The sequence below is a fragment of the Papaver somniferum genome, chromosome 8, assembly GCF_003573695.1.
Source record: "Papaver somniferum cultivar HN1 chromosome 8, ASM357369v1, whole genome shotgun sequence".
Classification (NCBI taxonomy): Eukaryota; Viridiplantae; Streptophyta; class Magnoliopsida; order Ranunculales; family Papaveraceae; genus Papaver; species Papaver somniferum.
In genome coordinates, this window is record NC_039365.1 from 103,300,416 (window position 1) to 103,372,504 (window position 72,089).

At 36.8% G+C, this 72,089-nt stretch overlaps 2 protein-coding genes across 6 annotated transcripts; both read right to left on the minus strand.

The window, feature by feature from the left end:
* Nucleotides 1-18,024: 18,024 nt before the first annotated feature.
* On the minus strand, nucleotides 18,025-23,147 carry LOC113302397 (trehalose-phosphate phosphatase A-like). Of its 5 annotated transcripts, none has more exons than XM_026551305.1 (14): nucleotides 22,913-23,147; nucleotides 21,513-21,601; nucleotides 21,239-21,429; nucleotides 20,914-21,142; nucleotides 20,677-20,820; nucleotides 20,496-20,567; nucleotides 20,282-20,410; nucleotides 20,142-20,198; nucleotides 19,374-19,475; nucleotides 19,179-19,256; nucleotides 18,992-19,061; nucleotides 18,816-18,886; nucleotides 18,597-18,689; nucleotides 18,025-18,392 (listed from the first exon to the last, which is right to left on the minus strand). In XM_026551305.1, the coding sequence occupies exons 4-14, from the start codon at nucleotides 21,097-21,099 to the stop codon at nucleotides 18,339-18,341; spliced, it is 1,056 nt and encodes a 351-aa protein (XP_026407090.1). In that variant the 5' UTR covers nucleotides 21,100-21,142; nucleotides 21,239-21,429; nucleotides 21,513-21,601; nucleotides 22,913-23,147; the 3' UTR covers nucleotides 18,025-18,338. The 5 variants fall into 5 exon arrangements, with proteins under 5 accessions (XP_026407090.1, XP_026407091.1, XP_026407087.1 ...); XM_026551306.1 differs by having other exon boundaries at nucleotides 20,677-20,817; nucleotides 22,913-23,146; XM_026551302.1 differs by having other exon boundaries at nucleotides 20,914-21,429.
* Nucleotides 23,148-25,266: 2,119 nt separating this feature from the next.
* On the minus strand, nucleotides 25,267-30,173 carry LOC113302398 (3-oxoacyl-[acyl-carrier-protein] synthase 3 A, chloroplastic-like). Its single transcript, XM_026551307.1, has 8 exons — nucleotides 29,576-30,173; nucleotides 28,625-28,770; nucleotides 28,030-28,166; nucleotides 27,483-27,588; nucleotides 27,274-27,392; nucleotides 26,727-26,791; nucleotides 26,378-26,609; nucleotides 25,267-25,803 (listed from the first exon to the last, which is right to left on the minus strand). Exons 1-8 carry the CDS (start codon nucleotides 29,764-29,766, stop codon nucleotides 25,582-25,584), a joined length of 1,218 nt encoding a protein of 405 aa, XP_026407092.1. The 5' UTR covers nucleotides 29,767-30,173; the 3' UTR covers nucleotides 25,267-25,581.
* Between the last annotated feature and the right edge of the window lie 41,916 nt (nucleotides 30,174-72,089).

The window sequence follows — 72,089 nt, forward strand, 5'->3', positions numbered from 1 at the left end:
CATGGAGTTGTTGGATGAGGCCATGATAAACCCGAAGGTTTTGAGCCAATGAATCAACACCAGGGTACCATCATCATAATCTCTTTAGATGATAATGATTGATTGTGAGCGTTCGGACCCCCTCGTGGTTTGTGTGCTCACAGGCCCAACTAGGTCTCCCGAATAACAGTTACCTCAGTTGAAAACATGGCATTTTGGGTTTACATTGATTAATCGAGAATGAAAGGAACTTTGTTACATAGTATTTATTTAAGCAATGAATTTGGGCGTTTTGTGTGCAATCTTCTTTGGTCATTTTTGGCACAGTGATTAAGCCTCCTCTTTCAACGGTTAGGTTAGGTTTGCACATTATTCAAACAAATTTAACCTTTTAATTTACTTTTTTAAGATTGTATTTCCTTGGAAAACATATGATTCACGTTGGTCGCTGAGCTTCACCTTTTCAAAGGCACAAGACACACAAGTACACAACGTTTTACTCGGTTGGATATTTTAGGCACAAATTACAAATATTCCAGACTTTATATCAAGAATCCTATTATCGGGGCTTTAAAGTCAAAGGTTTTTTTGGGGCTTTTTTAGGTTCTAACATCCTAAAATGAATAGGAGAAGACCAAATCAATAGTAAAGGTCAAATATACCCTTTTCTATAAATATATTCTAACCATTTTTTTTAAAAAAAAAAAGTTAATCTTCTCTTCTTCTTCACTTCTCCTTCATTTCATCATGATGAAATCACGATGAAATGATGATTATAATTTCATCATGATGAAATCGTGAGCATTAGAAAACTTAAATTATAATATTTCTTTTTCTCTTCTATTTCTTCTCCATCACATCGTGATTCTCCATTGCATCGTGATGAAGATGATGATCATAAAAACAACAAAATATATTATTTTTCTTTCTCTCTTCTTCTTCATCTTCTCCATTGCATATAGATATGATAGAAAAAACCAAAACTAAGAAAACCCGTCATTTATTTTTATCTTTGATTGACTTAAAAATTCGATTCGATTAATTTGAGAAAAAAAAGTTTCTGAAACTGTATAACGGCTGGGAGTTCACACTTTCCCAACCGTGAACCCTGTATTACGGTTGGGAAAGTACATGTTTCCCAACCGTGAACCCTGAACCTACCTGTACGGTTGGGAAAGTAAGAACTCTCAACCGTAAAAGAGTGTTTACGGCTAGATTTTCCTAACCGTAAGCTATTCTGATAATCACATAAAAAAAATATAAACAGAGGTCTAATTCAAGTTAGGTTTTCCTCGCCGAAAATGCTTACTCTCGGCTAGGTTCCTCAGCCGTAACTTGAATTTTCGGCTTGGAAAACCTAGTCGTAACTGTTTCTAATACTTACAAAAAATTGTAGAAAAAATCCAAGCCGTAACTTGAATTTTCGACTTGGAAAACCTAGCCGTAATTGTTTCTGATATTTACAAAAAATCCTAGCCGTAATTGTTTCGGTTGGGAGTTCTTGTTGACCCAGCCGCGAAAGTAATCTACGGCTGGGAATTCTTCAATTCTGAGCCGTAAATTACTATTCACAACCGGCTAGGAGTTCTTTATTTCCCCACCGTAAACAAAAAATACGGCTTGGAACACCATTATTTCCCAACCGTTTTTTCGTTTTACGGTTGAGTCGATAAATTATCCCAGTCGAAAATCAAGCCGAAGTGTAGTTATGGCTGGGAAAACCTAGCCGTAACTGGTTCTGAAAACCAAAAAGAAAATCGAAAAAACTTTCGGTTGGAAAAACCAAGCCGAAACATGGACTCTAGGTTGGGTCGACAAACTATCCCAGCCGTAATCTTGATTCACGGGTGGGAATCTAAGAACTCCCAGCCCTAAATACTTTCAGAAACTGTTTTTTTTTACCCGAAATTCATCGAATTGGATTTTTTTAACCATTTAAAACAAAAATAAATAGTCGGTTTTCTTAGTTTTTTCTTTCTATGATGATCATCATCTTAATCATGATCTTTGAATGAGAAGGAGAAGGAGAAGAAAATAGTTTTGGTTTTTCTTGATGATCATCATCCTCATCATGATGAAATTATGCTCGTCATCTTTTCACAATTTATGAATGAGAAGAGAAGGATGGGGAGAAGATAATAGATTTAGTTTTTTATTTTCTTATGATCATCATCTTCATCATGATTGTAAAGGAGAAGGAGAAGATTATAGATTATAGATTTTTTGTTTTTTAATGAATAGTGAAACTTAGGTAAGGGTATAACAGACATTAGGAATATGATGTGATAGGGATAACCTCATTTACTATTTCATGACCCTAAAAACCCCAAAAAACCATTGACTTTCAAAGCCCCAATAATAGGGTTCTATATCAACAGTTTGACTTCTAATTGGGCCGACCGAGCGAAGCGAGGGAGGACCTTATATGGCCACTTTTTTTTTGTAAAATCTAAGTCACCAATTGACATAAAAAGATTGATTTTTTTTTGGTAGTGTGCACTTGAAAAACTAAAAATGTCACTCCCTTTTAATCCAATTACTATAACTCCTTATGTATCTTATCTTTCAGGGATATAATTGGAAAGCAAACTTTAATATAACATATCTAAAAGTCCGTGCCTTCGAATTTCACAAATTTTATCTCGTTGGAAAGCTTATACAAAAATCTATACAACGAGTATAAATAACAATATCAAAATTTAGACCTTTTACAAAAAATTTGGAGGTATTTATCATTTTTGGCATAATTTTAGAAAATTAAATATACATCCATTATGCAAACTACCACAAAGGATAATACGTTTATGTAGCCATATTTTGGTTTATGAATCAACTAATTTTCGCTGCAACTAATTTCCGTTGCAACTAATAAAACGTATGCTACATGCTTCAAAAAAAATGTAGGTGCTCCCTCCGTTTCAAGAAAAGTGATACTTTCACTTTATGCAAAATTTTCCAAAATTGAATATATAGCCTTTATTCAAACCACCATAAATGATGCATAACACATTATGCAACCATATTTTGGTTTATGGATCGACTAATTTTTCGTTTTTGAAAAAGTGATACTTTCACATTACGTTTCAAGAAAAGTGATACATTTACTCCGTTCGAGGAAAAGTGATATTAACGGAGCGAAAGCATCACTTTTCTGAAACGGGGCGAAAGTATCACTTTTTCTGAAACGGGGTGAAAGTATTACTTTTTCTGAAACGGAATGAAAATATTATTATTTTTGAAACTGAGCAAAAGTATCACTTTTCTGAAACGGGAGAAAGCAAACAAACACCATTTTCAGATTCTTCTTCCGTCGGCCCTCCCATCATGGTAACGGTTTTACTAGTTTGATTAACTGATGAAAAGTGGAGTAGTAACCTGGAAGTACCACAAAGCTTCCAGGTTCCAAGTCCCGTCCATTAATATACATGATTAAAATTTTGAGCTCTATCTTACTCGTTTTAATTATCTATCGGCCCTGGTTGGAATATTAAAGGATAAGGCAGGGAATTCAATTTGTCCACGTCTTTCACATTGACGTGAAAACAAAATGTCAATATCCTGTGTTAATTTTCAAAGATACAGTAATTGAGATATAAGGTTTGGTAATTTTTAGTACAATACGTTCAAGACACGTTATATGCATGCTAAAGTTTGTAATTTTCTGTTTATTCTGGAAGCCGAACTGCCGAATCCTAATCCTAAATTCGAAAAAACAGTCATGATATATCTGGAAGAAATCAGTGGGAAAATACTTGTAACGATCTTGCTAATGGAAAAATCAAAATTGAGAGAAACAGAAATTACATTATCATGACGATCCTATTAAGTCATTGTTTGAAACGACGTGTGCACTACGCTTAGACAGCAGTGAGGCTATTTACTTAATGCCGTCGTAATCAACCTAGTATTATGTGGATAGGATAAGATTGAGAAGTTTGGGATTATTTTTCGTTGGTGAAAATCGTTTTTTGCTATTAAAATTAATCATAGAGAATCCGTATATAACTAATATTTCAAAATTTTCAACATTTTAATTTATTCCGCATAAACTAAATAACTTGATAAAATATAATTTACGTGACACCTTAGAAACCCATTGAAGGTAGATGACAATATTCTAGATCTTAATCGAGCATATGATCACTTTGCAAGAGTTTTAGTGGAAATTGAACTTTCAGAGAAGCTACAAGATGAAATTTTCATTCAGAGGGATGGCTTTGCGTTCTTGGCCTACTTGACATACGAAAGACTGCCTTCTTTTGCATCGACTGTAAATCGGTTAGACACAGTTTGATAAAGTACAAGCAACGTCCTGGAACCGTGAGGACTAAGGTTGCTGAAAAACAATCGAATGGCAAAATGGGAGGTAGCAGTAGAGGATTATTTAAAAAAATTATATGATATGTGGTAAAACCTGCATTATAGGACAATACTGTGGCGCCCGGATCTTCCATCGAACAAACTGTAAAGATCATACAATAGTACCCAAATATTGTAGATGTCGCAATTAAAGATCATGCAGTAGTATCCAGCTCACTGGTTCCTCGTGAGTTGGCGAATAGCGCATTATCTCCAGTGCATTCTCTTAGAAATATAGGAGATGACGTCAACTAATAAGTGTTTGTAGAGAAAATAACTATTCAAGCTGATAACGGAGCTATCGAGGAAATTGCACCAAAAGTTGCCAATGAAAGCCCATATATTGTTACTAGCTAGTCTTAGTAGTAATGATGTTAATGATGTGAGTCCCCTTTTTTGAAAGGAACTTGCTTGGAAGATTTATCTGAGGAGGGAGGCGAGATTTATTCTCATAGAGCAAGAAACTAAAAAATGGGTCTCCTCTCCGAAGTTAGACATGACTTCAAGTAGTGATAAAAATATATTTAGTAGTCTGGCCAAGGTGGAGAAGATATTAGAGAACATGGTCGTAGAAGATACTCCTTTCCACTATCTGATGGTTTTTAAACTTGTTTTGCGTGGTTTAAAGAAGAAAAATAATAAAGTAATGCATAAGAAAAGTAAGTAAGTTGAAAATAGGCTTGCAATGACCTATGTGCAAGTCCAAAGCATGCCTTATGCCTGAACAAAACTCAGAAATCAGCGACTCGTGCAAAATGCATCAGCATCAACTTTTATGGCGTTGCATCCTTCGCAAAATAAAGGTAAATTGGAACGGTGTGAAAGCTGCGTTCAACGAATCGAGCTTGCGTAGCATGCTTGGAAAGGCAAATCAACGTGCATTTTTCTGGTAGGGAGTGAAGCTTTCTCACCTTGTCACTGCGTTTCCGAGTGGCGCATCAGGGACTTTTGGCCTGTGCGGCTTGACGTTGAAGGCGAATTTTTTCGGTCCATCACATAAACAAACATGTTAAGATTTATGCCCTAAAAATTTAGATAGTAGATGTGAGGAATTAATCTTGGCAAAACCTAAGCTCCCATTCCCAGAGCTCGTTTTTCTTGTTTTATTAAAATCACAAACACCCATCAACTACTCTTACATTAAACTGGTCACGAAAGTTAAATTAATTATACAAAAATATCAATCATCTCTCCATTAGACGTCTAATCTAAACTTGTTGTAAAATTTTGATGAAATTGATTTTTTTTGTTCTTTTAATTTAATGAAATTGATGGGTTATATACATGAATAAAGATTAGAGAAAGGGAAAGATTCAACACAGATCGACGATAACAAAGGATAACAGAAGTTAAACTATTTATAATATAGTGGGTATTTTGGTCTGTGTAAAAAAACCAAAGACAAAATTCTAATTTTGTAAGAAGAGCATATCCCAAAATATTAACTTCAAATATGTTACCGTTTGATTTTGATTAAAAAAATATCTCCCAACGTGTGAGATAGTGTGAGGGGATCCTCCCTCATTAATATTTCAAAATTATCAACATTTTAATTCTTCCACATAAACTAAATTATTTGATAAAATAGAAATTTATATGACACCGTCTGCATAAACTAAATCATTTGATAAACGATAATTTATATGAGACCTTAGAAAATTACTGAAGGTGGATGACAATGTTCTAGATCTTAATCAACCATATGTTCACTTTGCAAGAGTTTTAGTGGAAATTGAACTTTCATATAAGCTACAAGATGAAATTTTCATTGAGAGGGATGGCTTTGCTTTCTTGGCGTACTTTACATACGAAAAACTGCCTTCTTTTGCATCGACTGTCAATCGGTTGGACACAATTTGAGAGGGTACAAGTAGCATCTGGAACTGTGAGGACTAAGGTTGCTAAAAAACAATTGAATGGCATAATCGGAGGTAGGAGTATGGGATTTTTTTAATGTGATATGTGGCAAAACCTGCATTATAGGAAAATACTGCGGCTCCCGGATCTTCCATCAAACAAACTGTAAATAACCCAACTGACAAAAATATTGTAGATGTCGCAATTAAAGATCATGCAGTAGTACCCGGATCACTGATTCCTCATGAGTTGACGAAGAGCGTATTATCTACAGTGCATTCTCCTAGAAATACAGGAGATGACGTCAACTAAGAAGTGTCGGATTTAAATTTGTAGAGAAAATAATTATTCAAGTTGCTAACCGAGCTATCGAGGAAATTGCAATGAAAGTTGCCAATAAAAGCCCAGATATTGTTACTAGTCTTGGTAGTAATGATGTTAATGATGTGAATCCCCTTTTTTGAAAGGAACTTGCTTGACATATTTATCTGAGGAAGAAGGCGAGATTTATTCTCATAAGCAATAAACTAAAAAATGGGTCTCCTCTCTAAACTCAGACATGACTTCCAGTAGTGATAAAAATATATTTAGTAGTCTAGCCAAGGTGGATAAGATATTAAAGAACATTGTGGTAGATGATACTCATTTTCCCGCATTTGATGGTTTTTCAACCTGTTTTGCATGGTTCAAAGAAGAAAAATAATAAAGTAATGCAGAAGCAAAGTAAGTAAGTTGGAAATAGGCTTGAAATGACCTATGTGCAAGTCCAAAGCATGCCTTATGCCTGAATAAAACTCTGAAATCAGCGATACGTGCAAAATGCATCACCATCAACTTTTATGGCGTTGCATCCTTCGCAAAATAAAGATAAATTGGAACGGTGTGAAAGCTGAGTTTAACGCATCGAGCTTTCATAGCATGCTTGGAAATGCAAATAACCGTGCTTTTTTCTGGTAGGGAGTGAAGCTTTCTCGCCTTCTTACTACGTTTCTGAGTGGCACATCAGGGATTTTTGGCATGTGCGGCTTGGCGTTGAAGGCGAAAATTTTCGGTTTATCACATAAACAAACTATTAAGATTTATGTAGAAACTGTAACAATAAAACACTCAAAGAAAGATGTTAGAAGTAAAATTTCTGGAAGCTAAATAAACACTCAAATGGACAGCAAACAGAGGACAGAGTCACGTGTTCAACACGCTGTCCTTAACACAATAGTTGACCGGTACGCTTCAAGAATGAGTGATGCCTATACCTTGTGGTCAAGTTGTATCCAGAATAAAACTGCCCGTTGCAAGTATTGTTAGCACTACAATACTTTCCCACGCATACGAACTCAACAACAAAGCACGGAAGAAAAGAAAAAGACCACACAGAGGGAGGGAGACGAAAAGAAGAGGATTGTAGCTCTTCTGGACACAAATGAAAATGAAAGTTTTGAATTTTTTTTATAGGCAAACAGAGAGGTGAAATCAATGCACATTGATGTGCGAATCAATACTGCATGCGAAATAATGCTGCCATGATGTCGACATAATTTTGTCATCAACATTAAAAAAACGGTAAGAAAATGTCGACATCCATGCAAATAAATCCGTTAAGAAAAATGTTTTTGGTAAGAGAATAAATTAACTCGGGTCATACGCCCCCCATATTTAAGACAGAATTTATTTTGATTTTCAAAATGATTAGAAAATAAATCAAAAGAAATTTTCCAAAAAGGAAAGTCTTGGTTGACCAAAGTCCATGGCGCAAGTACGAGCTCGAGCCCTAAGCCCAAGCCCTTAATGGAAACAAAAATATTTCGCCCCACCCGTTCCACGTTCCACCCACATTTTTTTTACTAACTATCCATAAAGGAATAGATATATAGTGGAACTCCTCTTTAGTTATGCCCAATGTGGGACTAAAGGACCTATTTCATTCACTCATAGAAAATGAGTAAGAGCTCTTAGAGACCCAAAGGTCCTAAGTTTCGTTCCCACCAAGACCATAAAATCAAAACATTAAAAGCTCATTTTCTCCAACAATCCCCCACATGAATGAAATACCGATACAAATCAGAAAACGGAAAGCGAGAAATACCACTTAGGAAAGAGGTGTCCATGAGGTCTTGAACCTTTGCTTAGTGAGAAATTTCCGGAACTACTTGATGGACAGTGAACGTGATGTCTTGAACTGCCATCGTTTGGTGTAATCCGCGATAATAACCACGCATGATATCTCTCTAGGTGTTGTCAAGTTCGTGTCGTTGTGTCCTTTTTGGCCCTGGACAAATCCCGTTTCTCAGAATGCTCTAGAGAATCAGCTCTATTCTCATAGGAAGCGACCCACTTCCACATTTAGATAGGTGAGTTCCATCAAGAGTGTTTACTGCTACACCCCACTTCAAATTAAATTGAAACTATAGAACTCATTAAGACTTAGTTAAAAGTCATCCTTCACATGCAGTCACACTATCACGTCTACACCATAGGGAATGGGCAGAGAAATAAATTATATGATAGTGTTTACCTTGACCCGCCACAAATTAGTTGTCTCATTCAAAACCTTGATCTTGGGATCTCCAGTCAGCAAGGTTGAGTATCCTTCATGTCAACTTTATTTAATGATCCTAAGCCCCATCCCCTTAGATGTATTACTAACTATCTCCTTGGACAAACCTTTCGTCAAAGGGTCCGCGATATTCTCCTTGGACTTAACCCAATCAATGGAAATAACGCCTTTCGAGATTAGATTTTTCTGGGTATCGTGTCTTCTCTTTATATTAATAGACATCCCATTATAGTAGATGTTTTTAGCATTAGCTATTGCATATTGATTATCACAATGTATACATATAGCTGGCACAGGCCTATGCCAGAGAGGAATGTCTTCTAAAAAGCATCTTAGCCAAACGGCTTCCTCTCCTGCTTTATCTAACGCAATAAACTCGGATTCCATAGTGGATCGAGCTATGCAGGTCTGTTTGGAACTCTTCCAAGAAACATCCCCACCTGCTAGAGTGAAAACATATCCACTCGTAAACTTGGACTCCTCTGAGTCTGATATCCAGTTTGCATCACAAAATCCCTCAATGACAGCAGGATACCTTTCATAATTCAAACAAAAGGTCAAAGTGTATTTAAAATACCTCAACACTCTAAAAAGTGCATCCCAATGTTCCTGCCCTGGATTACAAGTATACCTACTCACAGCATAAGCAATGTCTGGCCTAGGTAGTTCATCAAATACATCAGACTTCCTATAACTCGTGAGTATTCAAGTTATGATACTCCATCACCCCTATTATTTTTGAGTTTACAACAAGGATCATATGGAGTATAAGCAGGTTTACAATCAAAATGATTGAATTTTCTAAGCACAGATTCAATATAATGAGATTGACTAAGACTATAACCGTTAGAATTCTTCTAATTTTCATGCCTAAGATTACATCTGCGAGGCCTAAGTCTTTTATATCAAAGTTCTCATTCAGCATGCTCTTAGTGGAATTAATTACATCCATGTTTGTACCAAGTATAAGCATATCATCAACATACAAGCATACAATCACACATGCATCATTCACAAGTTTATTATAGACACACTTGTCAGATTCATTGATTTTAAAACCACTAGAAAACATTACATGATCAAATTTTTCATGTCATTGTTTAGGTGCTTGTTTCAATTCATACAAAGATTTTTTCAGTTTACAAACTTTGTTTTCACAACCTTTCACATGTAGAAAAGCTATTTTTACATCCATTTGATGTATCTCTAGGTTATGAACCGCAGCTATAGCAATTAACATCCTAATGAAAGTAATTCTCGTAACGGGTGAGTAAGTATCAAAGAAATCTACACCTTCCTTTTGTTTGTAGCCTTTAACTACTAACCTAGCCTTGTATTTTTGAATAGTTCCATCTATGTTACGTTTCCTCCCGAAGATCCATTTACATCCTATGGCCTTACACCCTGGAGGTAAATCTACTATCTCCCATGTATGATTTTCTTTGATGGATTCCATTTCACTAATAGAAGACTCTTTCCACCACGGAGCTTCAGAAGAAGTCATGGCTTCTCTATAAGTCTACGGATCAGACTATGGTAGTTTTACGAAGTCAGGTCCAAAGGAGGTTTCAGTTCTAGCCCTTTTACTTCTCCTAGGATCAATTTCTACTTCATCTTCCTCTAAAGGTAAAGTCTGACTGGTTGAAGGGACATCTAGGGGATCAACACCTCTCTTACGAGAGTCAGATTTTAATGGAAAAACATTTTCAAAAAACACAGCATCCCTAGACTCCATAATAGTATTCACACCAATTTCAGAAATATCAGAACTCACAACCATAAATCTATATGCAGGTGTATGCTCAGGATACCCTATGAAGACACAATCAACAGTTTTGGTTCCTATCTTGGTTGCTTTAGGTTTAGGGATCTGAACCTTATCCAAACACCCCCACACTTTGAAGTATGCTAAAGAAGGTTGTCTACCTTTCCACAATTCACATGGAGTTTTATCTGATCCTTTAAAAGGTACTCTGTTCAGGATATAGCAGGCTGAGGGGACAACTTCCCCCCACAAGTTAGAAGGTAATCCTGAACTAATTAACATGGCATTCATCATCTCCTTAAGGGTACGGTTCTTACATTCAGCTACACCATTCGACTGAGGTGAATAAGGAGGGGTAACCTCATGTATTATGCCATGTTCTACACAGAAATCTCCTATAGGAGTTATGTACTCACCACCACTGTCAGACCTAATGGTTTTAATGGTAGTATTCAATTTGTTTTCAACTTCTAGTTTTTACCTCTTAAAGGCTTCTAAGGAATCATCCTTACCTCTAAGCAAATATATGTGACAATACCTAGTACAGTCGTCTATAAAAGTAACAAACCATTTCTTAGCACCTCTAGTTTGAACCGATTTCATATCAAATAGGTCTGAGTGAATTAATTCTAAGGGTTTAGAATTCCTATAAACATTTTTGCTAAAAGGTTTTCTAGCAAATTTTGATTCTACGCATATTTCACATTTGTGTTCATTTTCCAAACTAAATTTAGGTATGCAGCCTACATTGGCTAGTTTAAGCATTGACTTATAATTAACATGTCCAAGTCTACCATGCCAAACATTCAAAGACTCACAAACATAAGCAGAAGAATCATTCTTATTCATAACAGCAGAGTTTACATTAAGCTTATACAGACCCTCAGTCTTATAACCCTGCCCCACATAATCCTTACCCTTAGTTACAATACATTTCCCAGATTCTATTACAATTTTAAAACCCTTATCATCTAAAACAACACAAGAACAAGATTTTTGCAGATGTCCGGAACATGAAGAACTTCATTCAATGTGAGAGTCTTGTCAGAAGTGAGTTTGAGCCCAGCTTTGCCTTTTCCTACAACCGCAACTGCAGATGAGTTACCCATATAGAGTTTTTCTCCATCCCCTACCTTATTATAGGAGGTGAACATATCTCTGTTTCCACAGACATGTTTGGTAGCACCAGAGTCTACCCACCAGTCTCTCACATTTGTTACCAAATTTACTTCAGACACCGTGCCAAAAAATTCATCTTTGTTGTTTTCAACCAAATTAGCATTATTTTTCTTTTTAAGGTCCTTAAGGTTTCTACAGTGAACCCCCATATGGCCAGGATTTCCACAAGCATAACAATCACCCTTAATTTTATTAATGCTAGATTTGGGTTTCTGAAACATACCTTTCTTGCCTGGAGGTTTCTTGGAGTTGTTTCGGTTCTTTTCGGCATTGGAACCTTTGTGTTCGGTTACATGAGCTTTGTTAGACATGTCCCTTGCAGAAGATACATTTTTGTACTTGGAGCACATCAATTCTTTAACTTGAATCTTCTTACCCAAATCAACCATAGTAAATTCAGCAGTTTCATGTCTCAGTTTCTTCTTGTATTCAGACCAGAAAGTAGGCAATTTCTCGATAACAGTGGACACTTGAAAAGTTTCATCAATCACCATACCTTCCGCAAGAATTTCATTCATAATTTGCTGGAGTTCAAGGAATTGATCAACCACAGATTTGTCATTCACCATTTTATACTCATATAGCCTAGCTACCAAGAATTTCTTATTTCCAGCAGTTTCAGCTTGGTATTTTGCCTCCAAAGCAGCCCATAAATCAAAAGCATTAAAGTTCTCTTTTGCAATATAGAAGTCATACATAACATCTTCTAAACAGTTGAGAATATGATTTTTGGCCATATAGTTCTGCCTAACCCAATCCTCCAACTCAAGTTCACGTCCCATATCCTTCAAACCCTCATCAAAAGGAACCAAAACATAATGATCCAACTCATGATAACTCAGAAAAAATAACATCTTCGATTGCCATCTTTTGAAGTCTTTCGCATTGAACTTTGCAGGCCTTTCAACATCGTTCTTACCCATTGTTACAGACAGAAAAGCAACTATTGTGTTAAGATTGTTGCAACTGTAACAATAAAACACTTAAAGAAAGATGTTAGAAGTAAAATTTCTGGAAGCTAAATAAACACTCAAATGGACAGCAAACAGAGGACAGAGTCACGTGTTCAACACGTTGTCCTTAACACAATAGTTGACCGGTACGCCTCAAGAATGAGTGATGCCTATACCCTGTGGTCAAGTTGTATCCAGGATAAAACTGCCCGTTGCAAGTATTGTTAGCACTACAATACTTTCCCACTCATACGAACTCAACAGCAAAGCACGGAAGAAAAGAAAAAGACCACACAGAGGGAGAGAGACGAAAAGAAGAGGATAGTAGCTCTTCTGGACACAAATGAAAATGAAAGTTTTGAATTCTTTTTATAGGCAAACAGAGAGGGTGAAATCAATGCAAATTAATGTGCGAATCAATACTGCATGCGAAATAATGCTGCCATGATGTCGACATAATTTTGTCATCAACATTAAAAAAACGGTAAGAAAATGTCGACATCCATGCAAATAAATCCGTTAAGAAAAATGTTTTTGGTAAGAGAATAAATTCACCCGGGTCACACGTCCCCATATTTAAGACAAAAATCATTTTGATTTTCAAAATGATTAGAAAATAAATCAAAAGAATTTTTTCCAAAAAGGAAAGTCTTGGTTGACCAAAGTTCATGGCGCAAGCACGAGCTCAAGCCCTAAGCCCAAGCCCTTAATGGAAACAAAAATATTTCGCCCCACCCGTTCCACGTTCCACCCACATTGTTTTACTAACTATCCATAAAGGAATAGTTATATAGTGGAACTCCTCTTTAGTTATGCCCAATGTGGGACTAAAGAACCTATTTCATTCACTCATAGAAAATGAATAAGAGCTCTTAGAGATCCAAAGGTCCTAAGTTCCGTTCCCAGCAAGACCATAAAATCAAAACGTTAAAAGCTCATTTCCTCCAACAATTTATGCCCTAAAAAATTAGATAATAGACATGAGGAATTGATCTTGGCAGAACCCAAACTCCCATTCCTGGTGCTCGTTTTCCTTATTTGATTAAAATCACAAACACCCATCAACCACTCTTACATCAAACTGGTCACGAAAGTTAAAATTAACTATAAAAAAGTATCAACCATCTCTTGCTAGACGTTTAATCTAATCTTGTTGTAAAATTTTGGTGAAATTGATTTTATTATTCTTTTAATTTAATGAAATTGATGGGTTAGATACATAGATAAAGATTAGAGAAAGGGAAAGATTCAACACACATCGACGATAACAAAGGACAAGAGAAGTTAAACTATTTATAATGCAGAGGGGTGTTTGCGTCTTTGTAAAAAAACCAAAGACAAAATTCTGGGTGTATTGCTCAGCTTAAGATATTAAAACAGTATCTTTTACATTCTTGGATATTTTTTTTAATAGTCTATTAAATCCAAAAATAAGATTTCAAGGGTTATTAGAACAAAAATATTAACAAATGATAAGATAATATTTGAATACCCAAATAAGCTCATCTTTTCTTGTTAAAATTAGGTTCACAGAGGATAAAACCAGCTACGATTGCTAAAAGGCGGTACTGATATTAACGAGCGGATGATCTGTGGATTATACCCTCCCTAATGATACCAGTACCCTTTAGCAATCACGAAAAAAAAAAAAAAAGTTTAACGAAGTTGTTTAATGAAACTTGTAAGCTGCAACTATCCGTAGATTCCATACTTGAAACGATTATATTAAAACACTACACTCCACCTGTTGGAACGATAGATCAATGTTACCTTTACAATCATTCTGACAATAAACTACAGCAAATGCTCTCTAATCAATGTCGCTCCAACAGGAAAAAAAGGAGCCATTGACCGCGACCGTCCAGTAATCCTGGATAGAACTTCTAGCTTAAGACTAGAAGATAAATGCCACCTATGCAAAAGCAAAAAACATAACTTATGGACCTTATCCATTTTCAGTCCACGCAATTCGCAAGCATTCTGTGGGCTTTTCTATCTGGACCCTATTCCACCCTGATTGAAAAATAAAGAACCGTGATTTTGGGAATACCAAAATCTTTTTAGGCATACAAAACCATAGTCCCATCTTGGGTGACTTTATAAGGGGTACCCTATGGGTAGTTCAATTACCTATATACCCTTAATACAAAAATCTAAAATCAGTTTTCTAAAAAATCAAAATCAGTTTCCCTTAACATCTCTTCTTCCTCATCCTCCTCTAGCCGAACTCTTCCCCCTCCTGCGAAAAAAAAATTCATCATCATGATTAATTGTCGATTCGTAAAAATTTGATCGTCGATTAAACTCAACCACATAATGACTCGTACAAAGAAAAGCAGGGACTAGGCAAACCAAATCGTCTTCTAATCCATCAATTGAAGAAGAAGAACCAATTGAAGATGAAGGTGTAGAAACTGAAAATCAACCACCAATTGAACCAGAAATTGAACCAACTGCATCTCCAACTCCGGAAATGAGGATAAGAAAGCAAGTTTTACAAACCCAATCTCCTATTTGTTGTTTTTCATCGATTAAATGACGGTTACAATGTTGGGTTCGGCTCAAAATTGAGTTGCGTTTTTAGCCGAACTGTTCTTCACAAAAGCTTCCTGTAAGTGTATATGAACAGTTCGGCATGAAATTTCATGAAATTTCAAGCCGAACCTAGTCACAGATAGAGATGCATAGGGGTTCGGCGTATTCGATAATCATAATATGTGCCGAACCTAGCACATTAACGAGGTTCGGCTATTACGATATTCTCAATATGTGCCGAACCAATAACAATATTTTAACCCAAAAAATAACAAATTGATGTTCGGCTCATACGATTTTCGAAATATAAGCCGAACCGGTAATTATTTTTTTTCCGAGCTATTCAGGATGTTGTTCGGCTTACTATGAAACTTTCATATAAGCCGAACTAGTGTCTAGCAAACAGTTCGGCACATGCAGTAAACAGATTCAGTAAGCCGAACCGTTCATCAATTGGTAGATTCGGCTCATAGATGTGAGCCGAACCTCAACCTGTTTCGCCGAACCATGATTCAAAAAACCTAACTTTTGATAATTGAGAGGTATAGAAGTGAGATTAAGTATAGGATATAAGTGTACCTGTGTATTAGAAGCATTGGGTTCCTCATCAATGTCTTCATCATCAGGATTTGGCTCATAAAAATCATCATCTTGAGTTTGTGTTTGAGTTTGAGCTTGAGTTTGAGTGGGTGTAAAATCATTCTCATAATCTAAGAAATCAACCATTTCTGGATCATTGTTGTAGTTGATATGTATTTTCCTAGGTTTTTTAGATGAATGATGACCCTCCTCATCCTCCATTGAATCAAGAATTAGAATTTTCTCACTTTCTCCTTCTCTTTCTCTCCTTCTTAACTAAACCAAAACTTTGATTTTTTTTTCCTCAAATTTTTCATCTAAACAACTCTTATAATTCTGAAAATTATTTTAATCACTAAACAAAATATTTAATCACTAATCAAGATTATTAACACTAATACGTAAAGGGCAGATTTGCCATTAAAAATTTTTGGGTTAAGGGGTTATCTTATTTTGCTATTTCACAACCTTTTTTGTCTTCATTCAGTATGCTTTGGAAGATTTTGGTATGCCCAATATTATGGTTCAAAATAAAATGTATTGTTCCATCGAGATTATTATGAATGGGTCAACTATTTTTATTGGATACAATTGACCAGTCGTAAATTTGTATCCAGTAAAAAATATCATACAAGTGCACCTTTTTAACGGGGCATTTGATCTTTCGTAAATTTGTTGTACAAAGTCAAGGTATAAAAGTAAGATGAACAGAGGAATGACCAAATGGGTATGTCATTGATCCCCATATGGCAATGAAAATTTACTACTTAGAATCTAAGAATGTAAAAAGTTTTTACTTGTAATCTGGAAGATGATCTAGAAATACACCTCACTCACTCCAATAATGTTCACAAGAAAACGGTGAACAGAAAAGATGAATTAACTTGCAAAGGATCTACTTGTGTCAGTGTCACCATGTATTTTGTTTTCTAAATAATTCATGAATAATGAAGCACAATTGGAAAGACCAATCACTTTCAAACACACAGGAACCAAATCACAATAAATAACTAATTATTCATTAGTGATTTTACTTTAAGAATACATGTGGATCGAGTAGAGTTGCATGTTATATTATGGGCCCATTGCATTTTACTAGTCTTTTAATTGAAAAACATAAGCATCGTCTAGAACCGTGTTTTATGCATCTCTTCACTCTCTTCTTGCGTCTTTGTCCGTAACATGTTTTGATGTGCTGCTAAAAACAACTTAGATCTTGTTTGGTTCAGATTTATTATTTTTGCAGTATCAGTCACATGTAATTAGGCACTAATTAAACTTGGTTAACACAGTACACATGCATTATATTCGGACTCTATGTATTCGTTTAGTCATCATTCTTATTACACCGATTTGGCAATTGTCAAAATCTCAACATCAGTCTCCATTGCTTGTCATACTATTTCCGATAGTTTGATTTCGTTCATTGAACGTTCCTAAGAGTACATAAGTTGTCCGTCACCCCATCACACTCAGAGACCAGAATTTAGTGGATAGTTTTTTGTTTTGTTTTTTTTGACACAAGAGTTGGGTGAGAGTATTATTTTGTATTTAATTTGGACAAATGCTATTCCACACGACTTTGTGTGATAGCTTCCCGCAAAAGCGGCTTCTTTACCATTGGATAGCATTTGTCCAAATGAGCAGTGCTATTCTCTATGTGGAGGAGGTTACATGGGCTCCTTCGCTTCGCTTGAAACCTGTTTTGAAGCATGCTCAATTTTTTTTTGAGGCATACTCAATTTTGAGCCGAATCTATGTTTTTGCTAGATTCGGCTGATAATTTTTGAGCCGAACTTAGGCAAATATATGCCTCGAAACATTTGAGTATGCCTCCTAACAAGTTTCCTTCGCTTTGTCTAATTTCTGCACCTGGATTCATTACGAATCTACATACCCTAAAACATGAGATTTTTTCTTCCTTCGGGATCAACTACAGAAAATAGCTATAGCTGTGTGTTTGTTCTGAAATCTCAGGAGCGGTAGTTGAAAAGTAGCTAACTGGATGGAACTCTACAGATAAGGGATGAGCAGCAAACCAAGCCCACAAACAGACTTGGTGGCTGACATGCTCTGGATATTTTAGGAGCGTAGACCACAGAGTCAGGCTAGACTGGGCAGTTACCATTCTATCAAAACCAGTTCTAGACGCGGTTTACAAAAGGCTAGACTGGGCAGTTACCACTTACCACGTTCAGAACCAATCCTAAACACAAACCTAAACAGCTGAATAAAACTGAAATATCAACAAATAGGAAGCAAAATTTGACAAAATCTACCTTTCATATATATAGGTTAGATAACACCAGTAACAAAATTGCAGTTGAAAGTAAAAAGAAAACAAGTAAATGAAAAGCTGATTTGTACTTAATAAATGAAAACTACTGCCGTGCCACAAGAGGTGGAAAGAAGCACACAATTCTCTCGACCTTAAGCAGTTCCATAACCTGATATTCATTCCATATCTTCAATGGCTGCTTGTCCAGCAAAACTGATTTATTTCTTAGGAACCTCAGAACATGATATAGTTATATACATAAAACGTATATTTCTCCGATGCCCTATATTAATTTGCAAATTATACCCCCGACGATGCTTTCCATCTCACCAAGGAATTGAGAAACTCCATAACCTACAACCAACCAAATAAAGAACATAATCATGATATGCACATAACCCATGGGCTAAACTTCATTCAAATAAATGTGATAAAAATTAGGGAGTGGAACATGTCTTTTCGGGTAACCAGCTAGCAGAAGGATAGCAAAGATTTCACACTTCCACAACCTATGGTTGATGTGCGACCATAACAAAAAATAATATCAAACATACACACCTCATTTGGTTCCCTCAGGGAGTAGAAGGCTTTGCTATCTTTCGGTTTTGATGATACTAAAATGCCAAAACCACGGTTACCTTCACGCAAAACCTAACAACACAAATACATAATCAATCAGATAGTTTCACTATTACCCCATTGCCCATCAAGCCCAAATGACAACCAAAAACAAAATCATAAAGCACCGGAGGAATAGGTGCAAGGTTTAAAGTTCACCTTAAATGCATCCTCATCCGTTCGGTCATCTCCAATGTATATAGGGAGCACATCATTACAATTACTCAGACCTGCAGAATTTATGCTTCGGTTAAACTACAGATGTATTGAAAAGAATATACAAGGAGGTGGAAAATTTGGCATCTTTTTCACACAAGACACACATAAGATCATACCAAGAGATTCAAGTAAAAATTCCACAGCTTTCCCTTTGTCCCAATCAATCACAGGGCGGACCTCTAAAACCTGCCAAAGGGAAACCGTGAAATCAAAATACAATTAGAAGTAAGACAAACGAAGATAACCGAAGTAAAAGAAGAAGAAAAAATGGTCCACAATATCCAGCTTATCATGGCAACACACCTTCCGTCCATGAGTCAGTCGTAGACGAGGAAAGCGTTTTAATAAATCAATCACACGTTGTGCAATTGTCGTCCAATCCTGGAAGAAAAAGCAAATCTTTCAGCATGAAAACTTGATACTTGTTCAAAAAGAGATCCGAGATCCAATAGATGCTCGTCAGTATCATAATTTAGCATAGATAAAAATATCACTTACCTTCTCATCTACATTACGGTAATGCACAGAGACGCAAAACTTGTTATTTTCAACAGTAGCACCTTTTATTGCTTCAGTTTTCTTGACAAGGGATCTAAAAACCTGCCCATATCAAAAGAAACACAAATCAGCTTTGGCCTACATAACACACCAAACATAGCATTCTGCTTCATTTACACTATCGTTACAATATAAAGTAGAGGTTTGCATGGAGTAGTATGGTTGCCCAACATACAGTACTTCCACACCCAGCATGTATAGCCACAACAAAAGGGAGAAGGTGTGAACTGGTTGTGTTGCGTAAAATGATGAGGCCACTTCTCTCAGATATACTCTCCAGACATGACTTAGAATCTTTACAGTTTAAGGTTCAACGCAGAGATCATATTCCACTTTGTTAGAAATCACATGTAAAAGCATTGGTGGTAAATTAAACGAACCAATTTTAAGAGACGTGACTTAGAATCTTTACAGTTTAAGGTTCAAGCAGAGATCATATTCCACTTTGTTAGAAGTCACATGTAAAAGCATTGGTGGTAAATTATGATGTCCCAATTCTGAGGCATCATGTGCCTTAGAGACTACCCACAGATCCATAAAGCAGTTTATGTTATTTGTAGATGAAAGGCCTAGCAGTTGGTAACAGTTTAAAAAATCAAATCCTGATCAGACTAAACATCTTAGACAAATTTAAATTCCCAAATCATATTCACTAGTTACTTGCATCATTAAATTAAGATTCAATATAAAGACAAACAAATTACACACCTCATCAATCATCGGTAAAAACTCACTAGCAGGCTGGAAAAGATTCACTTCCTTACCCTTCAAGAAAGCAAAATATAATTAAGAAAAAGGGAAGACGGAATATTGAAAAGATGTAAAAGATGAACAACATAAATCCGTACCTGCTCGTCAGTAGATCTAATACAGTTTAGATGGTCATCAACAGACTCGGGGCTTCTGACAGGGCCCATGATGTCCATCCCATGACTTCCAGCATAGTAAAGTTCAGTTAGTCCTACGAAATCATATACCTGAAGAATGGGAAGTTAAATTGAAGGTTCAGGCTGAAAAGTTAAGAACGGAGACGAAAAGAAATAAGCCATTCACACTTGATACCTTATCACGACTTCTTCCACTAATTATAGCCGTCGGAAAATGCTTAGCGACCTCTTTTACAGCCAAACGCATCTAAAAGAATTTACATTATTAGGGTCAAGCCCACAACAAAGAATAATTCACAACTAACACACAATTTTAAGGTCCATTTGTAAAAAAAATGAAACAGCTCAGTCCTTACAGCATCTGACATAAAAGCACGGTCCGGGTTATCTACAATTGGTGATAGTGTCCCATCATAATCCAGAAACAAGGCAATCCTCTTATCCTTTGCATGAAGTGCAATTCTTTCAAAAGACGCAAGTGCTGATGGATATTTGAGCTGCTAAGAGAAAAGCAAATCAATTAGTTATCGGTCTTGTAGTTGAAAGAAAATCTTAGCGATGAACCCCACCCGAAAAAATAAAAGGAAACTTACCAGCCAGGAACTATATTCAACTTCATTTTCATCTGAAACAGTACTAGATTCTTTCGTCATCTTCTTCGGAGGAGGTGATGAGGATTTCATGGCATCCAACCAACCGCCGGAACGAACATCATCAAGTATTCCAAGTATGGGTTTCTTTCTAGGAATTGTTAAATACAGTACAGGAGATAACGACATTCCCGTGGGGGAGCAAGGTAACAGACTGGAGTGAATGCCTAATCTGGACTTGGACATTGGTACGGGATCAGTGAGAACAGATGCCACATGGTTAGACTTCATGTCCATTTAAAGCAGATAAAGTTCGGGTTTATGATACCTAAAAGCGAAAAAATGTAATACTCCCAAGCAACGAATGGTTGGTCAAAGACACTAATATTCACAGGTTTCACTCCTACAAGACTATATTACTGTTTATCCGACCCTTTTATCAATGAAAAACCACTTCTTTAGAGTTTTCTTGTCACTGCAATGGCGTATGCAGTCCATCAAATGAACGATTCCTGAAAACTGACAAACACGAGGGCATGTTAGTGAAACTATAAACCATTCAGTTTGAATAAAGTAAAAGCAGAATGTGCTTAATAATCTACCTTTTCATCTCCAATCCTACACTGCATTTATATGACGTAACCAAACATCATTTATGCAGGAGGAAAAGCTTGAGATTTTGATACACCCACTGCACAAGAAGCGATAGAATATTACTAATCATATTTTCCAGGAGAAGAAAAAAAAACTAGGGGGTGGGGGGTGGGGAGCATGAACGCTGGCTACTTAGAACAAGTGTTGGGAAGGGAAGAATATGTCAAGTGAACTAGATTAAGTCAAAAAAAAAAAAAGAATCAGATGAACTCAATTTGGATCGCAAGTGCATGTTTCATGAATGGAATCTAGAGATTGATGTTCCAGGGAGCAATTTTGACAAGGTTTGACAAAAGAAGAATTCTACCCTTGACCCCGGGCATCGATATCATCATTAGATGGTTTCAAATCTAATGATGCTAAGCTTTCCAACAAATATATAACATAGTTCACACACATAATTTACAAAAAAATACAAACACTAAATATAAATAAAAAGAAAGTAACAATTGCCTTAGCTGAGGACATTCCAACTATGCCTGTCTAGCAGCAGCCTAAAATCCAAGAGCCCTTCCATATTTTGCAAGCTAAAGTTAGGGATGTCCAAGGGCCTCATCAGGAGGCAAATCAAAGGTTTATAATAGGCAAGAGCATAAGACTATCTATACCCACATGGAGGCTCTCTTTAGGAAAACAAAATGGACCTCCTAGAAAGCAAGGAAACCATTGCGCTGTAGATCTGGGCATCTGATAGCCTAAATGATAACGTGTAAAAACTAGATCGATAAAACAGATAGAGCTCCTAACACATTCTCATCCGCATAAGAAGAAATATCATAAAAAATCCAACACCACTAACATACAAAACATCATCCTTCAAAAGAAATTAGCAATATCTCAATACCAGCAGGCACTAAGCGAGGATAATATCAATATCAGACATTCCCCAATTACTGTTATTTCTACATCTCTTTTCCTAATGAAAATTATACAGAGAAACAAATATACAGATCAAAGAACCAATTAGAATGACAGAGATGACAATGATAACAAACAACATAATTCTAGATAGACAAAAGCTGACCCATGTTTATTGAACAAATCCATAAACGATTTTCACATCATAACATATATCATCAATGACAAAGCAATCTATGATTTTCAGATTAACACACATTATAGAAGTACAATACCAAATATTCATAATCATAAAAAGAAGCCCCTTTCTTTCCTATATCATCATCATCCATCTTAAACGAAATGCATGTGTCATCTCATAAGGAACTAAAAGAAATAACAAGAAACCAAATTAAGATTCTTGAAAAAAAAGATTCTAATCAATTTCCTAAATGCGATTAAAAATAATTGAACAAAAAAAGTAAAAGAAAAAAGGGACAACTTTTGTTACCTAATTTTTATTTATGAATCCCAAAACTTTCTCTTGAGAATGCAAAGAATAGATTGAACGCCTATGAATCTCCACCAAATCAAAAAAAAAGAGCTTGAAATAGAAGAAAGAAACGGAAGCAATGAGAAAAAAAAGAGCGAAGACAATGGGGGATTGTAGAAAGTATAGAAACCCTAGAAAATCAAAAGGGGAGAAGAAGAAGGCTGAGAATGGAAAGGGTTTAGGTTTTTATAGAGTTTTTCTCGACGTGCGAAACTAAAAATAAATACAAATGGCCACACCCACCACAACTGTTGACGTTGTCCAACGAATATTTGATACCACCAAGCCTTGTTTTAGTATTTCCAGAAATAGCTAATTGTCGGTTTTCTAAATTTGGAATAGTGGTTTTTGTTCGACACACAGTAAATTAGTAATCGGGTAACAGTTCCCGAATGGAACCGAATTCTTAACAAAAACGTGTTCCGAATCCGTTCCGTACGTTACCATTTAGTAGCAAGTTTGGTAATTACTTGTGTGCTAAGGTTGGAAGTGGAACCTTTATACGCCTGTTGTATTTCATCGTCCCAAACGCAACTCTTTGGTTGTATCAATCATATCATTTACAAAAGAAAGAATCTAATTTATTTTTTTATTTTGCGTTGAATGAGAGTCGTGTAGAGAAGTTTTCAACATTGAGTTATGGAAGTAAGTTCTTGATGACTTCCAAACTAATTAAATATATGAGAGCTACTAAACATGACGTGCTTATTGTTATGTTCTTACTCTATAGTGACATCATTTCTGGGTATTACACTATTACTTGGTGAAGTTCTGACTTTGAAGGGCAGCTACAGCTAAATATATTCACCAAAATTTTCTTTGTTTCTACAGCAAGTTCACACGCTTGGACCAAAGTCAAACTTCCTCTTAAGATTGCGTGTATCAACCCTGGCAAAGTAAACTTTTGAAAGGAAAAAGAAATAAAAAAGTAAACTTTTGAATGTGTCTGGTTATATCACAAAAAAAGTTCCATGGCCCCAAGAGAAATGACAAACGGAAGATTCATCTTGTTGTCCTTCGTTCTTTCTCGTGCTTTTACCTCTTTTTTTTCAGCTTTTTATAATAGTAGTATTTTTTTTAATTTTAATGAAACCGCCAATTATATTTTTGATAAGCTCATCAGTCATCACAACTTTTTTTCTTTCCCCGCTTACGTGGACCTACCTAATACCGTCATTGAGTCAAAACCACGTGTCATTTGGCTTCGTTGTGTCCCACGAAGATGACTCCAGCTGTAAAATACACTCTCTCTCTTTCCCTCGGCTATACAGTTAGGTGAGTCATCTAGTCAGCACCCTAATTTGGCGCATACTTTCATTTTCTTTCACCGAACAACTGTCACAAAGTGGTTAGACTGTGACCCGACATTCATTCACCCACTCATAACCCGAGTCTAGATAACACACTTGATCATTTCGACGCTACTCCCTCATTTTGCCCCTCTTGAACAAGGTGTCGAGTCAGCAAAAAAAACAAACAAACCCACTCTTTAGGGTCCTACCCACGTTACAGAATGGTTAACAAGATGTTACACAAGCTGCTCAACAACTGTTTTCTAAGACATAAGTATTGTAACTTGCGCCGACACAAATCCTCGTGTCAAGCTATTCGGATCTCAGAATGTCACGTGCTAGTATAAAAAGACTAGGCCTTTGTTGTCAAGGTAATCGTGCGGTGATATCGTTATATTGTAATCCAGCTGTCGACGCGTCTTTTACGTGATCAAATTTAGGCTCCTCCTACTCCAAGTAAAACCCACCGAGAGAAACCCGTGCTGCCATAAAGTACTAATGTCACGTCAGCAGTTTCGTTTGTTTCCACACCTCTTTTAACTGAAAAGTCAAGGGCGGTTTTCAGTTTTAACGGGCTCTACTCGATTAAGACTGGAAATATGAGAAATTAATTTAACCGTATAGAGAAAATGAAAACCTAATGCTCAACTGTCGGCTGAAAATATGACTTATGACTTGCTTTGTCTTGTGATTCTTACTTTTCAACTGATATATGAAACCTGCACCGCCTGTTGCTGGAGAAGTTGCACATCAACAGTGTTGAACAAAAAAGAAATTTGAATGGTTCATTCTACCATCACTATATCACCATCGTGTGCTCATCCAACACCTTAATTTCTCAGAACTACATCTTGGTCCTAGAGTTTTATAGGCTGTAACGTTATTTGATGAAGTTGAATCGGAAGTATACGGGCTACAAGGAAAAAAGCACCGACTAGCCACACCCTACCATTGAGCATTGACCATTAGGGTAACTCATGAATAAACAAGGACGGAAATGCAGTGAATGAAAAAGTGATATGAACATGGTATTATCAAATCATTGATTATATCTGTTGGCTACCTCGGCACATGAATAATATCAAAATCCCCTTCCCAATTATTGAAAAGAAAAAGAGCAAAAGAACATTACAGCTAGCATAAATTATAAGGAAGAAAATACAAGAAAGACAAAAAGAATTAAATTATTGGGTCTCAAAACTTACAAAAGCTAAATTAAAGAAACAAAAAAGAAAAAGAGGGAGCTGAATATATGACTTCTAATCATTCTCTGCATTACATAGGCTGTTAGGAAGTTATAATTTCATCCTCTTGCTTTGTTTATCGTTTCATGTTTTATCCCCATCTTAAAATTGCAGAACCCCATGTAAGGCCAGCACCAAACCCAGCAGTGGCAATAGTATGACCTGGTTTCACCCTTCCACTTCTTACAGCTTCATCTAATGCTAAGGGGATTGACGCAGCACTGGTGTTACCATAGTTGGCCAAATTCGATATAACTCGTTCTGGTGGGATCTCTAAACGAGTAGATACTGCATCTATGATTCGTTGGTTTGCCTGCAATAATCGGATTTTTCATTATCATGTTCATTAAATCCATCTACATTATATTCACAACAGAGTACATTATATTCACAACAGAGTACATTATATTCACAACAGCGTTGCTCATAATATCATTGGTAAACAGAACTTGCTACCAATAAGTTACATTAAAAAAGGCTAATGACATGGTGGTTTTCCTTCCTAGACATTTCAAGTGTAAACCGGTACTGTATTTGGGGCTATAAGGTTGTTAAGACCATGCTACTAGTCAGACAACAAAGTCATACCAAATAACAACCATGTTGTTTGCGTGGTTTGCTCTAAAGTCTAAAGATACACATGTTCTAAAAGAAACCAGATTTGTAGACCCCAAGTGTGTTTCTGTTCACCCACTCTTAGATTGGGTCCAAAATACTACATATGATATTTTTGAACCTAACACTCAAAAAGCATTAAATGCGGGCCAAAACAAATAGATGCATCCCATGGACCTTACGCAATGGTGTATACCACTAGTAACTCCCTCGCTATGCCATGGAATAATGAGTTTTTTACATCGAACGATTTTTCTTTTTATGTAAAATACCTGATGAAGAAGCAGCCAATCGATGTCAGAACCTGACAGACCAGATTTTTCCAAAGCAGACACAATTGACTGAGGAACACACCGGCAAGCAAAGCGGAAGACCTCCTTGCCATTCATTTGAATTTCAGAAAAAGAAGAGCGTTTTGGAGGAAAGTCTAACACTGAGCCATTTGAACCTAACTTTTCTGTTTCATCGTCTACATTACCATTTTTAATTTGAGCATTTAAGTGCCTGCAAAATTGGACGAGTAAGTGAGCATTCCATCTGATATCCTAGAAAAGAACGGAGAGGACAAAAAATATTAAAGAAAGGAGTTCGATTATGCATAATACAGGAGAGAACACATACTTTTGGCCATCACCATCACTATGCAAGTCAAAACCAAATAAACCATCTTCGTCGCCATCACAAGCCTGCAAAACAATGAATCAAAACTAAGAATCTTCAGTAAAATGATTGGTGGAATAACACCTTGGGCATTGTTTTACTAATTCAAGCCACGCAAATTAAGCATTATCTGTACACCCACACCTGATGTGGGTCGTCAAGATCCTACACTGTGAACTGTGGGGAATTACACGATTTAACTCCTAAAGAAAAACAAGAAAGTACAGATCCCAACCGCAGTAGGACTTTTCCTACCATATTAAACATGAGTCCACAAAATTTTAAAGGACCATAAAGGGTCCCATCCACGGGACAACATGAACTAGGAGATTCAATCAAATTGAAAAAATGTAAACCATACTTCATCTCTCAAATAATGCTTGATACAGTTTAGTCTTTTTACGTAAGATCTTAGCCAGGTGTTAATTTGTTGGTTACTCTTTGAAGTAGAGATACCAACTTATTCACCCATTCACTGATAGAAGAAGGAAAAAGTAAAACCAGGTACCTGTACTAATACGGCACCAGCACCATCACCGAAGAGAATACAGGTCCCTCTATCCGTCCAATCAACATATCGGGAAAGAGAATCAGCACCAATTACTAGCACATTTTGAAACCCACCTCCTGATATTTCATCATGTTAGATTGAGTCATATAAATCATGTGCAGAACTCTAAAATGACTTCCTACAATACATTTGGGAAAATTACTTACCTCTAATATGACAAGCAGCCGAGACTAGACCCAAGACAAATCCACTACAGGCAGCAGTTATGTCATAAGCCAAGGGATTTTTGGTACAACCTAGAGCTCTCTGGATCTGATATTGGAATCCACAAAATACAAAATCTTCTCAGACTGGAATTACTGTCACGAAGATTATTGGAAAGCTGCTGATATAAAATATTACGCTTGATTTTATAAACAACCTAGAATCAAATTCGAACTGAGCTGTTAAGTTACTAGGAAACCGAGGCACGTTGTAGCAGACAAATATGTAGAGGGTTAAACTGAGCCAGAAACTTGATCAATATTAAGGAAACTTTAAAGGACGTTGTCAGCAATACTTATTAACTCGGTAACCTTATACCACTGATTCTGAGGTAATACAGAAAGCCTCCTCAGTTTCATTGGATTGAGCATTGAAGCTATTAACATATTTCCTATTTCTGGTAAACTTCTTCTTGTCATTCATTATGAAAGTTAATTCTATCTAGCTATGATGAATATAATCCAACAATCTAGTTCGTATAAAACATACCTGAGGAGCACTGCCAAAAAGATCCTCAGGAGTAGAGGTGCACATGAGAATTAGGTCTACATCATCAGCCTCAACTTGAGCCATCTGAAGAGCTTTAGAAGCAGCCTCAACAGCCAAATTTGTTAATTTTTCGTTGCCTACAATCACATAACCAACTAAATTACGAATACAGTTCTATGTTGGCAAAATAACATGCACTGAGCTAGTAAGCTTAAGTTGCTTATATACCACGGCTGTGATAAAAGAATAGGACAAGAAAACGTTTCTGCTCTTAAAAATTGCATGGATGTTAGAGATTCTGAACCACAAGTGGACAGGATCCTAGGTTATTTGGTTAGGCACCAACTTATCCAGAAAACACAAAAGTATGATTGGTTGAGTAGATGACGAACACCCTAGAGGAGTACATTACTTTCAAGCAAATCATTCTAAGAGGACCTTTTCGACTCAATGCACGAACCACTTGCACGGAATGTAGCATCAAGTCCACCTATAACTCAAAGGGTAGATGACTTTGTGTAACCACATGGCTCCTAATAATAGACATAACGAAGGGGCAAAAGTAGGTATAACAATGTCAAAGACGAGAGTCTACCTGCAAGAACTCGTCGATTACGGATTCCTGTACGAACTGATATCCATTCATCAGAAGTTTCAACAACCTTTGAGAGATCGTCATTAGAAATCAGAAGATTGGGTACTGCCGAGCCACATCCAACCAGCATGCACCCTTGACCAACTCTGCATAACAGTTTTGTCAAAAGGAGTGACGAAAACTGAACTTCATATCATGCATACTTTCCATGAATTGCATATTTCAGATTCCATGCATTTATATTCCATGTCTAACATGATGACATATATAGAGAGATGAGAAACCAGTAATTGTAGATTTTCTGGAGTCAATTTAGCACAAACAGTTCAAAGGAGACATACATTAGTATCTATTTCTTATCCAATTAAACTATTCCAATGAACCATGCAGCCAAACATGGAATCCTGCCATACGGTTTGAGTCGCTCTTCCAAACCATCACTAAAATCAATTAAATAAACCAACCTTAACCTCTCCATGAAATTAGTAATAACACAATTCTTAACCATCTCAGTTGATAATAACTTAATTGTACATAGTCGAAGATGATTTCGATTATATGAACATTGGGTTGCATCACAGCGTCAAAAGCCTATGATATACAAACTCCCCACGGCCAACTGATAAGCGACCAAACCCAATTGTAGTAAATAGAAACCAAGCATACGTCCATCTGATATCAGTACAAGGGGGTTACGAATTTACTAACGAGATCTGAATTCACTACTGACAACAGACTTTGTGTCACTACATGCATAAGCTATTCACCCACATTGTATAGAAAGTAATCCAATTCACATTTCTAGGATTCATCACATTGTACGGGGTATAAGAGAATCTACCAATAAAACTACTCAACAATTAAGCACAAATTAAGCAACCGAATGCAATAGAAACAAGAAACTTAGCTCACTGAATCAGGTAATAAGTAGATTGAAAGATAATAACTAACCTGGGTAAACGAGATTGGGAAGAGGAAACTCCGGATTCAACTTTACCTACAACAGCGTTACAGTGAAATACCCATTTATTAATTCTCTCAAATGGGTAAACCCCAGATCGCGAAATCCGAAAACCAGATGGATTTGTTTGTGTTCTAAGTGTAGGAATTGAGGGAGATGCGAAACCAGATGCATTAGCCATTTCAACAAATAAAAACACCACAAATTAATTCCTAAAAGAACCAATCAAAGATTTTAAGATCTTTATCTCTATCTCAGAAATGATTGAAGTAAAATTTTAAATGAGTGAAGAGAACCCATACGAAAACACTAACACGCAGTTCAAATAAAAAGGTGGATTGATAAGAACAAGAAAAGATGAGTGCGAGGGAGGAGGAGAAACAGAGAGCGTTATAAAGTTTTAAGGTTTATAATAAAAGAAGAAACCGATAAATCCTAAAAAACCAAACAAGTGAATCAGTGAAAACTCCAATGAACTAAAACTATTTTCTTGTTCGGGTTTCTCTCTCTAGTTCTTGTCTTGCAGAACTACTTCTCTGTGAAAATGCTGTCATGAACCACTCCTCATAAATCTCACGTGGTACCAAAACTGGGCCCCAGTAATTCATCAACTACTATTTGGTTGTGCTATAAATCCCACCTTATGTGATTTTCTCTTTTTGGTTTTTCTTTCTTTCAATCCTATCCATACATGGTGAATGAGGTGAAAGAAATCATTTCATTTTTCTAAACAACACTCAAAAGGTTCACAACTAAAATGCTTTTATAGGGTGAAAGTAGTTTGGATTAGGAAGGAATTATGTTGTTTTAGTTTTTTTAGTTGAATGGTCAAATCATTTATTTTTGACTTTTATGCAAGCAGATTGATAATATTTTAGCGAGTGAAGGGGAAATATGAAAACATACGACATGGTATTATAAGATAAAATGGTATATACCATGAGTAATAGAATCTATGCCTAAATAATGTATACAGAATTCTACCTAGTAGAGAACGTATGCGTAGCTACACTAAACTCGTATAACTATTGTCTTTCGGTAATCACCAGTTCAAGCACATTAAGCTTCTATAACTACCGTCTTTCGGATAATCACGAATGTAAGAAAATTAAGATGGATAACAATTTGAGAAAGTGGATATGTATGTAACTAAATTCAAGTCTTGGATTAAGATTAGAGTATGAGAGTTGAGTATCAGACATCACTAGATAACCCTTGAAGATTGAAGGCTGAAGAACAAGCGAAGATATTTAGAGAACTTCATCAACAAAGAGATATGTGACTTATGCTATTACTCATGGCATATACCATTTTATCTTATGACTATGTTGTATGATTTTAGTAGATTTAATATTACAAAGAAGAAATTTCGAGTTCAAGCTTGTCTTAGTTAAACTCTCAAAATATGATGCAAGCAATAGATGTTCATAGATCATTAGCGATCTTAGTCAAAATAATTTATCATTTATAAATTATTTTGTTTCAGGTGGATCATTTGGAATTTCCCAAGCAACAACATATATTGTCTGCGGCTATTTGGAATGTTTCAAATTTAATAATGAAAGAATTGAACCGCTTCGAGTAAAGTAGTCGATCTGAATCTTGCAAAATGTAGAGATTTTCAAACCCGGTTTGCATACCCTTTGCATCTGAGTTCAGGAATATTGGAGGTTTGCATAACCCTAGGATCTGAGTTTGGCGAACTGTATAGGTTTGTAAAACTCGTTTGCATGCCCTTTACATCTTATTTCGGGAATGGGGGGAGGTTTGCATACCCCTACGGCCCGACTTCGCGAACTTCCAGTAATTTGCAAACCTATCTAGTTCCAGTTTAGCAGAAGCTCACAAACTATTCTACGTACATGACTATGTTCACTTTTTCTACAACCCTCATTGACACTTCTAAGACAACTTTATTCAGAAAATCTCTTTGGAACTGAGGATTATCGTTTAGGCTTGAGTGTTATTGAACACCGCTAGTGCTTGTAAGTCCAAAAAAGGCATACTTGTCATGATGGACTATCACTGTGCACGATTCCAAAACAGTTACATGGTGCATATTCTTCTATGTGATTTGAAAGCGGACTTTTCACATGCTTACATGAATTCCTAATAAGAATTTCATCTCAATTGAGAAAGTTTTTGATTGAATCTCAAGCAAACTTAGCTTGAATTCAAAGCTATTTGTAGCCTTGAAAATCTATAAATAGAAAGACTCTTGTAATAAGATTTTTTAATCCCTCACACTCTTATATCCTAGTTGCAAATCTAGAGTCGTCCTTTATAACAGAGGGTTCTTCAAGAACCACATTAGGTTACGACTTTGAAGACTTCGCTTAGGGATTCGTGAATCCTTGACAGACAATCTTTTTACCTGATAGTTCCTGTATCCGGATCTTGTTATGCTGGTTACTAAAGTTCATGGACGTTAGATCAAGAACAAGATAGATAGTATTAGAGCATTGCTCGGTCGAACTCGCAAGCGTTGCTATCTCAAGCTTGTTTGTCAAGTTTAGTTGATCAAAACTATAGTCTTGATTTCTAGTCTATCTAAAGGAGTTTCTAGTCTTGATTTCTAGTCTATCTATATGAGTTTCAGACTAGGATAGATTGTATAATTGAGATTTAGACTTCACGGTGCTTACAACTGAAGACGAAGATCTACTGAAGAACTCGGAGGAACTTCATCAACAAAAGGTATGTGGAGACTAAAACTTATCTATCCTCAGAAGTCTATTTTATTCTTACTTATCTCCTATTGAGACAAAAGTCATATACAATATAGTCTTTCGTATCATACACATTTGATATTTCGAGTTGAGTATAACTCGCTTATTTATTTCTCGAAACACGTATTGTTAGGTTTCTGTCTTAGCTACATTCATCATTATTCTTGGAAATTGCTTTTAAACATCTTACATGATTTGTGTGAGACAGTCATTTGATGTCGACTTGGGAAGTTTCGTATTGATCATTCGATCACTTGAAAATTGCTTATTAGCTAATGGTATGTGTAAGACATCTATTGTCGTCTTCTAAGAATGTTTCAATGATTGAAATGTGAAAAGACGAGGGTACCCAAATATACTTCAATCTAAAACTTTTCCTACCTATAATTCCTTTCTCCGAAAGTGATTGTCTATGGACTGAGTTGAGACAATACAACTAATCGGTTCACACTTCGTGTGATCGTCCATGGATACGAGATCGAGAAAATACAACAACGAAGTATGTTTACTTGATAAAAAGGTTCGGACTTAACCAAACACAATAGGATTACTTATCAAGTAAATGGGAATTAACGTTTGTGTATTTTACTTCTAATTATAATAAAAAACAATTATAATTGCGGAAATAGAGAAGTAAAAGACACAGGAAGATTTTGTTAACGAGGAAACCGCAAATGCAGAAAACCCCCGGGACCTTGTCCAGAATTGAATACTCTCGGGATTAAGCCGCTATACAAAATCAAACCAACTTCGTATAGTTGAGACCAAGCAACTAAACCTATAGTTCAGCTAGTTCCGTCTGTATTCCCACTCCTCCAACTTATGAATAAGTCACGTACTTGGAACAATTTCTTTGGTTCATATTCCAAACAGTAAAGGAACAACAAATCTGTTTGGTAGCAAATTTTTCATCCAAGTGATGTGAGTTCGACAAAGGCTCTTCTGTTTATCTCAATAAACTCCTTCGTCGGGTTCTTAGATCTATCTTATGATTAACTACCAAAGGTAATTGTTAAGATTTTTCAATCAATACTTTTAATCATAAAGAATTGTATTGATGCCGATCTACACAACTAATCAATCTAATCTACCACGAGGATAAACCGATTATAGTTGGATCCTCTATACTGAAACAAGTATTGTACACACAAAGATTATGAACCCCAAATCAGAAATCTTCAATATCTTATTTGTCTTCAAATCTTCTTAAATCTTCAATAAACACCTCACACAACAACTTGAATCTCTTGTGATCAATCACGCACAGAACAGAGTCTGTTAACAATGGATTATCACAAGACGTCTTTAGATCTATAAACAGTCTAAAGATCTCTGTCGAAACTTCGATCTATTTTGAGTGAATCTTATATCAGAAGAGAAGATTCTCAAGTATAAACAAACCAGGTGCAATCAAAGTTCAACCACCGTTAGTCAATCAAATCAATCGAAAACAAAAGATAAACCGAAATTATCTAGTTTCCCACCAACGGTACTAATAGAGCTTCTCAATCCCAAAGAAGACTTTAAACTGAGCGGCCGTAAGATATTTCGCCTAATTAGGTTACTCTCCTCTCCGAATAGGCGGCTTCACCAGTAACAACACAACCGAGGAAGTTTGTTGTTACGAAGGATTAGTTTGCTAGAAATGCAAACTTCAAGTATTTATAGACAAGGAAGTTTGGACACCAAGGAATTTCCAAAACCGAAAATATTCTCAAGATATGCAATATATTCCAAATTCGGTTTCCATAATTCCTGGAAATGCTCTGTCCAAAATATTGACCGAAAATCTCTTTGGAAAATCTCCAACTAGTAAATGCACATTACTAATTCTCATTTTTCTAAAATAAAATTAAAAACCTTAAATAAAAGATTCTTAACTTATTTATGTTTCGATCCTGGGATTTTCTTCCTTTAGCTATTAAGGAATAACTTTGAACAATTAAAGATTAGCGTTACTGCACATGTTCAAAGTATGTCGACATCCTTACTTTGTAAGTCCTCTTTCATACTTACAACCTTGAAACCGATTTGCCACACATCCAAACAAGTTTAGAATTGGTTCATCTGACTTTCAAGAACTATGTGATTGATCAAGAACACTCAATCATAAATCATGGGTTTCACGGTTCTACCAAAACAAGATTTGGTTCTACCTCCACGTGAGTACTGTGCATAGTCACACTAGCTTTCCAAAATTCGGTTGACTAGGTACTAGGATCGGTTCCCCACATATATATGGTATCTAACTTGAATGTGTTGCACATGTCCATAGGATCGGTTCCCCTTTGCCTAAAAACGTGTTGCACATGTCCATATGATCAATTCCCCTTTCTGCTAAAACATGATGCACCTCATACAAGGATCGATTCCCTTTTGTGATAGGTTGCACCTCTTACTAGGATCGTTTCCCCTTTACCCAGAGTCGGTCTTACCAGTAACACAAAATCGATCATACCATCTCAGGTGATTACTTAAGATCGCTTTCACTAATAAAAGTCATACCAATACAAAAGTCAGGCCTTTGTGAATAGTTTTACCAAGAACGCAAACAAGTCACGAGCGGTTATACTAATCACACATATTGGTTGTTCACAAGATATGCAATGAATAACAATACCAATAACGCTTGGCGATTTCCTTTTCGATTCACAAAACAAGTTCATGAATTTACTTCCTTAAAACACATGTAAAACATTGTTTTCTATGATGAAATCCCCACCTCTTACCCATACATAATCACAATAGCATTTAAACGATTATGTCGATGTCTTATCTACAAAGTTTAATGGTTAATCAACAAACCTCGTATTGTATTCCTTAATACTATGTCTAACTAGAGTATTCATGCTTCGCAGTTTTGTTTTCAATATGCACGACTTGAAAGATACGTCAGGAAATGAAACAGTTCAAGTCAAATATCACTAACCTCAAGTGGAAGGATGACGTTGTCATTGTAGCTTCTTACTTCTTCACTTCTTCAAGTCTTCGCAATACTTGTAATATCTCATATCCTAATACTTTCAAGCTAACCTATAAGAAGTTGACTCTAGTACATAATCAAGCGACTCTTTAAATGAGTTTTGACTCACTAAAATATGACAACCAAACTTGACATACCAACGCTGGGTGGGTTCAATCGAGCTATGCTCTAACAAAATGAGAGTTAAGAGATAAAACCCATGTCTGGATACATTACGGTTTGTGTACTTAGTATATGAACTGTTTTGACGAAATTCATGACCGGTAGTTTGCATACCTATTCGCAAAATTATTCAACTGTTTAAGTCAGGGTACTTAAGTTTGCATACCCGTTCTCAAATTGATTTAACTGTTGAAGTCCGGGAACCAAGTTTGCGTACCCCCTCACAAACGGTTTCAACTGAGTCTGGTCCAGAGCTAAATTTTGCGTACCCGTTTGCAAACTGTTAGCTTGTGACCAATGTCCAGAACTTAAGTTTGCATACCCGTTCGCAAACTTAAGTGGTTCAAGTTCTTAAATCGGTAAAGTATGAATTCATACTCATGAACAAATACATTTATATAATAAGTAATGCAATCTTTGCAAACCATGTCTTAAATGTTCATAAATTGATTCTTCTGAATCAATTCGATTTTGCTTCGATCCGTTCATGTATTTTACTATGACATAATGAACAATGAACAACTCTATGGAGAACACAATTAGATCCTTTGATTATCTTTTATCATCATAGTTGATCTATATGTGTTAGATGAATGTGAATTAGACAAAAGTGTTCATATGGCTAACCTTGGTTTACTACTATTGAAGCAACTAAGTATACACGTTTAGGTACGGTTACCCATATCTAAATGAAGTATATTTCATTTGTGTGTGACAAGCTAAGTCCATCTAATGGTGGAGAGATATTGCTTTGGTTTCAAGCAAAACATAGTTTGCATCTTAAATCAGGATTTCATCTAACGGTGAATAATGAATGCTTTGGTTCTAAGCTAACTAAGCAAACCCTGATTTGAAATATATATAAGGGAGAACTCTAGCAACTGGGAAACCTAATCCCCACACCTCATGTGTGATACTAGTTGCGTACTAGAGCCGGTTCTCCATTAACCTAGTTTTTTTTCTAAAACCATTTAGGTTAACGACTTAAAGACTTCATTGGGATTCTGAAGACAAATCCAACTATTTTTTCTGTAGTTGTGTATTCTGATCTTACTTGTTCTTTTGTATTGAGTACTATTTTCTCTAAGATTGACTCGAGATTTATCTCTGATAGGTAATATATAAAAAGTAATCACAAAGCTCTTTGTCTCATTCTTTGTGATTCCACAATAACTTGTTCTACTACCTTATAGTTAAGTTATTGCGAGCCGGTTGATATTTCTAGGTTTTCTTCGGGAATATAAGACCTGATTATCAATCGGTTCATGTGCACCTTGATTTATTATAAGACGAAACAAAACTTTATAGGTACTTCAGTGGAAGATAGATTTATCTATCAGAATAGACATTTCTGTGGGAGACAGATTTGTTTATGAGTCTTCGACTTTGGGTCGTAGCAACTATTAGTTGTGGGTGATATCATCTAAGGGAATCAACTGCGTACAGTCCTGCTGGGATTCAGAGGCGTAAGGAACGCGACTGCACCTTGATCAGTGTGAGATTGGTTAGGGCTCAACTACCTTCCAGTCCGAAGTTAATCTTGTAGTAGGCTAGTGACTGTAACGGCTTAATACAGTGTGGTGTTCAATCTGGACTAGGTCCCGGGGTTTTCTGCATTTGCGGTTTCCTCATTAACAAAATTTCCGGTGTCTATGTTATTTCTTTTCCGCATTATATTTGTTTATATAATTGAAATATCACAGGTTGTGCATAGTTCAATCAATTGGTATATCCAATCTTTAGTTGTTGATTGAAATTGATTGACACTTTAACATTGGTCTTTGGTACCGTTCAAGTTGTTTTTTCATAATAATCAGGCTCGCAGATTCTATATGTTTGATTTGCTGATTACATCGAGAAATTGAGATATAACTCTTGGATACTTTTCCGTGATTGAGTCTGACTGTCTAGTTGATTCTCTTGGAATTGCATTGGAGTTATCCATACAGATTTCAGAACGAAATATTGGGTGTGGTTGTTAGACCCCCGTTTTTTCAATTGGTATAAGAGCAGACAAACACGTTAAAGACCTTATAAATATGTGTTTGTAGCAATCTGACTCTATGGACAGTAAAGTCTCTATAAACGCTTTACCAAAAATAGATCTACTCAACTCCGAGTGTGTTCTAGAAACCATCGATGAGGTTGAGTGCCTTGACCTAGAAAAAATCATCAAAAATCTTTGTCGAGAGAAACAACGATTGATAAGGAAAATTGATGGTCTTCATTGCGAAATTTATATCAAAAACTTTGATATTCGAGAACGTTCTGAAGAGCTAGTTAATCTCCAGAAGAAGTTGGATAAAAAAATTTGGATCAATTCTGATCTTGTTGCAGATATTGCAAAATACAAGGATTTGAAGTCTGTCAAAGTATCTTCAATAGATTTGAAAAAATCCTTTAATTTTTCCCTGAAGAATTGTCGTAAGTCAGGAGATAAACGAGGTTTAGGCTTTGTGAAACCTGATGCGACTCAGAACCACTCACATGAGTTTAAAGATGTTGGTACATGTATGTTTTGTGGTTCTTGATAGGTGTCTAAAACACCTAATTTTATATCTAGTATTTATGCTTTCTTTGCTATTATTCTTGTGAATTGTATCTCTTATGTTTGCTTTTGAGTGATTTAGTTGTTTTGGAGGCATTTGGAGTGAAAGAAGAAGAAACCTGTATTTTGAGCAGGAACAGTAAAAGTGACATTTGACAGGCAAGCGATATTCGGAGCACAGCCGAGGATAGGGGGCATTCGTAGAAGGAGACAGTTAAAGGCAGATATGACAGTTATTCGGGGCCGCCATCATTCTATTTAACCTAAAAGAGAAAATCAAGTCGTGACTATCTCTCTAATTCAGTCACATCTCGGCGTTTACTGCTCCAAGGTTTGCTGCCGATCCAAGCACCACTGCCGGCTAACCAGGATTTCAGATGGCTCGTATCTCAGAAGTTGTGACAAGCACAGTGTGTGGGTTCGAGTTCGGTAAAGGATTTTGGCTGCAGAACTTGCCGAGACAACAGAGAAGAGTTGGATTTGAAATTGAGAGAAATCAGGGGAGAATCGATGAAGATTTGTATCGAGAGAAAGGAGACTCGAATAGTTTATGAAGAATTGAAAGATGGGTTTGCTTCTAATTGAAGGAGGAAATTGATTTTTGTGATGTATTGGAAATTAAGGTTTTAATCGATTCTCTTAGTTATGAATTGATGATTGAGTTTCAGATAGACAGAGCAGAGGTGAAATTGAAGTCTGCATAAATGGGTTTTGCTGTGAATCGAGAAATTAGAGTCTGTTGTTGATTCAGGAGATGAAGAAGAACAATGGGTTTGAGCTGATATGATACAGGGGAGATGTAGCTGCAAATGGTTGAAGTTGAGGTTTAACTCAAGGATGGAGGAGCTGCTGCTGCAATTAGTTGCGGAGCTGGTAATTAAGACAGAGATGGAGCTTGTTGGTGGCTGAGTTTATTGGACTTCTGGGTTTAGATGAATGCTTAGGACAGGGAGGAACTCTGGTGGCCACTAATTCATGGTTGTATTGAAGATTATGAGACCAACATAGAAATGGAAATTGGTGATGATTCAGATGGATACACACTGCACACAAGGTGCTTGTTTAGTTGCTTGAATGAGTTGTTCTTACAGGAAGAGCAGTTGCGCAGTTATAGGTGGTATATGAATTGCATAGCTGGAGAATTACAAGGTTGCGGTGCTGAGTCATGCTGCTAATTGAATTGCGAGAAGGAGAAATTCAAGAACTGAAATTGCAGATTGAGTCGCAGCTGAGTCATTGAGAACTGAGGTGCTGTTGGGTTGAGATTGCAGGTGATAATGAATGTTCAGCTGCAACCAATGGTGCTCGAGAGGATCAGGAAGGAGTATTGCAGGTGAAGGGTTGTTGTTGCTGGGGCAGTAGAATGGCGTTGGCAGTGCTGTCTCAACAGTGAGCTGGCTAGGCTTGTAACTTCGCAGGAGGTTGTGCTGATGAACAAGAGAAGAATGTGTTATTGGCCTTGATTAAGAACTGGTGAATGTTTGCTATTGGTTACTATGGATGCTGTTGGGTTGTTGGTTGTTAACCAAGAATTGAGCAGTTGTTGGTGGAACTGTAAATAGGAGCTGATAGGGTTAGCACCTGAACCTGAAATGCAATATGCTGATACTGGTTTCCATGGGACTCATGAGTATGCTCGACGGTTAATTTCGGAGAGCAGTCTGGGCAGTGGTGGTGGCATTGAAATGTTGCTGATAAGAGAATGGAAGCTGAGAAGGGATGACAGAATTGGTGATGCTAGACTTGTGAAGATTGCAAGGCTTAAGGAAGAATGGGTTGGTTCAGTTGGCTGAAATAGATGTAAAACAACCTTGTTGCAGGTATGTGTTGGTCCTGTTGGATGTCTGAATTGCAAGTAGATGTATGTTAGGATGGCATTACAGGGAAGTGGTGAAGAAGTATCCAGCTGTGAATGCAAGTAGATGAGCAGCTGGATCTGAAGCAGTGGAATGAATGTATGTTGGAGCTGCTGTGTTGTAGTGCTGAGAGGTTGCATTTGAGTTGAACTGGGTTGTTAAAGCTGGGAACTGAGAGTGTTGCAGTTGGTTGTGATGCAGCAGAATGATTCGGTGGTGTCGCTTCCATGGGTAGTATTCCGTTCAGCTGCGCAAGGATGCTGTTACAGGTGAGAGTCAAGAAGCTGAGCTGCAATGAGTTAGTGATAATGCAATGGCTAGCTTGTTGCTGTTGAGTTGCAGAGAAACAGTGGCAAGGGCCTGAGTTAAGAGAACGGCGGTGGTGCAGATATCCCCAGCTGTAGGTTATGTGTGTTTGGCGAGCAATTGCAGGCGCAGTGACTTGAGCAGGATTTGTATGAATGCAGTTACAAAGCTGCAGGTGGGGATGAATTACAGCTGGTGAGTTAGATAGTGATGAGCATTTGAAGCCTTGATGGGAACAGACTGGTTACAAAGGTTGTTCGCAAGGGACTGAAATTGGTGATCTTGGTGTTGAGATAAGTTGCAGCTAGAAACTCAAAACAAGAGCAGGTGTTGGTGTGGAGCTGAAATGCTGAATTTGTGTTAGATGTATGCTAGGGAAATGAGATGGCCGGCAGTTGGATAAATCAGGAAATAATTGAACAAGAGGATACACTGTCAGTTCTACAGGACTGACAAGCTTAACAAGATAAGGGGCTTATGGGCTTTGTAAGGCCTGAACAGTAGTGGTGCGTACTGGAATGTGATATGGCCGGGATTTGGAAAACCTGGTTTTGGGGGTATAAAAGAAAACTCTTCTCTGTGTAAAAGGGGCATATAATTTCTTCTTCTACTTTTGTTTTCTAGGGTTTAGAAACATGAATCTTCTCTTTATTCTTGTGATGAACTCCTTTAACACGGGTAGCAAATTATCTTTTGGTTAAGGAATAAGTTGGATTTCCAAACATGGGTTGTGCTCAATAAATTAGTTTTGTCTCATATTTTATCGATTATGATTCGCTAGAAATATCGCCATGTATGATTGATTGTTAGTTTTGTCAAGTTGCAAATTGGTAGAACTCGTAATCATATCTATTGCTACTTTAGGGTTTATTATACGTAAACGTGATACACCTTGAATACAAGTAGCATAATTGTGATTATTGCTTGTAGTGATACATCCTACTAGTCACAAGTGAGTCATAACCTTTGTTAAATCGGATTAGTGTTTTTACATGTTCGATTGCTTTGATTGGCCTGATTTCATATAACATAATGCATCTAGGGAATTAAATTTGATTAGTGCTTTTACACGTTAGGTTGTTCTCTAAGATAGAATTCATATTCGCATCTTTTAATGTGTTTGTTGATGACAAGAGGAGATTTGCGGGATATACTTGCGATCAAGGTATCCTAGGGTCTTTGATGAAAGAGAGATTAAATATCAATTCTAGTTATTGTTAAAAAGCATGTTTGTGAATGAAGATGAATCCTTAACCAATATTTGCTCTATTTGATTTGCTTGTTTATTTCTTTGTTTTGTTTTTATTTTATTTTAGTACATAAAAATCAGAAAACCCTCCATTGGTATTTATAGGAAACCGAAACAATTTGACAACCTAGTCCTCTCTGTGGGAACGATCCTTTCTTGCCCTTGCTATATTTATATTTTGAGTAGTGAGAAAGTGAAATTATATTTGACGGTTGACGACCGATCAAATTTTGGCGCCGCTGCCGGGGAGGCAGCGGTTGTCACTTGTTTTTGGTTTCTTATTTTTGTTTTTAGTTTTGTTCTTCTGTTTGTTTTCTTATTTTCTGATTTTGACATAGTTTTGAGAACTCTTGTTTCAGGTACCAATTTCTATGGACGGAGCATATTGGAACAATGGGTACGGTTATCAACCTCAACAACATTATGACAACTATCACCCTTATGGGGAATACAATCAAAACCAATCCTTTGGTTATGGTCAATATTCCACGTACCCTTTGAGTTATTCTCATAAATACCAACCTTCTTACGGTAGGTATGTAAGTGAGCAACCACAAGGAGGGGAGACTAGTTGTACTCATATTCATATTTCTTCGAGTTTGGTAGATGAGATGCAACAATTTATGGTGGGCATGGAGTCAGTTTGTATACAACCAAGCGTGGAACCAATTTCGTCGACCGAATATGCTAATAGTATGTTTGACCCAATCTCTGATCGTAGTTATGATCATTCACCCATTCAAAGGGAAGATAATTGGCCTAGCAATACTGAAGTAAGTGATTCTACTTTTTCCTTGTCGAACGAGCTTTACCAACAAATGGAACACTATTTTCAAAATTTGGATGGATCACTCCAAGAGCTTCAAAAAGGTGTTTCCATTTTAAGACAAGGCATTGAAGAATACAAAGAGAACATGCAAAATTCTGCGAAAGACCAATCTTTGGGAAGTGGTAGCCAATCTTATGTCAACTATGATAGTGACGATGACTATGAAAGTACATCGTTTGAACCAATTTATGATGATATCCCCGAGGAGTGTACAATGGAGTCTTTTTGCGATCAAGGTGAAGATGAAAAGGAATATGATGACACTAGTGCAACTTACTCAAGCATTGATCTTAATAATGATCAAGAACCTATTCAAAAGGTAGAGCTTGAGGATGATGCAATGCGTGTTCTTAAAAAGTTCCTTATGGAGAGACTTGAATCCGTAGTAGCATATGTGCCTTACAATAAAGAAGAGTGTGTTGAGAATGAAACCGATATGACCAATATTGTGGAAGACCCAATTGAGGTTGCAAAGGATTGTAATGATGATGTTTATGTCGAAACTTTGGTTAAGGCAGATACGGACGAAGAATGGTTGCAAAGTTTGATAGAAGACCATGATATAAAAGAGGTGAATAACTAACTTGAGTTTTTCAAGGATGAAGAGGATTCCGTAATACAAGAGATTGTGCAAGGTTTGTCTAACCCTTTGCATATTGTTTCTTCTCCTTTATCTCTTATTGGTTTAAATATATGTGCTTCGAAAACATTGTTGAATGACTTTGTTTCTCGATATCCGCCATTGGAAACATTTGATTGTCATGCTGTGCAGGTTTGTGAACAAGAAACCATTAAAGTTCCCGAATTCTATATTTCATATCCACTTCCAAGTGTGGACAAGAATAAGTGTGGGGGAAACTTTGATCGGTTAATAGCTTCGTTTCTGTTTTATATTACTAATATGTGTGCGAAGGTAGTGTTTGCAAAACAGGTTCTATGGAAGGATCCTCAACTTTTCAGGTTATTGGTGTATGGGGAATCGGTCTTGCAAGTCGGGCTGACGACTTTAAACCAAGCGCTAAATGGGAGGCAACCCACTGGTTTTGTGTATTTATCTCTATTTGTTTTATTTCTCAAGTCTTTTATCTTTATTTTCTTATTTTGGATATTTGCATATCAAAACTCCAACTTTTAGAAATTTTTGAACAATTTAGAATAAACACTAGCCTTTCTAAGTAGATGGAATTTTTTCTTGACAATGAGGTATATATATTGGCTGAGTTGGGATTAGATGCCAACTAAATAGCTTGTTTAGTGTTTATCCTCTATTTTTCAGAAATAGCTATGAGTTGGAATATCAGTTTTTTTATCATGCATTTTATTTTCTTATTGTGTATATATATCATGTTATGAATTTCCCATCTTAAATATTACTTTGGATGATTTAATTTACATTGAGGACAATGTAAAATTTAAGTGTGGGGGAGTGTTTTCATATAGAGTTTTTATCCTTGTTAGTTTTTCCCTTTTATGAAAAAAATTTGCTTTATACACTCCGAAACATAGAAATATGTGCCTTTAGAATGACACTACCAATCTATATGGATGAAACCGTTTTAGTTGCGGGAGTTGAGGAACCTATTAACTACAAGGGACAAAATTATTCAAGTGTTAGAAATAATATGAAAGTTGTTACCATATCTCGGAATATCATCATATCACTTTATGTTTTTATTTTTGCGAACTTTATGTTATATCTATGTGATTTGGTGGGTCACTAACATCGACTTGTTATTGCTGTTAGGATGAAATAGTGTGATTGAGTTACTAAAAAAAAAAAAAGAAGACCGACCAATTGACCAAACGGAATAAGATTGGCACTTGGATAGCAATATGTGTGTGTTCTCCCTGTCTCCGTCGCCTAAGCAAGCGTGGAGTGCAGGATCCAAGGGAATTACCATGTAATCTGCTGACAAGAATCATGCGCTTGGATTTCAAAAAAAAAATAAAAATCCAATCATGTTGTCAATTTGAAAAAAAAAAATTGAAAAAAGAAAAGAAGTATTATTGTTCAATAAAATCGACTCCTGGTTCCTTTGTATATGCCAGTTGAGTTGATCTAGAATTAAGTTTGTCGACCGCTGGTTCCCTTGTATATGCTAGCTGTGTTGATATTAGAATTCAGACCAGTAGCTCAATCCATTAGGATGCATAGGTTCATCTTGGCAGTGACCTTCAGACAAATATGGGAAACATCATTCACTTAGTCAACATTCGCAAAAATCTACTTCTATATCCATCTTCTTAATCTATTCATATGTGATTGTGGTTTGTTAGTTTCCGAGATTGTGGCTTGTTCGACTTTCTTAACAGAGCTTAATTTATATATATTAATTTGGATTCACATCAGGGTACCTCCTCTAATAGACATTTTGGATTCGTTCAGATATTTGTCACAGGTAGATGGAGTTGGAAATATAGATTTTGTAGGTAGACCTCTTGTAAACCTTCACGAGACTATAACTCGTCCACTAGGGACACCTAGGGGTTCAAAGGCATGCTATTCATGCTAAGAGTGACCGTAGCCTCGACGACGGGGAGTTGTATGTATGTTTTTATAATTATTTTGTTTGATTTGCTCGAGGACTAGCAAAGTCTAAGTGTGGGGGAACTTGATAGGTGTATAAAACACCTAATTTTATATCTAGTATTTATGCTTTCTTTGCTATATTCTTGTGAATTGTATCTCTTATGTTTGCTTTTGAGTGAGTTAGGTGTTTTGGAGGCATTTGGAGTGAAATAAGAAGAAACCGTGTATTTTGAGCAGGAACAGTAAAAGTGACATTTGACAGGCAAGCGATATTCGGAGCCCAACCGAGGATAGGGGCATTCGTAGAAGGAGACTGTTAAAGGCAGATATGACATTTATTCGGGGCCACCATCATTCTATTTAACCTAAAAGAGAAAATCAAGTCGTGATTATCTCTTTAATTCAGTCACATCTCGGCGTTTACTGCTCCAAGGTTTGCTTCCGATCCAAGCACCACTTCCGGCTAACCAGGATTTCAGATGGCTCGTATCTCAGAAGTTGTGACAAGCACAGTATGTGGGTTCGAGTTCGGTAAACGATTTTGGCTACAGAACTTGCCGAGACAACAGAGAAGAGTTGGATTTGAAATTGAGAGAAATCAAGGGAGAATCGATGAAGATTTGTATCGAGAGAAAGGAGACTCGAAGAGTTTATGAAGAATTGAAAGATGGCTTTGCTCTAATTGAAGGAGGAAATTGATTTTTGTGATGTATTGGAAGTTAGGGTTTTAATCGATTCTCTTAGTTATGAATTGATGATTGAGTTTCAGATAGACAGAGCAGAGGTGAAATTGAAGTCTGCATAAATGGGTTTTGCTGTGAATCGAGAAATTAGAGTCTGTTGTTGATTCAGGAGATGAAGAAGAACAATGGGTTTGAGCTGATATGATACAGGGGACATGTAGCTGCAAATGGTTGAAGTTGAGGTTTAACTCAAGGATGGAGGAGCTGCTGCTGCAATTAGTTACGGAGCTGGTAATTAAGACAGAGATGGATCTTGTTGATGGCTGAGTTTATTGGACTTCTGGGTTTAGATGAATGCTTAGGACAGGGAGGAACTCTGGTGGACACCAATTAATGGTTGTATTGAAGATTATGATACCAACATAAAAATGGAAATTGGTGATGATTCAGATGGATACACACTGCACACAAGGTGCTTGTTTAATTGCTTGAATGAGTTGTTTTTACAACAAGAGTAGTTGCGCAGTTGTAGGTGGTATATGAATTGCAGAGCTGGAGAATTACAAGGTTGCGGTGCTGAGTCATGCTGCTAATTGAATTGCGAGAAGGAGAAATTCAAGAACTGAAATTGCAGATTGAGTCGCAGCTGAGTCATTGAGAACTGAGGTGTTGTTGGGTTGAGATTGCAGGTGATAATGAATGTTCAGCTGCAACCAATGGTGCTCGAGAGGATCAGGAAGGAGTATTGCAGGTGAAGGGTTGTTGTTGCTGGGGCAGTAGAATGGCGTTGGCGGTGCTGTCTCAACAGTGAGCTGGCTAGGCTTGTAACTTTGCAGGAGGTTGTGCTGATGAACAAGAGAAGAATGTGTTGTTGTCCTTGATTACTGGTGAATGTTTGCTATTAGTTACTATAGATGTTGTTGGGTTGTTGGTTGTTAACCAAGAATTGAGCAGTTGTTGGTGGAACTGTAAATAGGAGATGATAGGGTTAGCACCTGAACCTGAAATGCAAGATGCTGATACTGGTTTCCATGGGACTCATGAGTATGCTCGACGGTTAATTTCGGTGAGCAGTCTGGGAAGTGGTGGTGGCATTGAAATGTTGCTGATAAGAGAATGGAAGCTGAGAAGGGATGACAGAATTGGTGATGCTAGACTTGTGAAGATTGCAAGGCTTAAGGAAGAATGGGTTGGTTCAGTTGGCTAAAATAGATGTAAAACAACCTTGTTGCAGGTATGTGTTGGTCCTGTTGGATGTCTGAATTGCAAGTAGATGTATGTTAGGATGGCATTACAGGGAAGTGGTGAAGAAGTATCCAGCTGCGAATGCAAGTAGATGAGCAGCTGGATCTGAAGCAGTGGAATGAATGTATGTTGGAGCTGCTGTGTTATAGTGCTGAGAGGTTGCATTTGAGTTGAACTGGGTTGTTAAAGATGGGAACTGAGAGTGTTGCAATTATTTGTGATGCAGCAGAATGATTCGGTGGTGTCGCTTCCATGGGTAGTGTTCAGTTCAGCTGCGCAAGGTTACTGTTACAGGTGAGAGTCAAGAAGCTGAGCTGCAATGAGTTAGTGATAATGCAATGGCTAGCTTGATGTTGCTGTTGAGTTGCAGAGAAACAGTGGCAAGGGCCCGATTAAAGAGAACAACGGTGGTGCAGATATCCTCAGCTGTAGGTTATGTGTGCTTGGCGAGCAATTGCAGGTGCAGTGACTTGAGCAAGATTTGTATGAATGCAGTTACAAAGCTGTAGGAGGGGATGAATTACATCTGGTGAGTTAGATAGTGATGAGAATTTGAAGCCTTGATGGGAACAGACTGGTTACAAAGGTTGTTCGCAAGGGACTGAAATTGGTGATCTTGGTGTTGAGATAAGTTGCAGCTAGAAACTCAAAACAAGAGCAGGTGTTGGTGTGGAGCTGAAATGCTGAATTTGTGTTAGATGTATGCTAGGGAAATGAGATGGCCGGAAGTTGGAGAAATCAGGAAATAATTGAACAAGAGGATACACTGTCAGTTCTACAGGACTGACAAGCTTAACAAGATAATGGGCTTATGGGCTTTGTAAGGCCTGAAGAGTAGTGGTGCGTACTGGAATGTGATATGGCCGGGATTTGGAAAACTTGGTTTTGGGGGTATAAAAGAAAACTCGTCTCTGTGTAAAAGGGGCGTATAATTTCTTCTTCTAATTTTGTTTTCTAAGGTTTAGAAACATGATTCTTCTCTTTATTCTTGTGATGAACTCCTTTAACATGTGTATATAATTATCTTTTGGTTAAGGAATAAGTTGGATTTCCAAACATGGGTTGTGCTCAATAAATTAGTTTTGTCTCATGTTTTATAGATTATGATTCGCTAGAAATATCGCCATGTATGATTGATTGTTAGTTTTGTCAAGTTGCAAATTGGTAGAACTCGTAATCATATCTATTGCTACTTTAGGGTTTATTATACGTAAACGTGATACACCTTGATTACAATTAGCATAATTGTGATTATTGCTTGTAGTGATACATCCTAGTAGTCACAAGTCATAACCTTTGTTAAATCGGATTTGTGCTTTTACATGTTAGATTGCTTTGATTGGCCAGATTTCATAAAACTTAATGCATCTAGGGAATTAAATTTGATTAGTGCTTTTACACGTTAGGTTGTTCTCTAAGATAGAATTCATATTCACATCTTTTAATGTGTTTGTTGATGTCAAGAGGAGATTTGCGGGATATACTTGCGATCAAGGTTTCCTAGGGTCTTTGATGAAAGAGTGATTAAATATCAATTCTAGTTATTGTTAAAAAGCATGTTTGTGAATGAAGATGAATCCTTAACCAATATTTGCTATATTTGATTTGCTTGTTTATTTCTTTGTTTTGTTTTTATTTTATTTTAGTACATAAAAATCAGAAAACCCCCCATTGGTATTTATAGGAAACCGAAACAATTTGACAACCTAGTCCTCTCTGTGGGAACGATCCTTTCTTGCCCTTACTATATTTATATTTTGAGTAGTAAGAAAGTGAAATTTTATTTGACGGTTTACAACCGATCAGTTCTCATAATCATTTTCAATATACGTGTACACCTTTCATGAAAAGTTTAAAGATTGCTAGTGATCTTCATAAGAAAGCTGAACAACTGTTTACTATTCTCAAAAGGTGTACAAAGCTAACAAGAAAACCCAATCGGGATAGTAGTGTTAGTACGAGGGCTTTGGCTCTAAAATCAACATCACTCTTTCGATGGTTCCTTGATAGTGGATGTAGCCAACATATGACTGGAGATCTTTCATGGTTTGTGAATTCAAGCGATTTGAAATGAGGAACAGTAACATTCGGAGATGGGAGTTGTTGCTACATAAGCAAGAAGGGGACAATCAAATTACCTGACGTTCCTGAAATCCATGATGTAGTGTACATTAAAGGTATGACTGCTAATCTTCTTTGTGTTAGTCAAATTTGTGACAAAGGCCATAAATTTGTCTTCAATGTGAATGGATGTGACATTTGTAGACAAAACTGGAAAAGAAATTTTTCAGGGAACTTGTGGTAAAAATAATTGTTATCTCTTAGATACTCAGTTTAGCAATTGTTGCTATTTGACTACGGTGGAATCTGCACATCTTTAGCGTGAACTTTTGGTCACATCAATTATCGCCTTCTAACTAAGATCGTCAACAAAGAACTTGTTAGAGGTGTTCCCAAAATCAATGCTAAGATTGATGGTGTCTGTGGTGCCTGTCAAAAGGGTAAACAAACGAAATTTCCACATAAATCATCTCGAGATATTCTCACTAAAGCTCCACTTGATTTAATTCATATGGATCTTTTCGTCCCTATTCAACAACCTACCGTTGATGAGAAGAAGTATGCCTTAGTTATGGTAGATGATTACACCAGATTCACTTGGGTGGTTTTTTTAGCTCATAAGAATGAAACCCTTGGTGAATTCAATATTATTGTTAATAGAGTCCAGAACGAACAAGGTCGCAAGATAAAGAAAATTAGAAGCGACTCTGGTACTGAATTCAAGGACACTAAGGTGTTTGAATTTTATGATAAACTTGGGATTATTCACCAATACTCACCACCCATTACTCCACAAGCAGATGGAGTTGCAGAAAGGAAGAATAGGAACATTCAGGAAATGGCAAGGGTAATGCTCCATTACAAAAACTTACCGTTAAAGTTTTGGGGAGAAGCTGTTTTTACAGGATGCTACTTGATCAACCGTGTTTATCTATGGTCAAGAACCCTAAATACTCTTTATGAGTTGTGGTACGGTAAGAAGCCCAACTTACACTATCTCAGAGTGTTTGGAAGTAAGTGATATATTCTGAAAGATCGAGAACAAAAAGGGAAATTTGATTCTAAAAGCGATTAAGGTATTTTTCTTGGCTATGCATCTGATGGTCATGGTTTTCGAGTATTTAATCTCAGAACCCAAGTTATGATGGAATCTGCAAATGTCATCATTGATGATCTGAGCAATTTTCGTCATGATAGCTCTCCTACTGAATTGCCTCCAACTGAGATAATTGAGAAAGTCGAGGAAATTCCGGAATCAGTTGAAGTTGTTTCAACAGTTGTTGATCCTGACGTTTCTAGTGACGAGGAGAAAAACACTAATCAGGCTATCCCTTTTGAAAAATAACGTGCTCCTCCACGTCACCTCTGGGTTCAAAGGAATCATGATACTAACAGTATTATTGGAGGAAAATATTCTACGGCTAAGACGAGAGGACAACTTCAAAATATTTACAATTTTGGTTGTTATCTATCGCAAGTAGAATCGAAAAATATTGATGAAGCTCTTAGCGATCCACTTTGGATGAATGCAATGCATGAAGAGTTAAATTAATTTCAAAGATAATGTGTATGGGAGCTCGTACCTTGTCCCTCCAATATCAATGTTGTTTGCACCAAACGGATATAAATTCAAGAACAAGTCTGATGAATTTGGCATCATTGTCAGAAACAAAGCCAGACATGTCGCTCAGGGATGTTCACAGATTGAAGGTATCGGTTTTGACGAAACCTAATCTCATGTGGCACGCCTTGAGTCAATTCATTTGTTATTATCTCATGCTTGTTTTCTCAAGGTTAAGCTATTTCAAATGAACACAAAATATGCATTCCTAAACGGAAATTTAAAGGAATAGGTCTATGCGCTCAACCTAAAGGATTTGAAAATCCATACTTCCCATATCATGTCCTTAAGCTCAAAAAGGCATTATATGGTTTAAAACAAGCACCTCGCGCCTGGTTCGAGAAATAACTACTTCTCTTCTTAGGAAATATTTTTCGAGAGGTGGAGCTGATAAAATATTTTTTACCAAATGGAGTGGGAAAGATATAGTCATTGCTCAAGTTTATGTAGATGATATCATCTATGGATCAACATCTGAGAAACTTGCTAAATATTTTGAAGTCTCCCTTGGTAGGGAATTTGAAATGAGCAATATTGGTGAATTAAAATTCTTTTTAGGATTACAGATTCAACAACACAAGGATGGAATTTACTTATCTCAAGAAAAATATGCTAAGGATCTTGTTACAAGGTTCGGTCTTAATAAGTCAACTCCAAAGCTGACTCGTATGCCCACTACTGGTAAACTACATCGAGATGAGAAAGGAGTTAATGTGGATCAAAAACTTTACCGATCTATCATTGGAATCCTTTTATATCTTTCAACTACTAGACCTGACATTGCTTTTAGTGTTGGTTGTTGTGCTAGATTTCAGGCTAATCCAAAGGAATCTCATCTTGGAGCTGCAAAAAGGGTCATGCGTTATATTCAACACACTATCGGGTATGGTCTATATTATACTTTTGATACTAACCTGATCTTACTGCCTATTCAGATGCTGATTGGGCAGGATGTGTGGAAGACAGAAAGAGTACATGTGGGGGTTTCTACTATGTTGGATTGAATCTTGTGGCTTGGCATAGCAAGAAAGAAAACTCACAATCCATTTCAACATGTGAAGCGGAATATATTGTTGTAGGTTCATGTTTTACTCAACTTGTATGGATGAAACAAATGCTTGTTGATTATGGAATTGACACTGGAATAATGAAGTTCTTTTGTGATAACTCTGGCGCGATTCGCATCACTTAGAATCATGTTGAGCACTCAAGAACTAAGCACATCGACATCATGTATCATTTTATTAAAGATATCTATGAAAATGGTATCATTAACATGGAATTTGTGACTTCCAAACAACAATTGGCCGATATTCTCACCAAACCTCTAGATAATGCTACGTTTCAACACTTACGAAAGCCTATTGGTATTGTTTTGGTTCATTAGATTTCCATCTTTTTCCTTGCCTCTGGATCTATTAATATCTTTTGGGAAATAAAAGCTTGGAGTTTCAGTGAAGTGTTGTTTCAATTTCTCATTTGTTTCCAGTAGTAGTAGTTTGATTCTGTTTAATATCAAAATGTCCAAAGAAATCCTTCTTTTCTTGTGAAAGTAAGGTCGCTCTTGTTGTTTCTTTTCGGAATGACATTTTATAGGGGAGAGTTCTTAATTGAACTTGCGCATAATTGCCAAATCTTCGTGGGGAGTGCGGCTTTGGAATACAATAGGAGTTATCTTGTATCTTTATTAACTCCTTGGTGAATACACTAAGTTCGGACTATATGAAATCATCGAAACAAAGTTGTTATGTTTTCTTTTAGTCATGAAGTGTCTCTATGAGAATGTCATTATGATCCCACTAATTTTCGTACCTTTTACAATTTATATTGACAAAAAGGGGGAGAATTATTTTGTAGTTCACACTACATATATATGGTTTACAAATCATTATGTAAGGGGGAGTGGTATTCATTGTGAGATGAAGAAGTGACTAAGGGGGAGTGATACATATCACCATAGTATTATTGTCAAAGTTATGGTACAATTGAACTTTGATGTTGTGTAATAATATTATGACATTGTATAACAATATGAAAACAATCTTGTTGATTATTGTTATAGTTACGGATCTTCAACAACAATGATGTTGGTTTGAACACATTAAGAGTCACTGGAATACTTGGAGCGGCAAAGAATTCAAGTAATGTTGAAGAACCAAGGAAATCAAGCATGATGGATGAGAAGCTACTAAATATTATTTATTTTGTAATCCATATATATTGATAGTTTTGTCACTAAAATTGACAAAGGGGGAGATTGTTAGAGCATTGCTCGGTCGAACTCGCAAGTGTTGCTATCTCAAGCTTGTTTGTCAAGTTTAGTTGATATAAACCACAGTCTTGATTTCTAGTCTATATATAGGAGGTTCGGACTATGATAGATTGTGTTAGAGCACTTCTCGGTCGAACTCGCAAGCGCTGCTATCTCAAGCTTGTTGTCAAGTTTAGTTGCCAAAACTATAAATCTTGATTTATAGTCTACTTATAGCTAAGTCTCGGACTAGGATAAAAAGTGTAGTTGAGCTCTAGACTCCACGGCGTTCATCATGCAAAGACGAAGAACTACTCAAGGAACTGGTGGAACTTCATCGACTAAAAGGTATGGGGAGACTTGAACTTATCTATCACTCAAAATTCTATCTACTCTATCTTCTATCTTGAGACAAAAGTCGTATTGCTATATAGACTTCGATTATACACATTTGCTATTTCGAGCCGAGTTTATCTCGCTTATCTATTTCTAGAAATATGTGTTAGTAAGAATTCGCTTTGGCCAAGTTCATCTTTACAAGTGACGAAAGTCATGTTGATTATTTCAATATCTTGAAAATTGCTTTGATGAAAAGTAGTGTGTGAATAACCTCTATTTAACATCCTCTAAAAATGTTTCAATGATTGAAATGAGAATTTAAAATATATAACCTTGAATGGATATAAACATTGAATGTGGACTCATACTTGTGTAAGTCCAAAATCCTTGAACTAAAGTATGCGTACTTTACTGTTCAGGATGTCCGGAAGCTAAGTCCGCGTACCGATGCGCATACTGCCGGAAGTTCACATCCCGTGAATTTCTGTTGGAGTTTGTGAACTGAAAACAAACTCAATCCGGGTACTTAAGTATGCATACCGGTATGCATACTTGAGTGGGTTATTTTCTAAAAACGATTTATTCATGAACTAAGACTTATATAAACTAAGGAATGCATATTTTCAAACCATGAATATAATGTTCATGAATCCAGTCGAGTGAATCAAAATCATTTTTGTTTCGATTGTGTCTTATATACTTCTATGAGATCTAAGCAATTGAACAACTCTCTAACTAGTTCTTATGAGTTATTTGAACTAGTTATGGTGTAGATGAATAAGGTTGATATGAAAGTTCCGATATGGCTAACCATTGGTCAACTACTGTTGTACTCACTAGGTGTACACGTTTCGGTATGGTTACACAAACCTAAATGAACGTGCATTTCATTTGTGTATAACAAGCTAAGATTCGATCTAACGGTTGAAAGATATTAGCTTGAATCTAATCAGGTTTTCATCTAACGATGAATATTGAATGCTTTTTTTACCAAGGTAGCATTGATTGCAAACCTTGATTTTAAGACTATATAAAGCAGAACTGTAGAAACTGGGAAACCTAATCCCCACACTCATGTGTGATACTAGTTGTATAAGCTAGAGTCGATTCTCCTTTAACATTAGGTTTCTATCGATACCCTATAGGTTAACGACTTGAAGACTTCATTAGGATTGTGAATCCAGACCCAACTATTTTCTCTATAGTCGCGTGATTTGATCTTGATGTTTCTATCGTATTGAGTGCAATTGTAAAATTGGCTCGAGATTAATTTCTCCGATATGCAAGATAGAAAAGTAGTTACAAATATCTTCGTCTCATCGTTTGTGATTCCGCAATATCTTCTTTCGCTAGTCGATTACGATTATTGTGAGGTGATTGATATTTCTAGGCTTTTCTTCGGGAATATAAGATCGGTATATCAATTGGTTCATGTTCACCTTGATTTATCAAAAGATGGAACAAAACTCATAGGTATATCTGTGGGAGACAGATTTATCTATTCATGTAGATTTTTTTTTGTGATACAAATTTGTTTATTAAAGTCTTCGACTTTGGTTCGTAGAAACTCTTAGTTGTGGGTGAGATCAGCTAAGGGAATCAAGTACATAGTATCCTGCTGGGATCAGAGACGTAAGGAGCGCAACTGTACCTTGGATCAGTGTGAGATTGATTGGGGTTCATCTACAGTCCAGACCGAAATTAGTTTGTAGTAGGCTAGTGTCTGTAGCGGCTTAATACAATGTGTGTTCAATCTGGACTAGGTCCCGGGGTTTTTCTGCATTTGCGGTTTCCTCGTTAACAAAACTTCTGGTGCCTCTGTTATTTCTTTTCCGCATTATATTTTGTTATATAACTGAAATATCACAGGTTGTGCGTTGAATCTATCAATTAGTAAATCCAACCTTTGGTTGTTGATTGAAATTGATTGATCCTTGAATATTGGTCTTTGGTACCGTTCAAGTTAATTTATCTTGTATTCAATTAGACTCGCAGATTGCTATTTGCTTGAGTAAGTATTGAATCGAGAAATTGAGATATAACTCCTTGATATACGTTTCTTAAGATTGAGTCTGACTGTCTAGTTGGTTCTCTTGAAAGTATATTTGAGTTAGTCCATGCAGACTGCTAAGAGAAATATTGGGTGAGGTTGTTAGACCCCCACTTTTTCAATTGGTATCAGAGCAGGCAAACACGTTTAAAGACCTTATAAGTCTGTGTTTGTAGCGATCTGACTCTATGGACATAAATTCTATCTTCATAAACGTACCACCAGTCTTCGATGGCTCAAACGACTTATGGTGGAAAATCTCTATGCATGCTTTTCTTCAAGCTCGTGATTTTCAAACATGGGTACGTGTTGTTAATGGCTATGGTCCTCCGGTTAATACAGAAGGCGATGTATCTATACCTAAGGATATTGGTAGATATAGTCTAGAAGAAATCCTTGATGCAAAGAAAAATTCTGACGACTTAAATGCTATCATACATGCCATTACCCCAGATCTTCAGCACCATGTGACTACGTGCACAAAGGCTAAAGAAGACTGGGATATCTTAGAAACCGTATTTGAAGGGAATACATGTGAAAAAGAAGCTAGGCTTCAAAACCTAAATTCTGATTGGGAAAACCTTCGTATGGCAGACGAAGATTAATTTGATGAGTTTAATCACAAAGTGTTTGAAATTGTTAATGCATCCTTTACATTGGGTAAGACTATTCCTGAAAAGGACATTGTTATGAAAATTTTCAGATCGCTGCCACCCAAATACGATTCTAAAAAAGCAGGCCATCGTTTAAGGAAATAACCTTGATATGCTTTCTAGAAATACTCATGTCGGAAAGCTTAAAATTTTCGATCTTGAACTTTGTCAAATAGAAAAATGTCACTTGTTAAGCAATCATATTTCTTCATCTGATAAAAAATCTTAACGTCCTAAATTGATTGATACAAGGGATGAGAATTGCTTTAATTCAACTCTGTTACTGTTTATACAACAGCTTAAGAAAACTCTTAGACAGAATAAAAGAAAGTCTCAAAAAAAGCCCAGCCAGTCAGAAAAAGGGATAGAAAAGTTCAGAAAAACTATGATTATGAAGCTTGTTATAAGTGTCATAGAAGTATCCATAATACTTCCAAAAGTTCTGACGAGAAGTTAAGTGTATTAACACAGCATGGATGGCTACTCTTGACTACTGTCTTAAGGACGATATCTGTGAAAGTTCTCTTAACCTCTTTGCTGATAATCACACCTGTCCTCCTAACAGTCCTGATTATTCCATGATGCACAATCTTACTTCTCCAGAAATTTTTCAACTGGAAAAGGAAATTTTGATTAAAAAGATTGAAGATCTGGAATATCAACTGTTTAATTTAAGACAGGAAGTTGCTATCACTAATAAGAAACATCGAACTTCTTCGATTAATTCTGTTAAGCACTATCAGCAAATTACTCCTGATTATACGTCATTCTCAAATGATTATGAAAAGAATGATGTGGAGAAATACAAGGTCTTACCAAATAGTTTGGTCTCCTTGTGTGAAAATCAGGATCATCGTGAAATTCTATGCACTAAATATCAAGAATATTTCTCTTCTGTTAAACCTTGCTTTCAGAAGATGAAAAGGAAGTCCCCTATGAAATCCTTATCTCTTTCAAAAAGGATTTCCAAAGCCTGTCATAGCTTGAAAAAATCAACAAACAAGATATTCGAAACTGTGCTAAAAAGGGGGAAGAATGATGTGCATAACTCTTCTTTCCTAAAGGCAAAACAGAAACAAGGAATGACGAATACTTCATCCCCTCGTAAGAAATCTTCCAGTCCTGTTGTGGATTGGAGAAATTACATTATGTAATTCTGCTTAAGATGATTCTTGTTTGTTTCTGTTGGGCAAGAATCATAATCTTGAAGAGGGTTGTGATGAAATATCTTTGGAAATTTTATCCAAGAATCGTTTGTGTACATAAACGGTTTTGCATGTAAAGACTTTTTTTTTGGGGATAACCAAATTCTGTTAAGGTTTTGGCCAAAGGTCTTTTTGGAAATTTTATCCCCTATCTTCAATCCTTCTTGAAGATGAAGATTTCTCCATGATGAGAGCATTTATTTTTTATTTTATCATGTCCTCATCAAGTATTTCTAGCAAAGAAAGTGATGCCTGGACTATTCTCTTTCCCTCCAAGAAGGTTCGTTTTGATTCTTATGATAGTGAGATGTGCTCCAACAAGCGTGACTCCTCTCCTGGCGGGAATCCCTCAATCTCTCATTTTGATAAGCTCTCTTTAACCATGAATCTTGTCTTGGAACAAGTTTGTGCCCTGAAAGTTGAACTTGAATCCTCTTCCAAAATACTTGAAGAAAAGATGGATAATCTTGAATCCAGGATTGATCTAATCGAGGATGAGCTTGATGAATATAGGGAATACGAGAAGAGTATTCAAAGTAAGTGAAATGTTCTCTAAGAGTCGTTTTGATTTTGTCTAGGAAATCTTCTTATGAGAATTTTATTCTTGTGTTTTTAAGAAGAATAACTAGAGTTTGGAATAGCCATTATTGTGATTACACATAGCTATGTCCAACGATTTTCATCTTCAATATTTTTAGATTTATTTGTTTAAATTCTAAAGTCTATTTGGAAGATGATTTTTGCAGTATTAATCTTTATGGTTTTATATATTGCAATTTTCTATGGGATACGTGTGTTTGCGTCCGTGAACTATGATTGTCCCATACGTGGTCAAAAGTTAAGTCTGTTGTATGTCGATATGCAAGTATTGATAAAAGATTGAATGAACTTTTGACAAACAAAAGTTAAGCATTTTATGTCATTATATAAATATTTATGGAAGAAAGGATGATCTTTTGCTCACAAAGATTAAGTCTATTATATGTCATTGTGAAAATAGTGAAGAAAAATAGAATGAATCTTTGTTTATTCCGCAGTATTGATCTTCTCTGATCCATATTTATTATGTATATACTGTGCGTCTCCGTAAGTTCTCTTATGTTGAGCATTTATGATTAAATTAATCATGGGTTCTCTTATGGTTAAGTTAATTGAGTATTTTGGATACAAATTCATGTTTCATGTGATTTGTAATGTCCAAAGAAATCCTTCTTTTCTTGTGAAAGTAAGGTCGCTCTTGTCCTTCTTTTTGGAATGACATTTTATCGAGGAGAGTTCTTAATTGAACTTATGCTTAATTGCCAAATCTTTGTGGGGAGTGTGGTTGTGGAATATTATAGTGGTTATCTTGTATCTTTATAAACTCCTCGATGAATTCATTTAATTTCGACTATATGATTGCATCTAAAAAGTTGATATGTGCTTTCTTTTGGTCATGAAGTATCTCTATAGAAATTTCATTAGGATCCCACTAGTTTTCGTACCTTTGACAATTTTATTGACAAAAAGGGGGAGAATTAATGTTTAGTTCACACTACAAATACATATGGTTTTCGAATCATTATGTAAGGGGGAGTGGTTTTCATGTGAGATGAAGTATTGACTAAGGGGGAGTGATACATATCACCATAGTATTGTTGTCAAAGTTGTGATACAATTGAACTTAGATGATGTGTAACAATACTATGACACTGTGTAACAAAGATTGAGAGCTTTTGTTTTCTCATTGTTATGGCTACGGATATTCAACAACGATGATGCTGATTTGAATGTCTTTGGAATCATTGGAGTACTTGGAAGTGACAGATATTTTGAGTAATGTTGAAGAACCAAGGAGATCATGCATGTGGAAGAGAAGCTGCAAAGTTTATTTATTTTGTATTCCATATGTATTGATAGTTTTGTCACTAAAATTGACAAAGGGGGAGATTGTTAGAGCACTGCTCGGTCGAACTCGCAAGCGTTGCTATCTCAAGCTTGTTTTTCAAGTTTAGTTGCCAAAAATATAAGTCTTGATTTATAGTCTACTTATAACTAAGTCTCAGACTAGGATAGAAAGTTTAGTTGAGCTCTAGACTCCACGACGTTCATCATGCAAAGACGAAGAACTACTCAAGGAACTGGTGGAACTTCATCGACTAAAAGGTATGTGGAAACTTAAACTTTTCTATCTACTCTATCTCCTATCTTGAGACAAAAGTAGTATTTCTATATAGACTTTGATTATACACGTTTTCTATTTCGAGCCAAGTTTATCTCGCTTATCTATTTCTCGAAATATCTGTTGGTAAGCTTTCACTTTGGCCAAGTTCATCTTTACAAGTGACGAAAGTCATGTTGATTATTTCAATATCTTGAAAATTGCTTTGATGAAAAATAGTGTGTGAATAACCTCTATTTAACATCCTCTAAGAATGTTTCAATGATTGAAATGAGAGTTTAGAATATATAACCTTGAGTGGATATAAACATTGTATGTAAACCCATACTTGTGTAATTCCAAAATCCTTGAACTAAAGTATGCGTACTTTACTGTTCAGGATGTCCAGAAGCTAAGTCCGCGTACCCGTACGTGTACTGCCGGAAGTTCACATCCCGTGAATTTCTGATGGAGTTTGTGAACTGAAATCAAACTCAATCCGGGTACTTAAGTATGCGTACCGGTATGCATAATTGAGTGGGTTATTTTATAAAAACGGTTTATTCATGAACTAAGACTTATATAAACTAAGGAATGCATATTTGCAAACCGTGTCTATAATGTTCGTGAATATATTCGAGTGAATCAAAATCGTTTTTGTTTCGACTGCATCTTATATACTTCTATGAGATCTAAGCAATTGAACAACTCTCTAACTAGTTCTTATGAGTCATTTGAACTAGTTATGGTGAATATGAATAAGGTTGATATGAAAGTGCTCATATGGCTAATCATTGGTTAACTACTGTTGAACCAACTAGGGGTACACGTTTAGGTACGGTTACACAAACCTAAATGAACGTGCATTTCTGTTGATGGTGGATTTTCAACAAAGGTCAAAATCGTAAAATCATGATACTGCATGTCCCTGACACGGCTTTCATGCATGTGACGATTCATATTTTACAGGCCATGATGAACATTTTTTTCGAAAAGCCTCAACTAGCTGAGCGTTTGATGCCTCGCATTTCATCATGGCCTCTATGTAGAATAACATAATTGGGCGCTTCTCCTCAGATTGAGAACTTAACGCCTTCAGGACGTCGGTGACACTCATTGTTCTCTGACTACATAGAGAGACCCCCCTACACATAGAAGAATGATTGGGCGGTTCTCCTCAGATTGAGAGCATAACGCTTTAAGGACGTCGGTGACACTCACTGTTGCCTGACTATGTGGAGAGACCGTGTATAGACTCAGGAGGTTCTCCTCAGATTGAGAGCATTAACGCCTTCAGGTCGTAAACAACACTTGTGACTCCCTGACTATGCACCCTTCAGGATGGATGTGACGTTTTAAATGGCTAATATCCTTTCTGCAATAGATTGATTCTACCGTGACATTCACCACTGAATTCCTAGAAGATAATCTATTTTATCTCATCATTCCGACTTTATGATCGAATCCACGAATGATCTCATGAAATGGTGATAGATAAATTATTACTCCGATTTCATGATCAAATCCACGGCTGATCTCATGAAATGGTAATAAACAACCATTGCTCCGATTCTATGGTCGAATCCGCGATCCCATGTGTTTTGGGGTAAAAACTGGTTCTGCTGTTTTTTGGTAATTTGGGGTGTGTTGATGAGAAACGAGTTCAAACCCTAAACAAATGCACTGCACAAGAATGCTTTTAGGTTCGAGAAATCAATCTGTAAGACTCTGGCCTAAACCAAGAAATGGCCGTTCCAGATTCAATTCGGTCACAAGGTGAAGGAGAAGGGTTGATATTAGGGAGGTAAGCGGAGAAGGTGTTTTGAGATCAGAGTGTTGAATTATGAAGGTGTGGTTGTTTATGACTTGTGTGTCAGAAAAATGGTTTCTGGCTACTTGTGTTGAAAACCCCTGTGTTCTTTTTCTTTGGATTAGATTGCAAATCTATTTATATAAGTCATTGATTACACCCTGATCTCTTAGTAAGTGGAGGAAGTGAAGTAGCGGAGAAGTGGGTTTTTGTGCGGAAGGTAGTGATCATCGTGTCTCCGTTATGAAGGATAACTGATCACACGTTCTCCAACTACTCTCATTACTGATAACCGTCTGTCTTTCCTAACACATTCTCGTAATGGACGTGTTGCACGTCGCACGCTGTAAACCTCCAGACCAATACCCCAATAACCATCCCCCAATTTGTGACATGTTTGATGTCTCGAATAAGTGGGTCAAATCGTGGGACCCGCCGCGGAGAATAACTTGGTGCTATTAGGTGAAACAACTAAGTTGTTTATGAGACCAATATAAAATATTGTATGTATTCGATGCATGTGAAGCATCGCATTTAAACAACTCAAACTAATCGATGTGTATAAAGCATCATTGTTTTAGAGCCTGATTGAATAAGTCGCGGATAGGCGTCTTAAAGAAGACAACATGATCGACCACCTTTCGGTGATCGTTTGAGGACCCTACGGTCAAGTCATCACTTGTCCGATCACCTCATGTGGAAGAGGGATGGTCGGTCTTCACAATGTTGCTTTGCTTGTTTTCGAAAAACAAATCCACACCATCCAACTAGGTTAGCAAAGTTGTATGGACGAGATGATTTTCGGCAGTTGCATACTGCCATTGACGAAACTTTAGGGTTTAGGGAGCCATGTAGCCCACCCCTCTTTGGGCGTGCGTTTCGAGGTATTGAGCCCTAGTTTGCGTAAGCCGGTCAATCACGTGTAAAGGTGGGTCCGCAATGATCACGTTAACACTTTCGAGACCACTTGAATCTAGATCTATGCCGCTTGTTTAGGCTGGCGAAGATGGATGGTTGTGATCAATCTTTGACAGTTATGTGCTGCCGTGACCTAAAATAGGGTTTTTGAACGCAATGCCTCTGCTCAAGTTCGTGCAAGCGGTCGAGCACCCCATAGGATTGCTATAGGCAAGTCGATCGTCCAAGGGGAAAGTGGGGCCGCCCATGACCATGCTGATACTTCTTTAATCGTTCGTAGGAAGATCTAAGTCGTCCAACTAGGCGGGCGAAGTTGGGAGGACATGATGGCTTTTGAGACCGTTTTTTACGGTCTTAGCTCGTTCGAGCTTTGTTTTTACGCAACGCAAATTCCCATGCTTGGGTCGGCGTTTGAAGCGCTTGTGCATGGAAAACATGGGACTCGATCAACTAGAGAACTAGTGGGCCCGTCGGCGCCTTTTGGTCCCCCAAAGCTCAATCTAAGACGTCCAACTTGGCTGGCCAAGTTGGACGGACATGATCACTTTGAGACCGTCATAGTCGGTCTAGCTCGTTCGAGCTTCTTCCAAACAACGCGTCCACCATACTTAGGGTTAGCGCTTTTCAACGTTGGGATGTACTTAATCATGGTCCGATCTGTTGGGACGTTGGTGGGCCCACAATCGGTCAATGCAGTAATTACCTAGTTCTGCCAGGAGAGGTCTAGGTTTGTTGAATTATGCGGCCAAATTGTGTGGCCATGATCGTTTCCGAGACTGATATAATCAGTCCAGATTTTCCTTTAAGGAATTCAAGCGTGATTGAGCTGACTCAAAAGCGCATTGATATGAGATTCTCTTTGTCAGAGAATGATGTAGCCCGTGGGGTATTTTTATGCAGATCTCAATACTGGCACTTCGGGAGATTCATGCTACTCTGCTGAGAGTGAACACTTCATCGTCATGTCATGTCAATAATGATAGTTCGACTGAGAACATAACATAAGAAAATAACGGGCAGGTCAATGCATTAGTAACTAATGCGAGAGGTTGAACTTTATAGAATCCATTCTGATACATTTCATAAATATGTTGAATTTCTCAATACATATATAAGTAAAGATGCTTGAACACACATCACTTTCAAATGGCTTTTGTTCCTTTTTGCAGAATGACAACGTATTAAACACAGGGTTTTACGGTTTTGACCCTGAACTAAAAACCACCATCAACACCATGGAATGGTAATACTCATTTTATTATTCCGAATTCATGGACGAATCCACGGCTGATCCTATGGATTGATAATAAAAAACTACTCACTTTTATTACTCAGTTTCATGAATCATTATCCACTGAATTTCGTAAATTAGTAATAAATACTCAATAATCGGGCATCAGGACCATCACTGAGTAAGCCCCATAAAATGGTGCAAGTGTACTCGACAATGATGCACGACCGAGCACCTGAATGCGCGAACGAGCATTCGAAAATTTGGATAAATGAGGAATCCTACACAAAACAGGAGAAAACAATAATAATAAAATAATATGAGGCGCTCATGGGACGGGCCCACCGGCTAGCCGGCCGTGCCCTAGCCGTAGCGGTCCCATGCCTCTCCCGTTATTTTTTCTTATTTTGTTATTTTCATGAACTCATGAAAACTCCTTCATTCTAGCAATTTTCTTTGTTTGAGCAAAACTCACGGTTTCTTCATATTTTCATGGTTTCATGAGAAATAATAATATAAAATAGGGAAAGGTGTTGCGGGACCGGGCAACCTAGCCGGCCGGCCATACCCAAGCCGTGGCCGGTCCCACACCTTGCAATCCCTAGCCTTCTATAATTATTATTTACCTAATCTCATGAAACTCCTCCGTTTCAACAAAACTCATGGTTTCTACATAGTTTCACGATTTCATGAAAAATAATATTATAAAATAGGAAAAGGTGTCGTGGGACCGGGAAACTTGGTCGGTCGGCCATGCCCTAGCTATGGACGGTCCCACACCTTGCAATCCCTATTCTTTCATAAATGTTATTTCCCTCATCTCATGAAACTCCTCAGTTTGAGCAAAAACCATGATTTCTTCATATTTTCTCAAATATTGCTCAAACCATGAAAAGGCCAAAAGTCGACATGGTCACACGACCGACTAGGCTACTCGAGAAAAATATTGATCAAATGAGCACACATGCTCATTCGAGTAAAAATAAAGAATTTCAGTCAAAGATCAAACTCTTCTGAAAATTCAACATATTGCTCAAACGCACACCAGAAAATACCGAAACTCTCAGGAATGAGATAGAGGCATTATAGTGACACGGGAATGCTCCCTTGACCAACCAAGGGCGGCTCTGAGGCTTGCAATGAGCCGGTCCCACACGTTTTCATAATTTTGACCTAATTTGTGCAATCGCTCATACTGGGTCCAAACTCTTTTCAACCTACCTGGAGTTTGCTCAAACGACCATCAGCTGGTCCCACGACCACCAAGGGCCGGTCTCATGCCCTCTTGGTCAGTGCCTTACTTTTCAATAATTTGGTTTTATCACCTAATGCTCAATCGAGCAATATTTCAATAAATGATGAAACCGCCATTTAATCATCATTCTTTCACCAACTATCCAACTGAGGACTCTGGTGTATGCTCACTCGAGCACTTGGGCACCACATGGAAGTCCATCATTCCATGTGGTCGGTCCCTCTATCACTCATGATATATTTTCAGCAATTCATCAATTAACAGATAATTGATCTAAAATTAGGGTTTTGAATAAATGCTCCACGAATCATCACTCTAAGCAAGATTCAAACACTAAATGAATTTATGTTGATTCAACAACCAACATCTGAATTAATCATATAATATTCGGTAATCTACCAATTTTTTAATATTTTATTGGGTCACGACACCAATAAATAATTTGTCGAATTGAGCAATACTTGCTCAGTTGCTCAATATTGATCCAACTATCAAATTCAGCAAATTATCATTAATTTGCTAAAACGAGCAATACTTGATCAGTTGCTCAATATTGATCCAACTATCAAATTCAGCAAATTATCATTAATTTGCTAAAACGAGCAATACTTGCTCAGTTGCTCAAATATCGATCCATCTATCAATATTATCAGCAATACATCATCAAATTTATGATTTTGCTAACACGTGCAATATCAACATCATTCAAAGAACTACAACGTTCAATTCATAAATTACTGAGCATTAATCACCCATGCTCAATTCAACAAAACTTAAGTCAATGACTGACTAATCGAAACACGTCTGCCCTGCAGACTCGAAAAATCGTGAGACATCAATCACAGTCTCAAGGGGGGATATCACTTAGGGTTTTGGTCTGGCGGCCTACGACACGTGGATACATCCACAACGAGAAGTGTGAGTAAGTCGTGCAAACGGTTGAAGGATTTATCAAAGTAGTGGATGGACTGTTAACCAAGTCTCCACACGACCTGGAACTAGTTTTCACCACGATTCCCACTTTCCCACTCTTTCACTCAAGAAACCATCACACTTACAGGGATCAATGTGTTTACTATTCTGATAGTATAAATAAGTCTATGAATCCATGATTGAGGACAACGAATGATTAGCATCATCAACAATTATCGACATAGAATCTCTCGAGTAATTACTCTCAGGAATTCATCAATCTACCAGAACTTATTCGAACTCATCAGTTCATCATTATTGCAGAAACCTTCAACACGTCCACAATCCTTGATCATCATTGATCCCACACAATTCCCAGCTTCCCTCCTACAGATTAACCCATTTTCCTCTTTGCGATTGAATTGACTCTGGAACGGCCATTGACTTGGTTTAGGTCGGAGTCTTATAGATTGATCTCTCGAATCTAAGCACTCCCTTTGCAGTGCATCTGTGTGAGGTTGAACAGTTTGCTCCGTTGAGGAGTCTCGACAACACGCTCGTCTCTTCACTTCCCTAAAAAACCAGCGACTCGTTTTTCCCCATCTACAGATTGGCAACCACAGTAGGAGATTAATCTCTTGGTTGCAATATTATATTTTCAAAAAATGGTTGATCTTAGGTCAGGTTCAGTTACAAATCCTAACGCGAACTAGCACTAGCAACAATGGTGGTATTCCATAAGCCATTCCCGCTTCGAACATTGGTGGTGATAATACTCCTCCTCGAACCAATGTCGAAAATCATCCTATTTTCGGCCGACATCCCGAGGAAGTCAGAGAAAATCCACCCACCATCGCTGATCTCATGAAATTGCAAGAAACTCTTGCCAAAAATCAGAACGACATGGATGCGATGCAGAAAGAGCTATGCAACTATCTCAAAACCCTCACTGACAAAGTGTCCGAGAAGACTCGGGAGAAAGAGAAGGCCAATGAAGCATCTGCTGACCCCAAAGTTGTTCCTGTCCATGTGGTTGATGATGATGAAGTCCACAAAGCTGCATAAAAAGAAAAGGAGCCCACCGGTTTCATTACTCGTGAAGATCTGGAACGTTTTATGGAGGATCGAGGGAAGGGCAATGCGCAGTCTGTCCACCGCCATCAACCTCCATACCCTGCTGCTACACAGATAATCCCTCTCCCAAAGGGTTACACTTCTCCAACGTTCGCACTGTATAATGGAATTGGGAACGCTTGGGAACATGATTCTCGATTCCTGGAGGCACTAGGAGAGAACGAGCACAACCATGTTGTTCGTATGAAAGAATTCTCAAAATCTCCGACGGGCCGGGCAGATACTTGGTACAACAACATTGCACCTGGGAGCATCGCAAACTGGGAAGAAATGGTTAACGCCTTCTACATGAAATATTTCTTCGTTTATGAATAGATTACTATCTCCGACTTAGGAAGGATGACTTATAAGAACGCTGAAAATCCGAATGAGTATGTGAAGAGGTTCATAATCCAAGCCTTAGATTTTCATGATCCAAATGTCACTGAACAACAATTAGTGGATTTGTGCATCAACGGGATGATTCCAGTCTACAGAGCTTTGCTGGAAAATCTTCGATTTCAGACTTTCTCAGAACTCCATGAAGCAGCAAAGCGATCAGCAACCACTGCCCCATCTTTGCTAGAAAGAACAAAAAACGTCAAAGTCGAGGAGCCGCGAGACACTCGAAACAGCAGCACCAGGCGTTTGATTAACAAGCAGTACAATGTTGAGGTTTTCGCGAATGTTGCTGAAGGGAGCAAAAGAAAAGCTGACGTACAACAACCTACGAATGTTCCTCCAACGTCTACGAAGGCACCAAGGAAGGACAACCGAATAATCAGGAAGTACCGGATTTTTATTTACCTATTGAAAAGGTGATCGAGTTACTGGAGGTCTGGATCCAAGATGGTGCAATCAACTTACCTCCTGCCAAAAGGGAACCAACTGAGGAACAAATGGAAAGTCCACGCTACTACCGCTTCCATAGATATGTCAGTCACCCGACAAGCGATTACAGAACTTTGAAGCGCATATTCAAGGAAAAGTATGATTCAGGAGAACTGGGGACTGAAGGAGTACAAAAGAATCCTCTCCCGATCCGAACCTTCACATTTTCTGAACCACCAGTCAAAGAAGCACTTCAATCATTAATCGAGCATGCCTGCGAATTGTTGTATCTGTCAAAAGCTCAAAGAATAGACGTGTTTTCGGCTCTGAACCATACAGTATCCGGGAAACGACTGTCAATCCCATAAACACACCCTGAACCTCCAGTCATTGACAAAGAAATGTATGATAGAGGACTTCTCACCACGGTGTACCTGAAAGGAAACGAGTTCAAGCGAGCACTGATCGATGTTGGTACTGTTGTCAATATCATTCCTTTGAAAACTCTCAGAGCTGCAAGCATCACTCGACAAGAAGAAACTCACGCTCCTGCTCAGTCATAGATCATGAAGGAATCCCCAGAGATGCTTACGGTTACATCATTCTCAAGATGAAAACCGACTCAACTTGGACTGAAACCAAGTTTTACATAATTAGAAAAGATCCAGGATACGACATGATTCTTGGGCGGAAATGGATTCATGCTGAAAAGGTAACTCCAACATCTTCAATTACACACTTCTCTGTTGAAGAAAGCTCTAACTCAGAGGAAAGCTTCGACTCGGAAGAAATGGAGGATGCCCCATGATAAGCATGTATATGCTACACTTTGTAACCATATTTATATTAGCTATGATACAATGTTTTAGTTACTAATACTATTTTAGTGCTTTTGTAGAAAGTACAAGTGAATTCGATCATCCAGTGAATAAACAACAAAATGTGAGACTTAATGGTGTTTGCGACGAAAATGGAAAATTGTGGTTGGCATGGTACTTCCATATATCAGCAACCACAATGATGAAATGTGGTTGGCCTATTTCCATGTATCAGCAACCACAATGATCAATTATGCTGGCCTGGTATTTCTATATATCATCAGCACTTATTATGCTGACCTGGTATTTCCATGTATCAGCAGCCGGGTTGGCCTGGTATTTCCATGTATCAGCAACCACAATTATGAAATGGGGTTGGCCTGGTGTTTCCATATATCAACAACCACAATGAAAAAAAATGACAAAATGTAGCTGGCCTGGTATCTCCATATATATCAGCAGCATAAAATTGTTTCATAGGCGAGGAATAAACACAACAAAGGAATTGAAATCAAAATGGGGTTGGCACATGCAAACTGAAAATGAGAAGTATTTTATCTTTCTTACTTTATTACAAATATATTCCTCCGGGAAAGATAATTTATTTGCCATGTGAAGAATTAATTGAGGAATATTTACACGTGAGATTATTTTGGAAATAAAATAATTCTTTCTTCATTTGGGAGATTTTGGAAATAAGGAGAGTTTATTATTTCATTGGAAGAACAAGGTGGCAATACTATTTGGGGAAAGATATTGATGACGACATCAACTCGTGTGCAAGTATTTCATAGAATAATTTATTTTGATACTTTGTTTAATGAAATTAAAGAAAGGGAAGGTGTATAAGAAGGATGTCGAATATTTGATAGGTGAGGCACCCGGCCATAGGGATGCAAGGAAGGAAGGGTTTTGAAGCTTTGTTTTCGATTCTTCATTTTTCATTATCTAGAGTTTAATTTTAATATGTTTATGGCTTTTGAGAAAGCCATTTCTAGCTAGTGTTATGTTAGGGTTTAGGTAGAAACCAATAAATTGTGTAAACTCTATATTTATATGCTCAATAATGATTTGAATGACTAGTAATTTTTCTTCATATAGCTTGGTATTTTATTGTTCATGTGATTTCATTGATTATTTATGCTTTTCAATTGATATGGCATTCTTTGGTCAAATCCCTTGACGTGTTATGCTTTAGGATTGATAGGTAATGCTTTAGAATCACTACCCATAAAGCGAAGAAAATTACAACGGAGAAACAGTATTTGAAAAGGCATGAAATATGTTTTTAACGATTAGTAGAGTTTGCATAATTAATTGATGGAAACCGAAAATCCTTATAACTCATTCCCATTTTATTTTTATTGTTAAAATTATTATTATTTCCTTTTGTTCCAAATTTCTAAAAACCGTTACAACATTATCTTGTCGATTAGTTTCTTTCGATATTAGTTGGTAGAGTATTTCACACTCCTCGTGGGAACGACCTGTACTTGCCATTGTCTACTAGTTAGACGTTGTGCACTTGCAGTATTATTATTGTAGGTTTCCCAAACCTACCAAGTTTTTGGCGCCGCTGCCGGGGAGTGGTTGCAAAATACTATTTTGTTGATATCATTGTATACAGTTTAATTTTAGTTTTTGTACATAATTTATTTTTATTTTTCTTTTAAATTTCTTTTAGTCTTTTTTTGCAGTTTTCTTGATTTTTTTTTTTAGGTACCTTAGTCCGAAGTGCTGCGGGCGAAAAGCTAGTATGTACTCGACAAGCTTTTGCAAGAGCCACTTGGAAGATCCATTAGAGGTTTGCTTAGCTCATTTTTGGTTTGGTTTTGATGATGATAATGTTATTTGTGAATTCAATGCCTTGTTAGACTCTGCACCGTTGCTAGACACTAATAAATGGAACCCCAAATTAGAACCTCTAGTTTTGTCCGAGTCTCGACTAGTTCCATCATCGAGAAAGATCCGACCTTGACCCTTAAGCCATTAAGTTCTGAATTTTTTTGTCTTGATGATATTAATAATGAAAACGTTTTAGATGATAATGGGTCTATGAGTCGTGATATTATTGCTCCATTGAGCTCTTGTTCCGCGGAAATTATTTCAGCTGATTTAGAACCTGATTTAGAGCGTGTTCCGCCAATAAAAACTGTCAAACAATCTGAATTTGTTGCGTATGGGAATGATTTACTTATCCCATCTATGCATTATTTGAATATCACTTACAGTTTTTGATTGAGAATGAATTTACATACCGTTTTGGAGGTTTATAGTGTTCACAGGGACATATCTTCAGCTGACCGGATTAGTTGGGATGATCTTCAACTTTTTAGACTCTATATATATGATTGGATGTATACTTTGGGGCACCAACCTCACCTTGTTTGAGACTACATGCTATTGGCAAGTAGGGAAACAAATACATTTCGCTTCATGGGAGTTAACCCATCAGATTTGTTCCCTCTACTCTATCTCTTATTTTTATTGTTTATTTTTGTATTTCCCATCTTAATTTCTACGTTGGATGACTCAATTACATTGAGGACAATGTAATGTTTAAGTGTGGGGGAGTGGGTAATTATCCATATTTTTGCAGGTTTTCACTTTTCTTAGAATAAAATAAAAATCAATTGCATAATATCTCTGTTTTGCTCGAGGACTGGCAAAATATAAGTGTGGGGGTGTTGATAAGCATGTATATATGCTACATTTTATACCCATATTTATATTAGCTATGATACAATATTTTAGTTACTAATATTATTTTAGTGCTTTTGTAGAAAGTACAAGTGAATTCGATCATCCAGCGAATAAACAACAAAATGTGAGACTTAATGGTGTTTGCGACGAAAATGGAAAAATGTGGTTGGCCTGGTACTTCCATATATCAGCAACCACAATGATGAAATGTGGTTGGCCTGGTATTTCCATGTATCAGCAACCACAATGATCAATTATGCTGGCCTGGTATTTCCATGTATCAGCAACCACAATTATGAAATTGGGTTGGCCTGGTATTTCCATATATCAGCAACCACAATGATGAAATGAGGTTGGCCTGGTATTTCCATATATCAGCAACCACAATGAAAAAAATGACAAAATGTAGCTGGCCTGGTATCTCCATATATATCAGCAGCATAAAATTGTTTCATAGGCGAGGAATAAACGCAACAAAAGAATTGAAATCAAAATGGGATTGGCACATGCAAACTGAAAATGAGAAGTATTTTATCTTTCTTACTTTATTACAAATATATTCCACCGGGAAAGATAATTTATTTGCCATGTGAAGAATCAATTGAGGAATATTTACACGTGAGATTATTTTGAAAATAAAATAATTCTTTCTTCATTTGGGAGATTTTGGAAATAAGGAGAGATTATTATTTCATTGGAAGAACGAGGTGGCAATACTATTTGGGGAAAGATATTGATGACGACATCAACTTGTGTGCAAGTATTTCATAGAATAATTTATTTCGATACTTTGTTTAATGAAATTAAAGAAAGGGAAGGTGTATAAGAAGGATGTCGAATATTTGAGATATGAGGCACCCGGCCATAGGGCCTGCAAGGAAGGAAGGGTTTTGAAGTTTTGTTTTCGATTCTTCATTTTTCATTAGATAGAGTTTAATTTTAATATGTTTATGGCTTTTGAGAAAGCCATTTCTAGCTAGTGTTATGTTTGGGTTTAGGTAGAAACCAATAAATTGTGTAAACTCTATATTCATATGCTCAATAATGATTTGAATGACTAGTAATTTTTCTTCATATAGCTTGGTATTTTATTGTTCATGTGATTTCATTGATTATTTATGCTTTTCAATTGATATGGCATTCTTTGATTAAATCCCTTGATGTGATATGCTTTAGGATTGATAGGTAATGCTTTAGAATCACTACCCATAAAGTGAAGAAAATTACAACGGAGAAACAATATTTGAAAAGGCATGAAATATGTTTTTAACGATTAGTAGAGTTTGCATAATTAATTGATGGAAACCGAAAATCCTAATAAACCATTCCCATTTTATTTTTATTGTTAAAATTATTATTATTTCATTTTGTTCCAAATTTATAAAAACCGTTAAAACATTATCATGTCGATTAGTTACTTTCGATATTAGTTGGTAGAGTATTTCACACTCCTCGTGGGAACGACCTGTACTT

Bases quoted from the DNA above. Each gene is read 5' to 3' on its own strand.
- LOC113302397 (XM_026551302.1), bottom strand. From the start codon at position 21,207: ATGGACATGAAGTCTAACCATGTGGCATCTGTTCTCACTGATCCCGTA. The intron at 20,411-20,495 runs GTATCAAGTGTG...CCCATTCTTCAG, and splicing joins GTGGAAGAAGTCGTGATAAG to GTATATGATTTCGTAGGACT. The intron at 19,062-19,178 runs GTGTGTTGCCAT...TCCCTTTGGCAG, and splicing joins GACTGACTCATGGACGGAAG to GTTTTAGAGGTCCGCCCTGT.
- LOC113302398 (XM_026551307.1), bottom strand. From the start codon at position 29,766: ATGGCTAATGCATCTGGTTTCGCATCTCCCTCAATTCCTACACTTAGA. The intron at 27,589-28,029 runs GTATGTTTTATA...TTCCAATATCAG, and splicing joins TTTTTGGCAGTGCTCCTCAG to ATCCAGAGAGCTCTAGGTTG. The intron at 26,792-27,273 runs GTACCTGGTTTT...ATTGTTTTGCAG, and splicing joins CTGGTGCCGTATTAGTACAG to GCTTGTGATGGCGACGAAGA.